Source organism: Myxocyprinus asiaticus, chromosome 35 (assembly GCF_019703515.2).
Source record: "Myxocyprinus asiaticus isolate MX2 ecotype Aquarium Trade chromosome 35, UBuf_Myxa_2, whole genome shotgun sequence".
Classification (NCBI taxonomy): Eukaryota; Metazoa; Chordata; class Actinopteri; order Cypriniformes; family Catostomidae; genus Myxocyprinus; species Myxocyprinus asiaticus.
The window spans coordinates 21,301,537-21,373,625 of NC_059378.1; the positions used below are offsets into that span (position 1 = coordinate 21,301,537).

The 72,089-nt window shown below is 39.9% G+C and overlaps 1 protein-coding gene across 1 annotated transcript; it reads right to left on the minus strand.

The window, feature by feature from the left end:
- Positions 1 to 3,223: 3,223 nt before the first annotated feature.
- On the minus strand, positions 3,224 to 35,918 carry ccdc3b (coiled-coil domain containing 3b). Its single transcript, XM_051673075.1, has 3 exons — positions 35,243 to 35,918; positions 9,291 to 9,465; positions 3,224 to 3,689 (listed from the first exon to the last, which is right to left on the minus strand). Exons 1-3 carry the CDS (start codon positions 35,596 to 35,598, stop codon positions 3,405 to 3,407), a joined length of 816 nt encoding a protein of 271 aa, XP_051529035.1. The 5' UTR covers positions 35,599 to 35,918; the 3' UTR covers positions 3,224 to 3,404.
- Positions 35,919 to 72,089: the final 36,171 nt, after the last annotated feature.

Consider the following 72,089-nt stretch of genomic DNA (forward strand, 5'->3'; position numbering starts at 1 on the left):
TGAGACATCAGTTTTTAAGTGTAAATCTTTTAATCTGTAGCAATATATCAGTGCGCTTTGTCCCGCATGTCATGAGCAGTATTTTTCGCATTTACCCCCTGCCCTCATGGAGGTACTGGCAACTATCGCAGCTACTTCATGCGGATTAACTGTATAAATCCATGTAAACATCCAAATTAAGTGTAAATAAATGCCTTTTGCTCTGCCGTTCGCGTAATTGACAACTGATGCGCGAACAGACAGCATTTCTGCGCGTGTGCAGCGAGATGTGCGGGCGCGAGGTGATCATATAACAATGAGAGCGGCTGTGTCTGAAATCATTCACTCATACACTATTTCCTATATAGTGAATGGCAGTGAGTGCACTATATCTCAGCAGTGAGTGAACGAAATGAGTGAGTGAATTCGGATGCTGACGTATACACCGAGTGTCGGAGCTCTGGGACTGTCGCAGAAACAACGTCACATATGAACTTTTAAAATACTTGGGCCTTACTTATTATTCTTATTAAATAATATATAATACAATTATTCTTCATTCTGTTTGTCATTTTTAATATATATGTTAATATAAAGAGTAAACACATTTTATAAAATGAACATTATTGTATTTATTTGTTGTACTTTAGTATCTTTAAACTCCAGTACATCTGGGTAGCGTATAGCACCCTCACCCGACAGCACCAAAGTTATCACAACCTACATGTTATAACCGAATATTTAAATCATCCACAGAATTATAATTTCCACTCTGTGCAGTCTCCTGAGTTAAAATAATATCACCTCAGTGAATTATTTAGTAAATAAAGAATTCTTCAGCTTAATGGAAAGATTCTGTATAAATATAAATAAAGAGTACATTTTAAAATGTATCTGTATGTTTTGCCTCTCTATATGACATTGTTATTTTAATCAAGTAATGATTTGTCAAAAAGTAATTTAATACATTCAGCATGAAATAAAACATTGCAAGAGTGAATGAAACAGTAAACTGGCGTCTCTCTCTCGCCTGCTTGCGCTCACATTTTCACTGTAATAGGTTTCCATGCCTCTCTTCTTATTGACAAATTCATCCAGATCTGACAAGAGCCCTTAAAGGGATAGTTCACCCAAAAATTAAAATTCTCATGATTTACTCACCCTCAACACAGATGTATATGACTTTTTTTTTTTTAATCATATGCTGAATACAAATGAAGATTTTTAGAAGAATTTCTCAGCTCTTTTGGTCCATACAGTGCAAGTGAATGGGTGCCAACATTTTAAAGCTAAAAAAAAAAAATCACATAAGTCAGCATAAAAGTAATCCATAAGTCCTCAGAAGCGATGTGATAGGTGTGGATGAGAAACAGATCACTTTCACATTCTTCTTGTGTTTTTGGTGATTCATATTCTTCTCTGCACATCGACCCCTGCTGGGCTGAGAGAAGAATGTCTAGCAAAAAATTACAAATATTTACCTGTTTCTCACCCACACCTATCATATCACTTCTGAAGATATGGATTTAACTACGGGAGTCATATGGATTACTTTTATGATTACTTTATTTGCTTTTTGGAGCATCAAGATTTTGGCACCTTTGGCATTTGCATTGTACTGACCTACAGAGGTGAAATATTCTTCTAAAAATCATAATCTGTGTTCTGCAGAAGAAAGGAAGTTATACATATCTGGGATGGCATGAGGGTGAGTAAATGATGAGATAATTTTCATTTTTGGGTGAACTATCCCTTTAAAGTGATAGCTCAGCCATAATTTATTATTCTGTCATAATTTCCCAACCCACATGTTGTTCCAAACCGTGTGACCTTCTGTATTCTCTGGAACACAAAAGATGTTAGACAGAATGTTAGAGACTGACGGTCTTGGTCAACATTCACTTTCAAAATACGGAGAAAAACAAAACAAAAAACACATTCACTGTAAGTAAATGGTGACTCAGGCAAACATTCTGTCTAATATCTACTTATTGTGTTGCATGGAAGAAAGAAAGTAATTCGGGTTTGGAACAACATGATGGTGAATGATGACAGAATTTCCATTAATAATAATAATAATAATAATAATAATAATAATAATTCTGTAATACCTGTTAAATGTGTATTATGTAATGGAATATTGGGGAGTTAACGTCCATTATGTCATTTGTGAAAGTAACGAGTTACTCACTACTTGAGTACTCTTTTAATTGGATACTTTCTTACTCTTACTCAAGTAATTATTTGTTAGTACTTTTACTTCTACTTGAGTAATTTTTTTTTTTAAAGTAATTGTACTTTTACTTGAGTACAGTTTTTGGCTACTCTACCCACCTCTGCTGAAAGTCAATATTTCACTGTGCTAAAATGTAGTTCCCACTGCATGACTACATATAATGACCTGGCAAATAAATTCACAGAACACAGGTCTTTATTTGTGACCTTGTCAGGCTCTGCCTGATTAAAAATATCAGCTTCTAAGCATAAAAGTCGAGTCTGTTTTCACAAAATCATTATTGACTGTTGTTGGATTTTATTGACCTAAACCTCATGTATTTAAAGACCCCATGAAATCACATGACGAGCACAGTTTTCTATCCTGTGTTGATACATTTTCTATTGATACAGTAAGTTTAGGGATTTTCCCTTATTTATTTAATTCTTTGGCAATAGGCAATAGGCTTTAGGCAATAGTTATGTCACAGCCATGAACCATGATTTGCTTCTTGTTAGTTAGTTGCAAGTGGTATTACTGAGAGGGACATTCTCTTTCTAGAGAGCATTTGATTGGACAAAAATCTGAGTCGTACAAGATGTCAAAAAATTTGGTCCATTTTCTGTACACTTTAAATGCATACATATATCTGCTAAATGTTACTTTTGTCAACTTTTAGGGAGTACACTAGCACATAGATGGCTTTAAAGTGAATAGACATGGACTTAAAGCCACAAAACACAAAAGCTTATGGGGACTTTAAAATGTGTAACGTATATAAATATATTTTATGAAGGATCATGATCAAGGATTGATCATTATAAAGTCAAAATATTGTTTGTGCTTCTTTTGCTTTTTGCTTTAAAGTGATATAATACAGTCTGCTATAGGATTATATATATATATATATATATATATATATATATATATATATATATATATATATATATATATATATATATATATATATATATATATATATATGTATATATATATATATATAATTCTTTTTTTTTTTTTTTTTTTGGCTAAAATGTCTGGAGTCAGTAAAGAACTCCACAGTATTCTACTGATAATCCACAGTATAAGGTTTTTTATACTTGTGAACCTTTAAAATACAATGCTGCCTTCATAGATACATGTGGCCTTCTAGATTTGCCAATACACATTGACTACCATTCAAGGTTTTCCTACCATGGAGGAACAGGTGTTAGTTCTTGAGCTTTTTGGGCAGGATTTTTCTGAGAGCGGGTTTCTGGTCCTGCGTGGTGTCCTGCTGTGGATGGGACAGCTCAGGTTCAGCTTCGTGAAGCTGTTTGAAGCTTTGAACCGACTCCTTGGTCTCCCGTTTAGCCTGCCTCAAGAGACGTTTCATGTTCTTTACCTTGGCCCTCAGGTGGTTGTTGGCCTTCTCCAGGGTCTTCACTTTCTGAGAGAGATTTTTGACTTTCTCTTCCTCCTCAAATAAGGCCTTCTGCACATTTGAGCACCACAGCTGGAGGAAAGGAAATTTTGTAAACATGAAGTGAAAAGAGATAAGTAATATGTAAATAGGTCTGTTCTTTGCTAGTTTTGCAAAGAGTAATTAAGAAAATGATTATGCCAAACATAGACCATAAGTTAACATGTAATAAACAAGACATCTGGTTGGCTCTCTTAACAACATGGGAAATTAAATAAATCAGTGGTTCTCAAAGTGTGGGACATGCCCTATTGTAAGTGGGGCATGGAAGGGTTGTCACTGTCCTTTTCTGTATATTGCGTCCCCTTTCAGCATATTGCTGCGCTGTTTTGCGGCCCTCTTCAGCCAATCACGGCGCGTTAGGCATTATGCGGCAGCCCGTTTCAGCTTATCGCCGCCTGTTCGGACTCGTTTCGTGGCCGGCCCACAGGGAAAAATCCCGAGTCTCTCTATGGCCAGTCCACCCCTGCTCGGAGCGACCGCGCATTCCCATGAACCACTGTTAATGATATAATTGAGTCGGTCTCCCTTTACCCTTAAACTACTTATATATTTGTACATATCGGAATATTTTGCAATAAACATAAAATATATTGTTTAGATACTTATAAACAAAAACCTAAAATCAATAGTTATATATTCCCTTTGTTTTTTCTTCAATTACATAATTCGCAATATTTTAGTTTGTGTCCTCGTGAAAGACGGTTATTACACAGCCTTGTACCTTTGTCTTTGTCTGATTTTTAAAAACTTTTTTGCCTCAAAACAGAGTTTGAACTGAAACATTGCGCTTGGCGTCACATTAGCAATTTTCAGGTGTGAGCTTAATTTACATAATCACTGGCCAGATGAAGGAAGACGAAGCATGCATTAGTGTTTGTCAGTGGGAGGCCGTCAAGATTCCCTGCTGAGATAATGGTTCCAGCAACGAAAAAAGGATCCAACACGTTAAAAAAAATTTGTTCTGTCCTCGGGGCGGGCTCTTGTGTTCTCTTCAAGTGACCAATGAGCTTCTTCTTTTACTGAAGAACTGACAAGATGTAAAGCTGATCTGAACATTTTCATCAATGATCGCACTCAGCTGCATATCATGACAAACACTGATTGTAATCCAAATTTTTCTGTCATCAAGCATTTTTTCCTGTGTTTTTCCCTACAAAAATGACTAATGAAATCAGAAAACTGATGCTTAACAGTTTGTTTTTATTGAACGTAATTTCTTTACTCACTGAAAGCTGCATATGGACATATGGACGGAAAGCCTCAAGGGAATAAATACACAATCACACACTTTCATAAGGTATGTTACTCCATGATATCACATCCTTTTATCACTCTTTTACAATTGTTTATGCTCACATGGTACTCCTGTTGTTATTTTGGCTAGCACCACATGACAGAGAATCAGAGAAACAGACTTGCGGTGAGTTAGTATGCAGGGTTGGGAGGGTTACGTTTGAAACGTATTCCACTACAGATTACAGAATACATGCTGTAAAATGTAATTTGTAACGTATTCCAATAGATTACTCAAGGTCAGTAACGTATTCTAAATACTTTGGATTACTTCTTCAGCACTGGTAGATTTTTTCACTTGTTTTGACTATAAAAACTCTGCCAGTACAGTAAGACAAAATACACATGTTAAAAATACATTCTCTGAAAAACCTAAATATCTTATGCAGTGTTGTTTCTAAAACAAGATAAATCAAATTGATCTTGTTTTAAGGATTTTTAGATATTTTTACAGGAAAACAATACAAAAATTATTATCAAGAATATGATTTTTGCCCTAATATCAAAGGTCTTACTAGAAAAAAAAAAAAAAGAAATCATGATCCAACGCGAATTTTCTTGTTAAAAAAAATATGATCGTGCCTGGAAAAATGTGCATGTAAAATAGGTAGAAATAGCATTTTAGCTTAGCGTAAAGTTGACAATTTACACAAGATTTATTTCTATTTCCTCTGCTCCAAACTTACTTCTCAAACTTACAATACTTCATAAGAAAGTGTTTCACCGCTGTTCAAATGCACTTTGGATTGCATCATTTATATGTATAAATGTTTTCCTTCTGAAAGGACTAAATATTAAATTAAACAAATGACAATAAAATGCAAAGTAATTTCTTCAGTAATCAAAATACTTTTTGAATGTAACTGTATTCTAATTACAAATGATTTAAATTGTAACTGTAGTGGAATACAGTTACTTATATTTTGTATTTTAAATACGCAATCCAATTACATGTATTCCGTTACTCCCCAGCCCTGTTGGTATGTGTGTCACCTCTCCACCACTTTTAATCGACAAGTACCTCATACCTCTGACTAAAGAGAGGGAGATCTCAGGAAAACAGTCTGCATGTGTAATGTCCTCAGCCAAAAAAATTTGTTTTGAGTCTGCAGCTTTAGGGTTAGTTTTTTTATTTCAAATGCCTAACACTAAGTATGAGCTTCCAGTGTCCAGTGGCCAATCAGAACATAGCAATTCAAAGTTAAATTTACAACTGACAACGATTGAATCACTGGAGGTCACCAAGTCACTGTACTCTCACTTATGTTGCTTTAAATTGGCAACACTTATTGAAAAAGAATGACTTTAGGTCGCTTTATCACTGTTAGTATGAATGTCCCCCTTTAACATGGGGATTTATTGCTTTATGCTTGTTGATTTATCACATTGTACCTGCTTAGGACGGGGTGTAACCATAAACACTAACCAATTGAGTTTGTTTTGATAAGAGCTTGTAGCAAATATATAGCTTGTTATAAATTCTAGCGGTAACAGATCTTCTGTTCTGTGATTTGTCCCTGCAAATATGTGCATACTTGCTGTTCCAAACCACACAAAAACTTTTCTTGTGTTGCATGACCTATGTGAGTCATGTTTATCAAGGAATAAGGAGTATGATTAGAAAATGTGACTAATTGTGATGTATTATAATCAGGCTTTGATTATTAGTTTGAAATCAAACCAACTGAAACTCATCAAAAACATTTGATAGCATTTTTTGTTCTTGTTACGTTATGGTAACATCATAAGCCTGGGGAAAGCAAAGTATTAGATGCTTGCCACCCACATGTGTTCTTGAGTCCTGTCCCGAAAACATTGTACATCTGGAAATTAGTCACAGCTTAGCCAGCTAGCTGGGCCTTTCTGTAAGTGTAGATTATCTGTAGCTCTAACAGCCATACTTGCATTAGAACCTGTTTATAGGTCATATGCGATTGTAGAGTTACTGTAGGATATAAAAACATAAAGACTGGCATCAATATGGAACATATTACGGTAACTACCCTGAGGTCATAAGAATGTATGTCTGGCATTAGTGGTGATATAAAGTACAAAAGAGACCAGGTTGGCCAATCCAAACACTGTTGTCTAAACACAACTTCCTGTACATGATTATTAATTAAATGAGATAGGCTTGATTTCTACTGGCTACTACTTCCAATTCCAATGTGAATCGAACTTTTGTTGACATTGTTCTCACAGACATATGGGAATGCCATGGGAAAGATTATTGCTTAACTGTATAATTCTTTATGTGATTGCCAGTTTCACATAAAATACAGCCAGAACTGCTTGTTCGATGACAGTTTAAAAGAAGACATGCTTTGCTTTACTTAAAAAGGAATATGGATGCAATTGTAAAGGAGAATGTCATTTGCATTACCTTGGCCTTTAGTTCCGATTACTGATTAAAGCAGAAATGTAGTAATTAATATAATCCTGACCCATTCTGATTACATTACCATGACTGAAACCTTTCATGTGCATTCAGAACTGATTGAAACCAGCCTCTTGACAAAAGTCATTGAAAAGTATACTGGAATGTACAATGATTTATTAATTTCAATAAAGTTGACCATGTGTAATTCTGCAACATGTTGACATAGCAATACGAAACTGAAGCAATTGAGATGAACCATAGTGAAGTTATGCAGAAACGCACAGACTCCATCTGGAATAAGAAAAATATCACTCTACAAATACAATTTGTATACGTGTAACGCAGGGCTTAGAGTTTAAACATACCACCACCATTGTGAGAAACACACTTTCCCAAGGCACATGAAAAGCTAAAGAAGAAAAGATGTCCAGAGAGGAATGTTAATATCCCAGCGATCGCAACTCTCAATTATCGTGAGACTAAAACCCTTCACTTATGGGTGATCACAAATTCACATAGTAAAATATAGGTTTGCACATTTCAGCTGGTTTGTATCTCAAGAAAATTTGCCTACTTATTCTTGCAGGATTTCTGTGGCAGACAAGCTAATATTTAGGGACGTCTTTCATGCACTGTTGTTTTTTGTGTTCAAAATACAAGAACCACAAAAACTTTGTCTATTCTCTGTCAGCAACCTTTACTCCCTCTTCACAAGCCAAGAGAACCACAGACAGACATGCAAAAGAACGGAATGACAAGACTGCCATTCCACGCTGATTTATTTCAAAATGGTTTGTCTCAGAGACACAGTTTTTACAGTTTTACAGATCATTAACCTACAAACTGCTTGCTTATAGTTGTCTCTGCATATTACAGTAAGCTAAGAGATTTTAACAAAGACATTACACATGTCACATTTGAAACTTTGCTAAAAAAAAAAAACTTTTTTACAGCTTAACATGCAGAGACAACTATAAGTAAGCCATTTATAGCTTAATTTTCTCGAAAAGTCTAACCAATGTGTCTCTGTGGCTCTAGAAAAATGTTTTGAGTGACCCAACCAGCCCAACACAACAACACTGACAACACTAGCAACGAATACAACACAAACGAAAGATTTTTAGAACAATATCTCAGCTCTGTAGGTCCATACAATGCAAGTGAATGGTGGCCAGAACTTTGAAAGTCTTAAAAGCACATAAAGGCAGCATAAAATTAATCCATAAGACTCAAGTGGTTAAACCTACTGTATATCTTAAGAAGCGATATTATAGGTGTGGGTGAGAAACAGATCAATACTTAAGGTCTTTTTTTACTATAAATTCTCCTCCCTGCCCAGTTGGTGGTGATATTCACAAAGAATGTGAATCGCCAAAAACAAATGAAGAATGAGAAAGTGAAAGTAGAGATTTTTTTGGTAAAAAAGGACTTAAATTTTGATCTGTTTCTCACCCGCTTCTGAAGATATGGATTTAACCAATGGAGTCTTATGGATTACTTTTATGCTACCTTTATACAGTATGCTTTTTGGACCTTGAAAGTTCTGGCCAACATTCACTTGCATTGTATGGACCTACAGAACTGAGACATTTTTCTAAAAATCTTCGTTTGTGTTTTACAGAAGAAAGAAAGTCATACACATCTGGGGTGGCATTAGGGTGAGTAAATGATTAGAGAATTTTCATTTTGGGGTGAACTATCCCTTTAAGTGGAGAAAATTACTTGGTGCAGCTTTAAGAGAACTGTTTTGCTCAAGGGAGTTTCTTTGGGGTTGGTGGTACTTGAATAGCTCTGTAATCCTTTTCACAATAAAAAGGTCAAACTACAGTTCTGTTTGTCCTATTTACCTTCCTCAAAACTATCAAAGTAACTTAGGGAACCTTCAAGGAGCCAAATACAAGTGAAATGAGTTGCATCTACATCATTTTGCTAGTAAATATGCATTAAAAGTCGCTCACTCTGTTGTCCTCCTGCATCTCCCAGTCTGGAGTGTACATGTGAACCTGTGTGCCAGCTGTGCAGTTGGAAAACTGGAACAAGCTGGCAAACATGCGATGGTTCTCTGGGGTGTCTGGGAAGATGGGGTCCTGGAAGTTAACACCATGAGGAATGATGCTGTAGTTTTCATCCATTCTGTGAAGAAATGCAACACACACAACATTACTATGCTGAATTATCATTATGTACATTTAAAACATTTAGTGGAAATTCTAATTAGTAGTGCACATTGGTGCAACAGAATAATATCTGTTGAGAAGAGCTATGCCTTTACTTTTCTGTTATCTTCACTTAATTTAAGTGATTAGATTTAAGATGTTCATCTGGGGGATGATGAAACAAGCAATAAAATCCTATAGACTTACATTGTAGGATGGACATTAAGTCATATTTCGGGACAAGAATATTATTGAGGCCTAGCCTCTATTGACTCCTTTGGGCCAGTAAGCAACTACTTAGCAACGCACCAACAACCATCCAGAATAGCCTAGCAACCGCAATGCAATATTCTAAAAGCTACGCCGAACACTTTAAGCCTAGTGTACGCTACAGGACTCAAGCTCGTCTCATTTGATGTTTTGAGTTGGCGATGTCTGCGGCGAGAAATCTCAGATCTCATGACTAACTGTCTTGTAGTGTGCACACTCCTGTGACATGCCGAGACGAATCCCAAATGCTATGACAGTTTTCAAAACCACAGCCACACTGAATTAAATACAGAGAGAGCGCAAGAGAAAGGCAAGGTATTAGGAAGCAGCAGACAAAAGTAATTAGAAAATAAAATAAAACATCACCCACATCTCCCCTACTCGCTGTTTTTATTACTTTTAACTGTTTTTATTATTTTTTCCTTTGCAAATGGTGTCAATAAGTGCAAAGACAGGCGAGAGCCATTCTTTCATGTTTGTTGACAAGTTATCAAGAATAAACTGCACGAGTTTGTGAATGAATTTCGTTATTTTAATTTTAAGATGCATTTTGGGAGATCTGTTTGAAACGGGATTAAAGGCAGCTGTATCGGCCGTTTTTTCGCTGGTTACGTGCAAATTTAAAGGGAAATAAATTATGATTGGAAAATGTAAAAAAGCTAATGCATTAACATGTACAATAGGGACACAGATACAGTATGAGCAGAACCCACATTCGGAGCTAAATTATAGGTTCTGCACTAAAATAACTCAGAATTCTACTCTAAAAGTCATGTTTGCGAATACTTAAGAGAAAATGTGCATCGGTTTTTAGCACTTTCTTTCTCGTCTTTTACTTTTTTGCACTTTATCATTGAGTAAAACACATACGTAATGATTGATGTATGTCCTCATGAAATCAGAACACGGCCAGGTTTAGCGGTGATGTGTACATTTGTGATCGGATCACCCAAAACACATCTTAATACCAGTGTACACATGATCTCAGTTGGGGACGAATGGTCGTGTGGTTGATACACTACAGTCCTGTAGTGCGTGCACCAGCACGACGAAAAACAAGACTTTGAGTTAAAGGGCACCGACTACAAGTTGTGTAGTTTACACTTGGCTTTGGTACCGCATAGGGGTATCATGGGGAAAAAAAATTCTAAACTCTGCTTGTTACAATGGTCTATACATAGGAAATGCATAACAATTTAAAAAATAGCACTGCAAAATAATTCGTTTTCATCATATAACACAACAAAGTCACACAATATGTGTGTATTATTGTATCTCCTGTGTGGGCACCGGTGCTGTAATAGTTCACTACCACAATGACCCATATATTTTTACACAGGGAAACAGTCAGGGAGAGGGGAGTTACCAATAAAGGGTATGCTGTGACAGCTGTATTTGTGTTCTTTACAGTACATGTGTGTGTGTTTGCATTAGAGCTGCCTGTGTATTTTTCTTTAGCATTTGCAAAAGTATTTAAAGCAAAAAAGAGAGAGGTGAATATATATATATATATATATATATATATATATATATATATATATATATATATATATATATATATATATAATAAATAAGAGGTGAATTATACAGCATAAGTGTCAGAGAAATTATATTTGTAGCTTAGGGAGGTCTATTCTTTCTTTGTTCTTTCTCAAAGCATCCAAAGCTGCACTCTGGATGGTTTCATGCAGTTATGGCCTGCAGTTACTCAAACTTTCACACATCAACACATGTATTCAAACACCTCCCAGTGGTGAGGAAATGAGTAAAATCCGTTATCAGAGTTTCAAGGGTGGTTTGAAAAATAATAGTACAAAAACCATGGTTACTTTGGCACAAAGAGGGGAAATAATAAACTCTCTTGATCTTGGACTCTCCGCTACACTTGTTCTCTATTATTCGGCGTGTGATTATTGGCAGTTTGCCACCATCAGCCTGTGGGAAAATCTCTCTCTTTTTTTTTCTTCTTTTTTTTTTTTGCTCTCGATTTGTGTTTGTACTCCCTGATGGCAGAAAAATACAGATTTAATGGTTTGCAGTGCTCAAGTGCAATCAGAAATTGACCAATGTATATTTTTTCATAGTCATTTACCTGGGAAGTGTTTTAGGTTTTGCTTGGCAGAAGGAAATCACTGTTACACCATACAAATGAAAAGTGTGTGTGTGTGTGTGTGTGTGTGTTGGCATGCCAGAATTCCCATGAGGCCTTAGCAAGCACCACTTTTACTGTTACTCATACAGTACTTAAGAATTAGAGATTTGAACAAACTATTAACCCTAAGTATTAAACTGTGGTATGTAAGGAATTTAACGATTCTGGTTCAGATTCTGATTCCTCTAAATGATTTTGTTTCCTTAATGGTTCCACAATTGTTTTTTTTAGTTCTTTTGAAGAAGAAATATTTGGAAATAAGAAATACAATTCTAATTGCATTTACTGCCCTCAGCAGCATGTGCAAAATGATGAGATCATTTCATAGAACAGAACATATATAATACAATTCTTTCAAAGGGTATGTTTACACAGATTTTTAATTTAATTTATTTTCAGCGGCCAGGAGATGGCGTGCATCACTCATTCGGATTTATGCTGAGGAGCCGAGTCCCGGCCATGTCAGCAGCCGGTTCAGCGCCACGGCAGGAGGGACACATTGTCTCGTTCCCTCCATCAGGGAACAGAGGTTACATCAGTAACCAAGATGTTCCCTGTCTGTCACTCACTTGACGTTGTGTTGATGTAGTGACACTAGGGGTTCCTATAGGAAACGCCGCAGGCGCTGAAACGTGTCATGAGGTACAGAAGAGTGGACATGGGCAAGCTGCTGCGTGCCTCGCAGTGAGCACTCAACCACGTTGTGACCTTCCAGCGAGTTAGGTAAGGCATCTCCCTAGTCCCATTAAGGGGGGAGGAGGCACTTACACAAGTAGGCTACCGGCGGTGCCTTTCTTAATTTGCTGTTAAGCAATCTCCCACCGAGCACTTTCTAGAATAGTGCTGGGAAGTGCTCTTCCCTCTCCTGGAAGGAGAGCACTACGGAGACCACATCCTGCCGGAGGGAGGTTAACATGTGGAGCATACCTCACATGGACTTACCTACAGGGAAGTTCACATATGGAATGATACCACAGAAGGCCCCTATCTACAGAGAGGGTACGCAGCACAGTGGCTGAGGCAGAGAAAGCTCTGATGAGGGGAAACACAGGGTTCACCTAAGGGGAAACCGAACAGTGGAAACTCATCATACGGGATTACCAAGGGGGAATCACCACACATGGAGCACTGAGCCCAAGCAAACAGGCTCACCTGAAAAAGGGGAATACCATGAGTACTGGGTCTGGTGGCGTTACTCCTCCACCGAGTTCGTCACCGAACAGTGCTTAAGAATTAAAGAGGCGTCCGGAGTTCACCGGGTACGGGGAACTGTTGTGGACAAAAAGGTGCACATTATCACCTTTGAAAAAGGGGAAAGGCGCAATGCAAGCGGTACACCCAACCGGCCGCCCAGTCTACCTGCTGTTACCGCGTAACACTCGGGTTGAAACCGGGTCTACATGTAGGTTATAAAACCTCGCAAAGGTAATGGGTGTAGCCCAACCCGCAGCTCTGCATATGTCTGCTAGAGAGGCCCCCCTTTCCAGTGCCCAGGAGGACGCAACACCTCTAGTGGAGTGCGCCCGCACTCCCCAGGGGCACGGCAAGTCCTGAGACTGGTATGCGAGGAAAATGGCATCCACAATCCAATTTCCCCTTCTGCTGTCCTCCAAAACAGACAAAGAGCTACTCTGAGCATCTAAAGCTCTGCGTGCGGTCCAGATAGATGCGCAGGGTGTGAACTGGACACAGCAACGACAAGGCCAGGTCTTCCTCCTCTGAAGGGAGTGCTTGCAGGTTCACCACCTGGTCCCAAAAAGGAGTGGTGGGAACTTTGGGCATGTAACAGGGCCGGGGTCTCAAGATCACGTGAGAGTGTGCCAGCCTGAACTCCAGGCATTCGCTGGTAACAGAGAGCACCTGCAGGTCCCCCACCCTCTTGATGGAAGTGAGCGCCACAAGGAGGGCCGTCTTCAGGGACAGAGTGCTGAACTCGGCCTGCACCAGGGGCTCAAAGGGGGCTCTCTGTAGGGCAGGTAGGACCACAGAGAGATCCCAAGAGGGGATCAGGCGTGGTCTAGGAGGATTCAACCTCCATGCTGAGAAAAGAGATGCTCTGCACAGGGAAGAGCTTGCTCTTCTCCCAGTTGACCTGAAGCCCGAGTCGGTTGAGGTGCTGAAGCACAAGGTCCCTGTGCGCACACAATAGATCTCGCGAGTGAGCTAGGATTAGCCAGTCGAGAGATAATTGAGAATGCGTATGCCCTGCTCCCTCAGCGGGGCCAGGGCAGCTTCTACGACCTTGGTAAAGACATGAGGAGACAGGGACAGACCGAAGGGGAGGATCTTGTACTGGTATGCTCATCCCTCGAAGGCAAACCCAGAAAGGATCTGTGTCAAGGAAGGATCGATACGTGAAAGTGTCCTTCAGGTCGATGGCCGCGAACCAATCCTGATGTCGTACTGACGCCAGGATGCGCTTCTGCGTTAACATCCTGAACAGAAGCCTCTGTAAGGCCTTGTTCAGGGCACGCAGGTCCAAGATTGGGCACAACCCTCCCCCTCTCTCGGGTACGATAAAATAAGGGCTGTAGAAGCCCTTGCGCAACTCGGCTATGGGGATGGGCTCTATTGCTTCCTTCGCCCGGAGGCACCCGCGTCTGGCGAACTGGATCGCGTAGCTGAGGCGAATCGTCCTGATGAGCCACCGTGAGGGGCTGGAGAGCGCTAACCAGGCCTCCAGCCTCCGCGACAGTGGCATCAGGGGGACGACTGGACTTACCGTGCCCGGGCAGGGTGGTTCACAGCCAGACAGAGCAGGTGCCCCACCTGGAAGACAGCCCAGGTCGGACGTGCTGCTCCACAAGCCCGCAACGGTGGCTGGTGACTGGGGTGGGTGAGCGGCCCCAGAGACCAGCACACTTACCTGTTCACCGGCTGTCTCTCAACGGAGAACGAGGGAACGGAAGGTACTTGCGTTCGCCTGATTGACCGGAAAGACTTCCACCGCCTGGCCGTTGCGTGTGCGCTGGCCCAGGGAATGAGGAAACTGCTCTTTTATTAACCAGGTGGGTGCCGAGGCCCAAAGGGCACTCGGCGATGTAATACTCACCAGACGCTGGCCCAGGAATTAAAGAGAAAGAGAACTTATATGCCTTGGAAAGGAGCCTTGGTCAGTCGCACCAGGTGGCTGCGCCCTGCGGGCATAAATGCACAGCTACGGTGCGCTCTACCTGGGGAAGCTCGACATATCCCTTAGCCGCTCCGCCTTCAAGGGTAGTCAGAGTGGACGAGCCCGCGAAGCGTGTACGGGCAGTAAAAGGTGCCTTCCATGACTTCATTAGCTCCTCGTGCACTTCCGGGAAGAAAGGCACTAGGGCAGGGTGCGGCCGTGAGTTGCGCTCCGAGCCCAGAAACCAATCATCCAGCCACGAATGCTCAGGGCAGGGTGGAGGGTTCCACTTCAGCCCGATGTTCACAGCTGCCCAGGCAAGCACGGCTGCCATCTCAGCGTCCGCTTCATCCTGTCCTCTACCACCAGTGGGCGTGATTCGTCTGCTTCTGATAGCAGAATCCCACCCGCCGATGCCGTGACCGAAAGCTCATCCTCATCGCAAGCCTCGAACGACACATTAAACCCGCCCTGAGGCAGACCGCCTGCATCGCTCGACAGCTCGTCCGGACAGAATGAGCATGCTGGGGGATGGGAGGTCTGCGGGGGCTGAGCCGGCGGAAATGCTCCCATGTCCACATCCAGATCGCTCGCGGTGCTTGCCGACCCAGGACGGGCTGGGTTGGGGAGCAGCCGCGGTGGCTCCTTGCTTCATGAAGAAGGAAGTGAGCCGTGACCGCAACGTTCTCATGGGCATGTTCTTGCAATGAGAACACAACCCTTCCACGAAAGCTGCCTCGCCGTGCTGGCGCCCCAGACACTCGAGGCAGATTTCATGGGTATCCGGAGGGGAGAGACAACGGCCACATCCAGTAGCGCAAACGCGGAAGGACAGCTTTAAAAAGACACCAAGCGTTTGCGCGAGCTCTTTTAGAGAAAATATACTCTTTTGAATATACTCTTTTAGCACCCGCAGACTCAGGCTGCCGAAGTGCCCAGGGGAAGCACCACACACGACCATGCGAGGGTAACCACTGATATGCGCCGTAAAAAATCCAGCAAAGTAGCAATAGGTGAGAGGAAGAACACACAAGCATTCGGCTCAGAAGAAAAAATCTGAATGAGTGATGCACACCATCTCCTTTTATACACGTATGTCCGGGGTGGAGAGAGGCATGCAAATTCCACTCACCAATTTTCATTGGCCTTTTCTATTTTAAGCAAAGGTGATTAGGGCTCTCAAGATCGAACCCCTAGTGTCACATCATCGAGTGAGAGACAGACAGGGAACTTTTTGTTCATTGTAGTTCATGATACCTCATGCATTGACTAATGTTAACAAATAAAACCTTATTGTACAGTGTTACCTATTTATATATTCAGAAATTGGACTACACTGGTCGTGCTGCATGTTTTTGATTTACATTTAGTTTTGTGCTATAGATTTATCAGCAGTGTTGTGGTGCCACTGAATGGAAGCACAGGAAACCCTGTTAGGAGTATTAGGACAGTGTTCCATCCGCATCAGCAGAAGAATGCATGCTCGAGAACCATTAACAGAACCGTACATCATTAAAATAATCTGGTTTCTGTATATTAAAAAAATCATATCAGTTCTGAGTTCCAGCACATTTTTGTATTCATGGGCCTAAATCTAGAAGGTCATACTGGGTTGAGTCTTGATTCCGTTAGTCTGGCTCGACATGGACTAAATCTTTTCATCCAGGGCTGAGCTTCTGAAATGCAGATATGATGTAAAGTAAGTACAACTGGTGCCCAGTTTTGAAATAGACATGATTCTGACCGCTAAGACCTTCACTAGAATACATAACGACACGAGAAGTGTACTGAAATGTAAATGAATGTGAATCACAACCTGTTGGCATATGTTGGCAGGCATTAACAACAACTGTATAGGAATAGTTCACCCAAATATGAAAATTCTACCATTATTTATACACCCTCATGTTGTTCCAAACCTGTATGCTCTTATTTTCCCTGTGGAACACAAAATGAGAAACACTGAAGAGTCTTTATGCAGCTCTTTTCTATAAAAGAATTGTTCATGTGCGACTATGGCAGTCAAGCTTCAAAAAGAAACACAGAAGTCCATACAACATGATTTGTGTTCTATAAGTCTTCAAAAACCATACAAAAGTGATATGTGACAAATAGACCAAAATTTACGTCATTATACAGTGAAAATCTTCCTCTACACTGAAGCGCTGAAATCGTATTTACCTTTAGAATCAAAAATGGTGCGTTGACACGTCAAGCAAGGTGTGACGTCATTGATGCTATATGGCATTGGTTCTCGCTTATCTTCATAAATGTGGAATGGAGAATGAGATTTGAGGTTTGTAGTGGAGGGGAAGATTTTTAGTGCATAACGACTTAAATTTTGGTCTTTTCTTCACACAAAGCCATGATAAAGGCAGTCACACACCGGATGAGAAGCTCCATGCCACGTCGCATCTCAGGTAGGCCATGGCACAGGTATCAAACACAGGGCACATCGATATGGTTCAGGTGGCAGACAGTAAACACAAAGGTTTTTCCCTTCTTCAAGAATAAACAAAGTGACATGGATGAGTTTGCAGGTTAGTGTATGAAACCGCTGTAACTGTGAAAACTGAATGATTAGAAATGGCTACGTTATCTGTAGCATTGAATGTCCATTCAAGCTGTCAAACCACAAAACTGAAAACACATTATGTGGGCTATATAAAAGAAACATACACAATATATCATACAGTGATGGTTAGAGTAAATAATCTATGTCCCTTGATAATGATTTGGGTCCAATTGAATGGAAAACTACGCGAGTTGCGCTCCGTGGGGCGGCAGAAATTTGAGCAGCCTCCAGAGTCGAAGCTGGTTGCCACTGACAGACGCCAAGCGGTGGCATCTGTGTTGGTACATTTGTAGAAAATATTGTTTCGAATTTTAGTGCCATGACATCCGCCAGACATGTCCATGGCTTCAGAAGACTTGGAATACCACTTTTGTTCTTTTTTTTTCTTTTTTTGGTCCTTTTTTGGAGCTTGGCAGATATGGTCCTTGTATGTAAATGGAAAAAAAAATTGTGTTCCAAGGAAAAAAAAGTGAAAGGCAAGAAAAGTGCATGAGAGATGTGAAATTAAGTAGTACGTTCCTAAAGAAGTCCAGTGTTCAACCCTCCTGAGCATTCAAAAAGATCTTCTATGAGTCAGAGATAAATATTTTGTAAACATATTTAGCTGGCCAAGAGCTGAATATTTTGCTATATTAAAATGGCTGTCCTTTAGCATAAAAAAAAAAAATAGAAAATTTGGAAAACAAATGTTGGATAACATGCTGCAGATTACAACAGGTTCTAGTGTACCTTGGAATGTGAAATGGCATCTGTGCTACATTTGCAGAGACAGCAGATCAGTTTGCATAGATTATGCCAGAATGCAATTTATTTATATACATTCCATGTATGAGTTTGCAAACATCTTCTCACATCCTTAACAGCATTTTGCAAGTGCCACCAAAGGAGATTTAAGTAGACACAGATCCTTGCTTTTTTTAAAACTGCATTAGACACCAATAATCATGATTATATGGCTTCCCTATGTCTGTGTAAGGGTATTTATTCCATTATAATGTTAACTAATAGCCTCCAGAGGGGTTCCCCTTTATATCCGGACCATTTTCATGCGTCTTCAGTATATAACCTCTTAAATGCTCCAGCTATCCACTGGCCAACCTCTGTTAACTAAAAAGTAAAAACCCTAAGCCTCTCAAGGAAAGCTCTTAGTCGCCACTGAATGTAGCTGTTCTGTGCAACATATTGCCTCAGTTACTGTTTCAGTGCAGAGCATTTCCAGTTTCTCAGGCTTTTGATGATTTGACTGGCAAGAATTGTCCTGTCAAACTGGAACCAGCTGTCTGATTGGTTTGTGGCTCAGTCTCATGACATATGGAGCATAAAAAGGCAGGGAAGGCAAGTTGTGAATGTGGACTAAAGCAAAACCCAAAGTCCAGTCCAGCTCAATAAGTGGGGCAGTTGCAAGGTGTTTGCCTATCTGTCTTCTACAGAGTTCAGTCTGACCGCTGAAAGCTGTGATGAATTTAGGACAGCTTGGCAGACTCTTGTTTGGGAAATATGGAAAGGAAATATGGAAATCACTAGAGAACACAATGGAAATGTTTACTGATTCAAAACTGACGACATGGAGTGAGTGCAATGTGACACAAAACAATGCCCTTACTGGAAAAACAGGTCCACAGGTCCCCCATAAATCATTATTTAATCACCCTCACGTCATTCTAAACCCATATGCTGGAACACAAAATGAGAAATTGTAAAAAACATCCAAGCTGCTCTTTTCCAACGACAGTTCATAGAGACCACATCTGTCAAGCTCCAACAAAAAGAAAAAAAGAAAAAAAAAAAAACACAAAAGTACTACATGCCAGTTGTGGGCTATATTCCAAATAGACCAAAATGTCCAAAATTCTTTTTCAAATGTTCTCTTTGTTGTGAATATTCCCAACTACAGCTCCCTATATGAATTACTTTTATGGTGCTTTCTTGACCTCAACAGCTTTCATCCCCATTCATATATTTTTACTGTATAGAAAACAACACCGTGAATATTCTGCTTAACATCTTTTGTGTTCCACAACAAAAAAGAAAGTCATACGTGCAATGATATCTCAGACTCATTATTTCTGGTGGGGCACAAACAATCACTTAAACCAACATGTCAGGGTTACTTACTTTGCAACTGTCACTAATATGCACAAACAATACATTAACAACAAAATTCTCAGTTATTTTAGTGGAGTACCTGTAACTGAGCTTCAAAGATGTGTGTGCTTCTTATCTGTGACACTTTATGTTGATATCAGGCACACTGAAAAAGTTCTGTGAAATTGTACATGCATGTATGTACATTTACATTTACCTTTAGTCATTTAGCAGACGCTTTTATCCAAAGTGACTTACAAAAGAGGAGCATAGCAAGCAATTTGTTGAACAAAAGTCAACAATATCTGCAGTATCGCACTGCCAAGTTCTCAATGTAGCTGGAGTAGTATAGAAGCTAGCGTAGAAGACAGACAATATATATAAATATTTTTTAAATAAATAGTTAAATTTTAAGTGAATTTAGTGTAAATTGGTTAAGTGCTCTCTAAACAAATGTGTTTTCAGCTGGTTCTTGAATGTTGAGATGGTTTCTACGATCGTGTCAAGGTTGGAAGCTCATTCCACCACAGAGGAACAGAGAAAGTGAATGATCGAAAAAATTGACATTGTGCCTTTATGCGACAGGACCACCAGATGCCGCTTGTTCAATGACCGCAGAGAGCGAGTGGGACATAGAGTTGGATGAGTGAATTGAAGTAGGAAGATGCTGTTCCACAGGCTGTCCTGAAGGCCATATTCAAAGCCTTGAATCAGATGCAGGCAGCTACAGGTAACTAGTGGTGTGAAATCAAGAGTGAGGTGACATGAGCCCTCTTTGGCTGATTGAAGACCAGATGCACTGCTACGTTCTGGACCATTTGCAGTGGCTTAATCATGCTAGCTCTGAGGCTGGCCAACAGAGCATTACAGTAGTCCAGTACAGAGATGACCAGAGCTTGGACCAGGAGCTATGCAGCATATTCAGAGAGGAAAGGTCTGATATTTCTGATGCTTTAAAGTGCGAACCTGCAAGACTGAGCGGTTCATGAAATGTAGGCAGTGAAGGTAAACTGGTCATCTCCCACCACTCCCAGGTTCTGAGCTGTCCTGGTTGGCGTTAGTGTAGTTGAACCAAAATGAATAGTGAGGTTGTGGTCAACATACAGATTGGCTGGGATCACATGGAGTTCTGTCTTGGCCAGGTTGAGCTAAAGGTGACGTTCCTTCATCCAGGCTGAGATCTCTGAGAGGCAGGCAGAGATACGAGGAGACGGTGGGGTGGTCAGGCTGGAACAACAAGTAGAGCTGCGAATCATCTGCATAGCAGTGGTAGAAAAAGCCATGTTCCTTAATTATCTGCCCGACTGATGTATTGATGTATGCATGTGCTTAAATCAGCAAATAAAACAAAAATATATAGCTGCGAGCAGCAATTAACGGGGTTCAAGTGGTTTTCGAACGTTTTGGCACCCCTTAGCGACCATGAGTCAAATTTTTTTTTTGATAATTATTGATAATCAGACTCCAGAATATATTTCTGCACTGTTTTGGTTCCGATCGGGTGAAAAACCTGGGACTAGTTTGCAAAAGTAGGTTTTTAACATTATTTGAAATATTTACTGAACGGTTTGACAGACACCAATGCTTCTTGAGGCAAAGTTGTTTAGAATGAGAAGAGCTATCAGGTGATATATATTACTTGTGTTTTTTCACAACACTGCATTATGTACAACCATTAACACCTACAAAACCACCTAGTGGCCTATTTTTTTTTAAAAACTTTGCATAATCCTCTCAGACCAAGAGTCAAATAGGTCCACCAAGTTTCGTTCCAATCGGTCACTGTTAACCTTGTGCAATAGCTGCTGAAATTTGATTGGCCAATGGCGGCCATGTTTTTCAATATACTTGACTGTCCATATAGACAATGATGTCAGCTGAGACAAAGACAATGTATGCAAATTTTGAAGTCAATAGGATTAACAGTTTCATAGTTACAGCCAATTTCATGTTTTTTGGTATTATAGCGCCACCATGTGGCTTATAACTGACCTGTTACATAAGCATGCCAAGTTTGGTGAAGATATCTCATTTCCTTCAAGAGTTATAGCCATTTACATAAAATTGGCCACTCCTACTTCCGATGTTTTCGCATACCGTAGCTAGCTCGAGTCGAAAGTTCAAACTTTTTTTGATAACTTTTTATATTAAGACTCCATAGAATCATTTGGCCCTAGTTTGCTCCCGATTGGACGAGAAACTTAGGACTAGTTTGCAAAAGTAGGTTTTATGAAAAATCCAAGATGGCGGAACATTTTTATTGGCGGAAATGAAATCGGAGATGTACGTTTTGTTTTGTTTGAGCCAATGATTCCAATGGTATAAAGCACTTGAGTCTATGACAAACGGTCTATGAGTTATGAGCAGTTTTGCGTTTTTGATTGCTGTAGCGCCCCCTATTGACTGATTTGGCCGAGTCCTTGTTTCTGAGTAGCGAGCAATACTACTACCATCTGACCAAGTTTCAAGTCTCTAGGCCTTATTGTTTGCTCTGCCCGATCAGATTTATGGCGGAATAATAATAATAATAATAATAATAATAATAATAATAAAAATCTTAACAATTACAATAGGGTTTCAGCGCTAAGCGCTTGAACCCCTAATAATTATAAATATAGCTGCGAGCAGCAATTAACGGGGTTCAAGCGGTTTAAGGCCTTTAAGCACATGCGTAAAAAGGTATTATGTTTTATTTAGCAAGCATGTAACCACCTAGATCATAGATGGAATAGACCATTTACAGCCAATACTGACAATTTATTAAGGAAATACATGGTTTTTAAAGCTTTTTAAAGCTCATAATGCCACCTATGCTCCAATCTCTATTAAAGTCTGCATGCTTGTTTAGAATCATATGCCGCATGTGCTCACCTAATTTCGTGAAGTTCTGAGTTTTTGTTTAGGAATTAAGCACTTGAAACCCTAATAAGAAAAATAATAAGAAAATCGGAACAAATACAATAGGGTTCCTGCACCTTCGGTGCTTGGACTCGTAATAAATATAGCTGCAAGCAGCGATACCGGGGTCAAGCCAATTATCGAGACCATGAGCAGCAAAAGAAGCTTTGTGACATGTTTTTTGTTAGAGTCCGATGAACAGTGTATGAGGAGTTAGAAAAAGTAACTTTTCAATCATAAAAAACCCATTTATTTTAAAAATAACTAAAAATAGCTAGTTCTTAGAATTTTTGTCCAGTATGTGGCACTGTTCTGAAACTGCTTAGGTAGTATCTGGGCATGATGGTTTTCATGCAGGAAAGCATTCAAGAGTTATAAGCCAAAATAGCCATTTTTGCTGTCTCCTGACCAGTAGGGGTCAGAGTGCCAAAGCGCTGCAGGTAACCTCAGGGCCTAATGGTGATGACACGTACCAAGTTTCATCCCAATCCCTCAAAGAGTTGCAGAGATACAGCCTCAAGTTCAATTTTGCGCATTCTTCTGCGAATTTGTTGAAGCACCATTTGAAATAATAAACTCTAAATTTTAACTTTTTGTCGTGAGTGCCTCTAGATGATGCAGTCTAGGAGGAGTTCAAAAAAGTAGGTTTTCAAAACATTTAAAAATGGCGGACAGGAAGTTTGCTTGATCATGACATAATTGGTATCATTGTTCTTGGCATGAACCACGGAATTTATCAAGACCAGTCTAGTCTATGACAGTAGTCAAAAGGAGTCAATAGCTACACTATATTGCCAAAAGTATTCGCTCATCTGCCTTTAGACGCATATGAACTTAAGTGACATCCCATTCTTAATCCATAGGGTTTAATATGACGTCGGCCCACCCTTTGCAGCTATAACAGCTTCAACTCTTCTGGGAAGGCTTTCCACAAGGTTTAGGAGTGTGTTTATGGGAATTTTTGACCATTCTTCCAGAAGCGCATTTGTGAGGTCAGACACTGATGTTGGACGAGAAGGCCTGGCTCGCAGTCTTTGCTCTAATTCATCCCAAAGGTGCTCTATTGGGTTGAGGTCAGGACTCTGTGCAGGCCAGTCAAGTTCTTCCACACCAAACTCGCTCATCCATGTCTTTATGGACCTTGCTTTGTGCACTGGTGTGCAGTCATGTTGGAACAGGAAGGGGCCATCCCCAAACTGTTCCCACAAAGTTGGGAGCATGGAATTGTCCAAAATCTCTTGGTATGCTGAAGCATTCAGAGTTCCTTTCACTGGAACTAAGGGGCCAAGCCCAGCTCCTGAAAAAACTTCACCAAACTTCACAGTTGGCACAATGCAGTCAGACAAGTACCGTTCTCCTGGCAACCGCCAAACCCAGACTCGTCCATCAGATTGCCAGGTGGAGAAGCGTGATTTGTCACTCCAGAGAACGCGTCTCCACTGCTCTAGAGTCCAGTGGCGGCGTGCTTTACACCACTGCATCCGACGCTTTGCATTGCACTTGGTGATGTATGGCTTGGATGCAGCTGCTCGGCCATGGAAACCCATTCCATGAAGCTCTCTACGCACTGTTCTTAAGCTAATCTGAAGGCCACATGAACTTTGGAGGTCTGTAGCGATTGACTCTGCAGAAAGTTGGCGACCTCTGTGCACTATGCGCCTCAGCATCCGCTGACCCCGCTCTGTCATTTTTACGTGGCCTACCACTTCGTGGCTGAGTTGCTGTCATTCCCAATCGCATCCACTTTGTTATAATACCACTGACAGTTGACTGTGGAATATTTAGTAGCGAGGAAATTTCACGACTGGACTTGTTGTACAGGTGGCATCCTATCACAGTACCACGCTGGAATTCACTGAGCTCCTGAGAGCGGCCCATTCTTTCACAAATGTTTGTAGAAGCAGTCTGCATGCCTAGGTGCTTCATTTTATACACCTGTGGCCATTGAAGTGATTGGAACACCTGAATTCAATTATTTGGATGGGTGAGCGAATACTTTTGGCAATATAGTGTATTTGCATTTTTAGAAATAGCATTATACATTTTGACCACAAGGTGGCGCTGTCCTGAATCTTGTTGAGTCCCTACAGAGCATGGTGCCAAAGACACATACCGAGTTTCGTAACGATACACCAAGTCATTCGTAAAATACAGCATTTTATGACTAAATTCAAAATGGCCGACGTCCAAAATGGCCGACATAGGAATTTTTTATATCGTTGGACTCGCTATACCCCACTGAATCTAATGAGACCAATTTGATGAATTTATGACAAACTGTTCAGAAATTATAAGCAAAAATGTGCTTTTTTCATATCTCGTGACCACTAGGTGGCACTGTTCCGAAACTGAGCAGGCACCCTCAAGTCATGGTTCTTATTAAAAATTATAAGTTTGGTATGAATATGCTAAAGCGTTATGGAGATATACCCTCATGTCCATTTTGGCGTGCTCTTCGTAAAATTTGTTGAAGCGCCAATCGAAATCAGTATGGTTTATCAAAAGTTTGTCAAAAAATTTTTGTCGTAAGTGCTTCTAGATGATGCAGGCCAATATTCGTGCAAATCGGACAAACAGCCTAGGACGAGTTCGAAAAAGTAGGTTTTTTCAGAAAATTCAAAATGGCGGAAAAATATTAATGACAGAAAATTACGTCATGCAATCAAATCGTCCTGAGCCAAGGAATCAGAGGAAAAAAGAATTTCATTTCAAGGACTCACAGTTCAAAAGTTATTAACATAAACGTGAGTGCAAATTTGGGCAGTTGGTGGCACTAGAGGGTTTAAGGTAGAGACGCCAAATTTGCTGTGGTAATACATCAGACTGACCTCTATTTGTGTGCCAAATTTCATAACTTTCCCGCAAGTGGTTCTATGGGCTGCCATAGACTCAAAAGCGGAAGAAGAAGAAGCAGAATAATAATAATAGTAGGAAAACTAACAAAAAAAAAAAATAGGGGTCTTTCACCCCTTTGGGGCTTGACCCCTAATAATAATAAGAAAAATAATAAGAAAATTGGAACAAATACAATAGGGTTCCCGCAGCTTTGGTGCTTGGACCCCTAATAAAAATTGTAACAATTACAATAGGGTTTCAGTGCTAAGCGCTTGAACCCCTAAAAATCGTAACAATTACAATAGGGTTTCAGCACTAAGCGCTTGAACCCCTAATAAAAATCTTAACAATTACAATAGGGTTTCAGCACTAAGTGCTTGAACCCCTAAAAATTTGTTTCAGTGCAGCAGCTGATTGACAGGTAGAACTTTCCCCCTAGAACTCATTGGTTTCACCAGGCTCAAGCATGGGTGGTCAAAAAAATCTATCATATAGGCTTGGTCTATCCACTTTCATGTATAAGCCATTATAATGCTATACCCCTGAATGTAGCTCTAGTACTTCTAAATTTAAAAAAAGTATGATGGCTTAAAATAGATCATGATGGAAATTTTACAATTCAGTCCGTCAGAGTGATGGATAAAGATTTTTTTTTTTAGTGCAACCTCTGAACATACCATGCACAAACATCCCTAATAATTTTATCTCAGCACAAAACGCCACTAAACCATGCACATCCACATCAAAAAGTTCAAGTGACCATAAAAGCAAACCAGGTATAGGCAAATCGTCAAAGGCTGTGCATATTATCTCACTAATTCACAAAGCAATGGCATACACTTCATTAAAATGATGAACGGTGCACTTTAACTAATCTAACCAGCCATACATTAGAATAAAGCTAACTTAAAACTTCCCATTGAAGTTCACTGCGCTAGTCTGCACTCAAGAGCAGTAACTTCTGAGGACCATTGCTTAGTTCGGAATTGCATACTACCACACTACTCTTACTATTTCTGCCATATGGCAGTAGTATGAGTAGTATGGGTAGCATGCAATTCCGAATTCAGCCCATGCCAGCTTGGCATACACATGATCAAAGCTTTTGATTGGTTAAGGGGCAAAGGCAAACATAGCCCTCATGTTATCATTGAATGCGCGTTAAACATGCGCATGACGTTCTTAAGATCAAGGTTATTATAGTTTGGGGTTTTTAAATTAGTTGTAATTTTTATTTCATTTTTTATTTCAAATTATTATTTAGTTTGGTTTCAGTTATTTTACTGACTGTGTTTGTTAGTTTTAATTTAGTTTTAGTTTTTCAATTAATTTTCATTTTCATTTTAGTCTATCAATATATTTTAGTTTTTATTTGTATTTCTATGTCTATTTCAGTTAATACAGATGAGCAAATGACTTGGCAGGGGACAACTTTGTGTAATGTTCTTTAAATTAACCTATTCCCTATCCAGTCCAGATTACACATAGGTCTAGATAGTGTATAGCTAGGCTGACATACAACATGGTAAAAACAACCAATAAGGACTTACAAGTGTAGAGATACACTCACTAACCACTTTATTAGGATCACCTGTACACCTACTTATTCATGCTATTATCTAATTAGCCAATCGTGTGGCAGCATTGCAATGCATAAATCATGCATATATGGGTCAGGACCTTCAGTTAATGTTCACATCAACCATCAGAATGGTGAAAAAATGTGATCTCAGTGATTTCGACAGTGACATGATTGTTGGTGCCAGACGGGCTGTTTTGAGTATTTCAGTTGTTGCTGATCTCCTGGGATTTCAACAGCTACAGTTATGCGGAATGCACAACATGTTGAACCTTAAGGCGAGTGGACTACTACAGCTGTTGAAGCCCATCCACCTCAAGATTTGACGTGTTGTGCATTCTGAGATGCTATTCTGCTAAATACAATTGTACAGAGTGGTTATCCGAGTTACAGTAGCCTTTCTGTCAGCTCGAACCAGTTTGGCCATTCTCCATTCAACTCTCTCATAAACAAGGCCTTTCCATCTACAGAACTGCCGCTCACTGGATGTTTTTTTTTTTTTTTTTGCACCATTCTGAGTAAACTCTAGAGACTGTTGTGCATGAGAATCCCAGGGATAAGCAGTAACAGAAATACTCAGACCAGCCCGTCTGGCACCAACAATCATTCCACGGTCGAAATCACCGAAATCAAATTTTTCCCCATTTTGATAGTTAATGTGAACATTAACTGAAGGTCCTGATGCATATCCGCATAATTTTATGCATTGCACTGCTGACACACAATTGGCTGATTAGATAATCGCATGAATAAGTAGGTGTACAGGTGTTTCTAATAAAGTGGTCAGTGAATTCCTTTATTTTTTCAACAGCAAAAGGTGATGTGATTAAACAAACTAATCCATTAATCTTGAAACACTGAGCACATAACCGAATGTGGGCACATGCACATGAAACTCATGGCCAGTAGATGGCATGTTTGCGATGCAACAGATGGAGACCTTATAAGAAACAAAAACGATTTTGTAACATGCACAAATCAAAGTATTAAAAATGAAAATTAAAAATATTTTATGATCGTTTTCATTTTAGTCAGTTTTGCTAAATGCATGCTAGTTTTATTTTTTATTTTTTTATTATAATTTATATATATATATATATATATATATATATATATATATATATATATATATATATATACAGGTGCATCTCAATAAATTAGAATGTCGTGGAAAAGTTCATTTATTTCAGTAATTCAACTCAAATTGTGAAACTCGTGTATTAAATAAATTCAATGCACACAGACTGAAGTAGTTTAAGTCTTTGGTTCTTTTAATTGTGATGATTTTGGCTCACATTTAACAAAAACCCACCAATTCACTATCTCAAAAAATTAGAATACATCATAAGACCAATAAAAAAAACATTTTTAGTGAATTGTTGGCCTTCTGGAAAGTATGTTCATTTACTGTATATGTACTCAATACTTGGTAGGGGCTCCTTTTGCTTTAATTACTGCCTCAATTCGGCGTGGCATGGAGGTGATCAGTTTGTGGCACTGCTGAGGTGGTATGGAAGCCCAGGTTTCTTTGACAGTGGCCTTCAGCTCATCTGCATTTTTTGGTCTCTTGTTTCTCATTTTCCTCTTGACAATACCCCATAGATTCTCTCTGGATTCTCAGGGGTTCAGGTCTGGTGAGTTTGCTGGCCAGTCAAGCACACCAACACCATGGTCATTTAACCAACTTTTGGTGCTTTTGGCAGTGTGGGCAGGTGCCAAATCCTGCTGGAAAATGAAATCAGCATCTTTAAAAAGCTGGTCAGCAGAAGGAAGCATGAAGTGCTCCAAAATTTCTTGGTAAACGGGTGCAGTGACTTTGGTTTTCAAAAAACACAATGGACCAATACCAGTAGATGACATTGCACCCCAAATCATCACAGACTGTGGAAACTTAACACTGGACTTCAAGCAACTTGGGCTATGAGCTTCTCCACCCTTCCTCCAGACTCTAGGACCTTGGTTTCCAAATGAAATACAAAACTTGCTCTCATCTGAAAAGAGGACTTTGGACCACTGGGTAACAGTCCAGTTCTTCTTCTCCTTAGCCCAGGTAAGACGCCTCTGACGTTGTCTGTGGTTCAGGAGTGGCTTAACAAGAGGAATACGACAACTGTAGCCAAATTCCTTGACATGTCTGTGTGTGGTGGCTCTTGATGCCTTGACCCCAGCCTCAGTCCATTCCTTGTGAAGTTCACCCAAATTCTTGAATCGATTTTGCTTGACAATCCTCATAAGGCTGCGGTTCTCTCGGTTGGTTGTGCATCTTTTTCTTCCACACTTTTTCCTTCCTCTCAACTTTCTGTTAACATGCTTGGATACAGCACTCTGTGAACAGCCAGCTTCTTTGGCAATGAATGTTTGTGGCTTACCCTCCTTGTGAAGGGTGTCAATGATTGTCTTCTGGACAACTGTCAGATCAGCAGTCTTCCCCATGATTGTGTAGCCTAGTGAACCAAACTGAGAGACCATTTTGAAGGCTCAGGAAACCTTTGCAGGTGTTTTGAGTTGATTAGCTGATTGGCATGTCACCATATTCTAATTTTTTGAGATAGTGAATTGGTGGGTTTTTGTTAAATGTGAGCCAAAATCATCACAATTAAAAGAACCAAAGACTTAAACTACTTCAGTCTGTGTGCATTGAATTTATTTAATACACAAGTTTCACAATTTGAGTTGAATTACTGAAATAAATGAACTTTTCCACGACATTCTAATTTATTGAGATGCACCTGTATATATATATATATATATATATATATATATTGGAATTTACTTTCAGTTTTAGTTTCAGTTATAAATAATAACCTTGATAAGATTAGAAAAAATAAGATCCCCCTTAATTAACACTGAAGATGACAGGCTATATACTAAAATACAGTATCTAGTGTTATCTTGTAAAATAGGCATAAAACAAGTTTAAGATGCAGAATGAATATACACTATATTGCCAAAAGTATTCGCTCATCTGCCTTTAGACGCATATGAACTTAAGTGACATCCCATTCTTAATCCATAGGGTTTAATATGACGTCGGCCCACCCTTTGCAGCTTTAACAGCTTCAACTCTTCTGGGTGGGCTTTCCACAAGGTTTAGGAGTGTGTTTATGGGAATTTTTGACCACTCTTCCAGAAGTGCATTTGTGAGGTCAGACACTGATGTTGGACGAGAAGGCCTGGCTCGCAGTCTTTGCTCTAATTCATCCCAAAGGTGCTCTATTGGGTTGAGGTCAGGACTCTGTGCAGGCCAGTCAAGTTCTTCCACACCAAACTCGCTCATCCATGTCTTTATGGACCTTGCTTTGTGCACTGGTGTGCAGTCATGTTGGAACAGGAAGGGGCCATCCCCAAACTGTTCCCACAAAGTTGGGAGCATGGAATTGTCCAAAATCTCTTGGTATGCTGAAGCATTCAGAGTTCCTTTCACTGGAACTAAGGGGCCAAGCCCAGCTCCTGAAAAAACCTCTCACCAAACTTCACAGTTGGCACAATGCAGTCAGACAAGTACCGTTCTCCTGGCAACCGCCAAACCCAGACTCGTCCATCAGATTGCCAGGTGGAGAAGCGTGATTTGTCACTCCAGAGAACGCGTCTCCACTGCTCTAGAGTCCAGTGGCGGCGTGCTTTACACCACTGCATCCGACGCTTTGCATTGCACTTGGTGATGTATGGCTTGGATGCAGCTGCTCGGCCATGGAAACCCATTCCATGAAGCTCTCTACGCACTGTTCTTAAGCTAATCTGAAGGCCACATGAACTTTGGAGGTCTGTAGCGATTGACTCTGCAGAAAGTTGGCGACCTCTGTGCACTATGCGCCTCAGCATCCGCTGACCCCGCTCTGTCATTTTTACGTGGCCTACCACTTCGTGGCTGAGTTGCTGTCATTCCCAATCGCATCCACTTTGTTATAATACCACTGACAGTTGACTGTGGAATATTTAGTAGCGAGGAAATTTCACGACTGGACTTGTTGTACAGGTGGCATCCTATCACAGTACCACGCTGGAATTCACTGAGCTCCTGAGAGCGGCCCATTCTTTCACAAATGTTTGTAGAAGCAGTCTGCATGCCTAGGTGCTTCATTTTATACACCTGTGGCCATTGAAGTGATTGGAACACCTGAATTCAATTATTTGGATGGGTGAGCAAATACTTTTGGCAATATAGTGTATATATATATATATATATATATATATATATATATATATATACACACACACACACACACACACACACACACACACACACACTACCGGTCAAAGGTTTTGAAACAATTGACCGAAATGTTTCCCATGATCTTAAAAATCTTTTGATCTGAAGGCGTATGCTTAAATGTTTGAAATTAGTTTTGTAGACAAAAATATAATTGTGCCACCATATTAATTTATTTCATTATAAATCTAAAATTTAATAATAAAAAAAAGTTTTTGAAATTGATGATTTGGACCAAATAATAAAGAAAAGCAGCCAATAAGTGCACAGCATATAGATGGGAACTCCTTCAATACTGTTTAAAAAGCATCCCAGGGTGATACCTCAAGAAGTTGGTTGAGAAAATGTCAAGAGTACATTTCTGAAAATTCTACGCAAAGGGTGACTACTTTGAAGATGCTAAAATATAACACAATTCTGATTTATTTTGGATTTTGTTTAGTCACAACATAATTCCCATAGTTCCATTTATGTCATTCCATAGTTTTAATAACTTTACTATTATTCTAAAATGTGAAAACAAATTATAATATAGAATGAGTAAGTGTTTCAAAACTTTTGACCAGTAGTATATATATATATATATATATATATATATACATTATATATATATATATATTAAACAATTGTATGATTATACCACACATTTTGCACAGAAGCGACACTCCTAGTGCAGAGATGCAACTGCATATGTGGTGCGACATGAGGGGTGAGTATATGATAATAGAATTTTCATATTTGTGTGAATTATTCCTTTAACTGTGGGATTTAGAGAAAACATTTTTAAACATGCTTTGAAATTCTAGTGTTTCCCTGCAGGAATCTTTCTAGATATTTGCTGTGTCCGAATATCCATACTTCCCTACTATATAGTAGCCTATGCCAAAAACAATATGCCAGTGGAGTAGTATGTCCAAATCCACAGTATTCATGAAGCAGTAAGCGAGAAGTACCCGGATGACCGACTATTTCCAGTGAGATTCTGAAGTGCTGATTGACTGGACACTTTACAATCCCATAATCCCTCAGGAGCTGAGGCGATATCACGTTCAAAACATTAGATTTAAAAGAACAGCAGTGAATCAAGAGTCAGATGGCTCTTCTCAACTGTAAGTGCTATATATACCATTATACCAGTTAATTGTTCCCTGTGCTTAAATGGTGCTTGTTTAACAAAACCTGAGTGGATAGTTTTCGCGGTTGTTGTTCTTACGTCATATATTCAGGTCACAAGACAATGCCCACGTACCCGGATGAAGTATGTCCAAAATCTATTCATACTACTCGCAGGCATACCTAAAAGAACGTACTGTTTTGCTGGCAGTTAAGTGGATCCGTCATCAAATACAGTACATACTGTGAGAGTACGTGGTTTCGGATGCATGATCTGTGTGGTGTGGCGTGGAATGCACTTGAAAGTACAGCAGTAGCGATTGCATGGCTTCCTCTAAACAGTGCAAATAATCTATATAAAGCCATGCTTCAATAGGAGTCTATGGCACATGCCTTTACCATTACATTTTAATACAGCAAAGATCGATGTTCAAAGATCGATGTTTAGAGAGACCCTAAACATGTCATCATGTCTTTCAGACTAAATAAATAAAAAAAAATCTCAGTACACTTGGGGCCTGGGTATCTCAGCGAGTATTGACGCTGACTACCACCCCTGGAGTCACGAGTTCGATTCCAGGGTGTGCTGGTGACTCCAGCCAGGTCTCCTAAGCAACCAAATTGTCCCGGTTGCTAGGGAGGGTAGAGTCACATGAGGTAACCTCCTCGTGGTCGCGATTAGTGGTTCTCGCTCTCAATGGGGCACGTGGTAATTTGTGCGTGGATCGTGGAAAGTAGCATGAGCCTCCACATGCGGAGTCTCTGCGGTGTCATGCAAGACAAGCCACGTGATAAGATGCACAGATTGACTGTCTCAGAAGCGGAGGCAACTGAGACTTGTCCTCCGCCACCCGGATTGAGGTTAGTAACCGTGCCACCATGAGGACCTACTAAATAGTGGGAATTGGGCATTCCAAATTGGGAGAAAAGGAGATTAAAAAAAAAATAAAAATCTCAGTACACTTTACAATTGCTTCCCCACTTTTGAAAACTAGCAGCCGCCACTGATGTTCACTGATGCGAAAAAGGAACAACAGTGGGGTAAAGGAAGCTGGGTCTAAACGTGTCTCCACTAGCTCAACAACCCAAGTACATAAAGAGATCAAGGGAATGAAGAGAGGAGGTCAGTGCTGACATGTTAGCACTAAACAGACTTTTCTGATGAAAACTCTTTAAGATAACAAATGACAAACTGTAAATTTGAAATGCCAAACCACTGATGCAATGCCAAAACAGTCTGTTCGCAGTCAATTGGACCTTTAACCTGCTGCCCTCCGGTCATCTCAAGCAGTTAGACACTGTATGTGCTGTGTAATTAAGTCAGCCAGACGGAATTCCAGGGCTGTTTTAACTGCTTTGTCTCTGAGACTGGGAGAATGAGTATTAACCTGTCCATTAACTTTTCCACAGACTGGGAAAAGCTGCAATCTACAGTACAGTCCGAGAATCTAAGCAGCATTTGCAACAATGATTTTGCTTTAACCTGTACAACCATTTGAAAGAGGATGCCAACAGTACTAATTGTGTATCAGTTAACATGACAAAAAAATGTACACTATTTTTACAGTTTTCTTATTGTGCATCAGTGCATGTTAATTCCAAGAAAAGAAAAATGATTGTCTTCATGATTTTTAATAAAAAGTAAAAAATAAAAATCATGCAAAGCACCACTTAAATCTAGTTTTCAACAATTCAGTGATCCATCGTCAATTCTGCCTTACTTTAATGCAATTTTAGGATAATGTGAAATCAGTTTGCTGCCTTCACACACTTTCTCTGTTAACTTTTATGCCTCCAGTCACATTAACCCTATTTAAACTCTGTAAACATGCTACAGTGCAGCCACATTCAGTTATAAAGAGATGCTGAGCCATATAGTGGTATATAATTATTAGTGTCCCCTTGATAAGATTTAAGAGTTTCAACAGCCTCATAAAGATGTTTGCACTATTTACATTCATATGTCTACAGGTTTTCTATCTGTGTATTTCTGTTAAATCCTGTTAACTATTAGTTACAGCTGGTTCGAAAAGAAAGATTGTTTCAGGCTATACTGTCAGCCCTGGGAAGTCGGTTTGCAATCAGTGTGTGAAGTGTTGCCTGTCACAGTAAAAGATTTGGCCAGAAAAGTGCAGAGTATGGTGAATACAATATAGCACAGCATGAGGGAGTTGAACATCCTTCAGTATAACTGATTGGACCAGAGGGGTTAGGCAGGAAACACAAGCAAAACAGTCTGGTTGTCTAGAGATACAAGACTAGGCTACAAAATTAAACAAAGTGTGTGTTTATGTGAATAAAATAAAAATCATGAAAAGAGTTCATCATAAATTATGTCTCTATCCTTATGGGTTGCATTTCTACGTGGTTGGTCTGTTAGCTAACTCATCCCTTGAAAATTCATCTGCCAATCTGAGTTTTTCAACAAAACAAAAAAATTCACTAAATGCAGAAACAAACATGAGCCAGAGCTAATTTTGTCTGACAAGATTTGCAATATCCTTCATCATTATACAGTAGACAAAGTTAGCTCCTTTCCATTAGTCATAAATGAACATAATATGGGAAACCATGGTTGTTTGGCACAGTTTTCACTGTTGGATATCCCTGGTGGAACATGCATTAATATAACCTAACTAAGGGCAAATAAAAGCTTACGTTCTCAGCTAAAAAGAGGGCAGGTAGTGCCCATAGTCATAAATGTTGAACTGTCATGCTCATGGTAGAGCACACATGCATGTTTTTTTGTTGTTTATGTTTATTAAGCCATTCCATAATGAGCCAAAAGTACTTATCTTGACATTATGTAGCTATACAGTAAGTCTGCACTCAAATGGTGACTTATCCTACAGATGTGCATTCCAGCCTAGTCTGAACTAATTTATGATTCTGACAGAGTTAAGATGAGCAAACCCCAACTCTTACCTCAGAAAGAAATAGTAGGAGTTATTCTCCATGACGCTATACGAGTAGCAGGGGAAATATCCCAGTCCGCTGACATTGAACCTGGAGTCGGCTGGCACCTCCAGCATGCTGCCCCATGCCTGATCACACAGCAGCTCGATCTCCGCGGAAAAGAACAGATCCGTGTCGTACTGCCACGGCAGGTAGTTGTACACGCTGTAAGACTCCTTATGGATAGCGAGCACCTTGGCAAAGACAATGATCTCCGCTAGTTCTGCTCGGCACGCTTCAGTCTGAGGTCTCCAGTCGTGGGGCAGCTGGCATCCCCACGCAGCGCCCAGGAAAAGCGCTAGTATTAATGGCACTAGAGCACCCATGATATGCAACCTTACCTCACTCCTGCACACTGCCTCTAATAAAAAGAAAATCCGTGCTCCGCACGCTGATATCCCTCAAAAAAAAAAAAAAAAAAAAAAAAAAAATAATCTTAAACTGGCCTGCGCAAAACGCACACCATTAATACACAAATTCAGCAATGCACTGGAGGGTATTAAAAAGCGTTAGAAACTTGCTTTTATTTGCTGTAAATACAGTGCATCTCTTTGCATTTAGACTAATCTAGAGGTCTTATTCCACTCTGTGTTTCCCTGTGCGGTCTATGTGCTTTACGCATGACGCGCAGCTCGACTCGGTTAGCGGAGAGCCCTTCAGTGACGCTCAGATCTATAATAGACGGTAGACCTAAAGCAGAAAAAGTACCGCTTAGTTGAGCGTTCAGCATTGAGCACTGTGGTCTCCAAGAGATCCGTACTAAAGAAGTTTCAAATATTTTCATGAAGTCTAAGTGTGAAGTGCAATTTTCAGCACCCCAAAACAGCGACATGAACAAAATGTCACCTGGTATCACTTAGAATAATTTCATTTAATAGCATTAACAAACATTAATAAATTAAGTCATGCTTAAACACTAGGTAATGCATATACAAATAGTTAAAAAAATTTAACGAGGCTTCAATTCATATATGTTTTCATATATATATATATATATATATATATATATTTAAATGTATATGAACTAATGATATGTTGAGCCTTAGTTATTGTAAGTTATGTAAATGTAAATACATTGGGGTCCAAAAGCCTGAGACCACATTGAAAACATTATTTCCCTATCTGTCACTCACTCGACGTTGTGTCGATGTAGTGACACTAGGGCTCACTCTTGGGATCAGACTCTGGTCTATGATAAAAGGCCAATGAAAATTGGCGAGTGGTATTTGCATGCCACTCCCCCGGACATACGGGTATAAAAGGAGCTGGTATGCAACCACTCATTCAGATTTTCTCTTTGGAGCTGAACGGTCATGCTCATTAAGCTGAATCCTACTGTTCATTCACCTCTGCTGGATCTGACAGTGCATTTCAGCGGCTTCTCCCTCCTCTGCACTGGTGCACTGCAGAGAACGCCCCTGGGTGCTTCGGCAGAAAAACAAGAGAGTATATTTTCTGAAAGAGCCTTTTCCTCTAAAAGAGTATATATTTCTCTAAAAGAGCGGCACACACGGAACGTCTTTTTAAAGACGTGTCTTTTTAAAGATGCCTTTCCGATTGTGTGTTATTCCTGGTTTCGGTCGTTATCTCTCAACTTCGGATGGTCATGATCGCTGTCTTTCGTGTCTGGGCGTGACCCACATGGAGGCATTGCGAGAACATGATCATGGCAATGTTGCGGTCGTGCACCCCAGCAGCTCCCTGCCCGGTCCTTCTACCTACGGGTATGAGGCCAGCGCAGCTAGCACTGGGGGCGATTTGGGGACCCCAATGGGATCGTCTCTGCCGGGTATCCCCCCGCGGACCTCCCATTCCCCAGCACGCTTGTCTGCCCCAATCGGGGTTCCGGATGAGTTCGCCGGCTCGTCTCACGGCGAGTCTGGCTTCTTGTTCGGAGCCCGCAAAGATGATGAGCTCTCAAGCGCAGCATCGGAGAGCGGGCTTGTCCAGTTGGACGCAGAAGCCTCAGCTGGGCTTCCCCCTTCGGGAACGATTGCCCAGTCACTGGCCGATGCCGAAATGACGGACATGCTTTCCCGGGCGGCCACGAGCGTCGGGTTAGAGTGGAACCCTCTGCTCTCCCCTGAACCGTCGCAGCTTGATGATTGGTTCCTGGGCTCGTGGCGCTGCTCAAAGCAGCCATGCCCCGCTCCAGTGCCATTCTTCCCGGAAGTGCAGGAGGAGCTGACGAAATCATGGGAGGCACCTTTTACTGCCCGGCCCCGATTCCGCAGTTCCCCCGCTCTCACTACCCTCGATGGCTGGGCGGCCAGGGGCTATATGGTGATTTCCCCGGTGGATAAGGCGCTCGCGGTGCACCTATGCCCGCAGAGCACCGCCACCTGGCGGGGATGCCCTAAGCTCCCGTCCAAGCCCTGTAGGCTCACGTCGTCCCTGACGGCTAAAGCCTACAGTGCTGCTGGACAAGCCGCCTCTGCCCTGCCCTCTGTCCACCAAGCCAAGGCGTTGAAAGAACTGCACGAGGGTAGTTCCGCCCCAGATTTGATGCAGGATCTGTGCTCGGCGACTGACCTCACTCTCTGAGTGACGAAGGTCACGGCATGGTCTCTCGGGCGGATGATGGCTACACAAGTGGTCCAGGAGCGCCACCTTTGGCTCAACCTGGTCGAGATGGGCGAGGCCGACAAGACACGGTTCCTTACTGCCCCCATTTCCCAGGCTGGCCTATTCGGTGACCCACCGCAGGAAGCAGATGCCACCCGTCTCACAGCCGGTGCCTAAGAACCCACGGAGATCGTCAAAGCGCCCCTGAAACGGGCGACCCAGAGATGAGGGAACCCACTCACTTGGAGCTGGTAAAAAGACCACTCCATCCCCCGGTGGAGGGCCGGGCGGAAAATCTTTTGTTGCCTTTTTGTTTGATTTCGCCATATGCCCAAGTGGCTGCGGTACCCAACAGTTCAGCAAAAGAGCAGCTTCCTTCCTCCCTGGGTCACATACCCGGTGGGCACTGTCATCACCATGACTACCATCCACAGGTTTTTTCTTGCAGGATTGGCGCTCCAGCAGTGACCTTTCCGCCACTGAGCACCCAGCTGTGGCACACAGCTGCCCCCGATGTGGCAGTCTCCACGGATTACGAGGACAGGCCTCTTCCTCCCCCATCCCAGGCTGTTCCGGGGGTGGTCACAAGGAGCCAGGTAAGTGCTGCGATGTCCCTAGAATCAGCACGGCCACGACGTGGTGTGGCACCTCGAGCTCCACCCCGCCACGAGGCCCCACCTGCCGGTACGTCTGACGACATTGTCCACTTGGTCCCCCTTGCGCAGAACTTGGACGCGTGGCTCGCGCTTTCCAATCCGTCGCAATGGCTGATCTGGACCGTCTGACTCGGCTACACGATTCAGTTCGCCAGGCGCCCGCCCAGGTTCAGCGGTATTCACTTCACCTTGGTCAAGAGCGAAAACGCTGCTACCTTGTGCGCGGAGATCGCTACCCTCCTACGGAAGGGCGCGATGGAAACTGTCCCTCCAGCTGAGATGAAGAAGGGGTTTTACAGCCCCTACTTCATTGTACCGAAAAATGGCGGTGGGACGCGGCCAATCTTGGACCTGCGAGTACTGAACCGGGCCTTATACAGACTCCCGTTCAAGATGCTGACGCAAAAACGTATTCTGGCGAGCGTCCGGCATCAAGATTGGTTCGCGGTGGTAGACCTGAAGGATACCTACTTTCACGTCTCGACCCTTCCTCGACACAGACCCTTCCTGCGGTTTGCATTCAAGGGTCAGGCACATCAGTACAAAGTCCTCCCTTTCGGCCTGTTCTTGTCTCCTCGCGTCTTTACGAAGGTCGTAAAGGCTGCCCTTGTCCCATTAAGGGAGGTAGGCATTCGCATTCTCAACTATCTCGATGACTGGCTAATCCTAGCTCACTCTTGAGACATGTTGTGCGCACACTGGGACCTGGTGCTCTTACACCTCAGCCAACTAGGGCTTCGGGTCAACTGGGAAAAGAGCAAGCTCCTCCCTGTTCAGAGCATCTCTTTTCTCGGTTTGGAGAAAACAGCGGTTCCACTGAAAATTTTTCAGAGGCTCCTGGGGCATATGGCATCCTCGGCGGTGGCCACCCCGCTCGGGTTGATGCATATGAGGCCGCTTCAGCACTGGCTCCAGACTCGAGTTCCGAGATGGGCATGGCGCCACGGGACACATCGCGTGGTCATCACGCCGGTCTGTCAACGTCTTTTCAGCCCTTGGACCGACCTCTCATTTCTACGGGCAGGTGTTCCTCTAGAACTGGTCTCCAGGTGCATCGTGGTCACGACAGACGCCTCCAAAACGGACTGGGGTGTTGTTTGCAACGGGCACGCAGCCACCGGCCTCTGGATGGGTCCGCGACTGCATTGGCACATCAACTGCCTCGAGTTGTTGGCAATTCTGCTCGTTCCGGCCGTTGATCCAGGGCAAGCACGTGTTAGTTCAGACAACACGGCAACGGTAGCATATGTCAACTGCCCAGGCGATCTGCGCTCTCGTTGTATGTCACAACTTGCCCGCCATCTCCTCCTCTGGAGTCAGCAGCACTTCAAGTCGCTGCGAGCCACTCACATCCCGGGCAACCTCAACACTACAGCGGATGTGCTGTCATGGCAGGTTACCCTCAGGGGAGAGTGGAGACTCCACCCTCAGGTGGTCCATCTGATTTGGAGTCGATTCGGACGGGCACAGGTGGACCTGTTCACCTCCCAAGAATCCTCCCACTGCCCGCTCTGGTACGCCCTCACTGAGGCTCCCCTCGGCATAGACGCACTGGCACACAGCTGGCCCCCTGGCCTACACAAATATGCATTTCCCCCAGTGAGCCTGCTTGCACAGACCCTGGAGGAGCAGGTTGTCCTGGTAGCACCCTACTGGCCCACCCAGACGTGGTTCTCGGACCTCACGCTCCTCACGACAGCTCCCCCCTGGTGAATTCCCCTGAGGAAGGACCTTCTATTTCAGGGACGGGGCACCCTCTGGCACCCGTGACCCGACCTCTGGAATCTCCATGTCTGGCCCCTGGATGGGACACGGAAGACCTAAGCAGTCTACCACCTGTGGTGTTAGACACGATCACTCAGGTTAGGGCCCCCTCTACGAGGCGCCTGTATGCCTTTAAGTGGCGTCTGTTCGCTAAGCGGTGTTGTTCCCGACGCGAAGACCCCCAGAGATGCGCAGTCGGATCAGTGCTTTCCTTCCTGCAGGAGAGGTTGGAAGGGAGGCTGTCCCCTTCCACCTTGAAGGTGTACGTTGCTGCCATAGCTGCACACCATGACGCAGTCGACGGTAAGTCCTTAGGGAAGCACGACCTGATCATCAGGTTCCTAAGAGGCGCCAGGAGGCTGAATCCCTCCAGACCACGCCTCGTTCCCTCATGGGACCTCTCTGTAGTTCTTCAGGGTCTACAGAGAGCCCCCTTTGAGCCTTTGCAGTCAGCCGAGCTTAAGACACTCTCCTTGAAGACTGCCCTCCTGACTGCGCTCACTTCCATCAAGAGGGTAGGAAACCTGCAAGTGTTCTCTGTCAGTGAAACGTGCCTGGAGTTCGGTCTGGGTTACTCTCACATGATCCTGAGACCCCAACCGGGCTATGTGCCCAAGGTTCCCACCACCCCTTTTAGGGACCAGGTGGTGAACCTGCAAGCACTGCCCCAGGAGGAGGCAGACCCAGCCCTGTCGTTGCTGTGTCCAGTGCATGCTTTACGCATCTATTTGGATCACACACAAAGCTTTAGTATCTCTGAGCATCTCTTTGTCTGCTTTGGTGCACAGCGGAAATGAAGCACTGTCTCCAAGCAGAGGATCGCCCACTGGCTCATTGATGCCATAAGTATGGCATATCTCGCCCAGGACATGCCGCCCCCGGTAGGGCTACGAGCCCATTCTACCAGGGGTGTAGCGGCTTCCTGGGCCCTGGCCAGAGGTGCCTCTCTAACAGACATTTGCAGAGCAGCAGGCTGGGCAACACCCAACACCTTTGCAAGGTTCTACATCCTCCGGGTTGAACTGGTTTCGTCCCAGGTAGTGGCACACAACACAAGCGGATAAGCCCGGGATAGCCGGCCAGGTGTATCACTTGCTCATAGCGCCTTCCACCTCCTTTTGAGCTGAAGACGTGCGCCATTAATTCCCAGTAGTGTTCACAAGTTTGTTCCCTGGTTGACTTCCTCCGAGCCCTGTGGCAGTCGAGTTTTCAGAGAGATTCGCTGCCAGCCCAGTACACATGCTAACTAAGAGCCCGGTTCTGGGGTAGGTGCTCCGCATGTGGTGGTTCCCTGTAAGGCTAACCCCATGCGATATATCTTCTGCTAATTCGTTTCCCTGTTGGCAAACTGCGTCTTCCTTGGGCAGAGCCCCTCTGCCCCAGTCTCCATGTTTGTAGTAACTCCTCCCCCATTGGGCAGGATCTACCTTGAAGATTCTCCACATGGTTGGAAAGACCATGTGACGTATCCTTCCACTTAAATATCCCCCCCTCTCTTTGGGCGAGGTGTAGTCTCCGCTGTGTCTTCCCCTTGGGAGGGACACCCCCTAACTAGACCTGGCGGCCCAGTCAGATAATCCCCCTTCTTTTTTAGGGAGTGGAAAAAAGAGAAGGGGAAAAGAGGCCACGACTGGGTTAAGCCTGTCTCTATCTCTTGGGTAGTCGACTTGTCCCCAAAAAGGGCCGTTCGACACTCATAACTATGTTGGGGAGGTTACGTGTCGACCTGGTGTGCTGGCTATGAGGCACACAGTAGTCTGCCCACCACACACCGCCAGTTCACGTAACACAGTTCAGCCAATTGTGGCGTTTTGTATAGGGACCCCTAGTGTCACTACATCGACCCCACGTCGAGTGAGTGACAGATAGGGAACGTCATGGTTACTTGTGTAACCTCCATTCCCTGATGGAGGGAACGAGACGTTGTGTCCCTCCTGCCACAATGCTGAACTACCCGCTGAAATGGCCGGACCTTATATCGGCTCTTCAGCATAAAACCTGAATGAGTGGTTGCATACCAGCTCCTTTTATACCCGTATGTCCCGGGGGAGTGGCATGCAAATTCCACTCGCCAATTTTAATTGGCCTTTTATCAAAGACCAGAGGTGTCTCGGGCTCCCAAGAGTGACCCCTAGTGTCACTACATCGACACAATGTCTCGTTCCCTCCATCAGGGAATGGAGGTTACATGAGTAACTATGATGTTTTTTTTTCATTTACACCTGAAATTTGTTGGATTCTGCATGATTTCTATGTCACTAATCAAATGTAAACAAATGTTTGACATTAACCATGTTAATTCCTTTGAAAGGTCATATTTCCTGATGGGATACAAGATGGGAACTTTTTGGAACATAGTCAAATCAAGCTGGGATTAATACAGATTTGAGTCCATGCCAGCTCTCGAGTGCATGTCTCCATTAAAGAAAAAGGGGATCACAAAATGTTTCAATTTAACTTCTCTCTAAAATTATAATGCTGATATTGTAAGAAATATAAAATAAGATAGACACATTTTCACTTAACACTTATACACTGTAAGTAGACTATAGTCATATATAAATCATCCACCATTGCATGCTTTTTATACCAGAAAATATAATTATGCCCCATTTCATACACTTTTTATTCCTATGTTTGTCTATTGCTAAGATAATGTGCCATTATGGGAGGCACAACACTGTGCATCTTCACAGTCTTATATTAATCCAATGATCCTGTTATAAGAGTTAAAATCCACATCATGCAAGCTTTTTTTTTTTTTTTTTTCTGCAGCATGGACTGTATATGCAAAAGTATAACATACAGAGTATTTCAGAAACTATTAATGAGTTCATCATTTTTGCTTTTGGTAAGAAATATCTGTCTTGACCCACATTTTAACCCTCTGTTTACTTGCAGGATTAAGGATTATAAGACATTTACTCATGATATAAGGTTAAAGGTTAAGCATAAACATCTCCAAACTGACAAGCTTACCCTCAAGCAAATCATTAATGCATAACATGTAACAACGTGCAGAACATTTATTACCTCACAGAAATGCACAGACCTACAGGAATTACATTTCTAAATTCCCCCATTAGGGGCTTATTTTAGATATGTGCTTGGATGAGTGCTGTGAAGAGGTTTAAATGTCCTTAGCTGTCAAAGAGAAGGAAGTCTTAACATTTTAATTGTCATTCCCACTCTCTACAGAGTCTCAAAATATAATGTAATAATTTGATTTGTACTGCCTACACAGGAAACCTTCTACATAAAGAGCAATCTTACTGAAATGTAATCTTATAAGGCCTGCAAAGAAATGCGCAAACAGAATTACCTAAAAACAACATAGATTTTTACAGATTTTTACTTTGCTGAACACCACACCACAATCCGAGTAATTTAGTAATCCTTTACATTCATGTACGTGCTTTTATAAAATTATAAGCTTCACGTTTCTGCCTTTAAACCCTTCAAAAACGTATTCACTGCCATTATAAGTGCCTCACTGTAACCTCTATTTTTGCTTTTTCTTTATAAATAATAAATAAATAAAAAGGAGGGGCATGACAAAATAACTTTTTGTGGTAACAAAATTCCACAAATGCTGTTGATTGAACTTCTACAATAAAAGATGACTGAATGAACGGAAATTGCATGAGTGAAAAAATTCAGTGAGATTAAATGAACCAACAGATGAATGACATAACTGGCCAATCTGAATGAAAAGAGGTTAAATTGTAAATCAAAACCTTTGTGCTAAAAAGACAAATTTATCATAAGCCAGTAACAATAAATAAGACAATAAATTCCTCCATTTGTTCATGTCTAACCTAGTCTGCACAAGCTTGAAAGGGATTTCAACAACTTTTGCATTTCAACTTTAATCACATCCTGTGGTATTTAAAGTGAATTTGTTGCACAAAATTTATTCTATACACATTTGCTGTCAGTTGCAAACAGATCTAACTGAGAGATTAATTTGCTGTATCTGAGGTAGCAAACAAAAGACATTAGCTGTGTCCGAAACTGAAGGATACATGCTGCTTAAAAACACACCAGATCAAGGGATCTCAATAGAGAGGATCTTAAGCAAACATTGAATTCAAACATACCTTGATGCCTTCCTATCTCTGTATACTGCCTGTAAAGGCAGCATTTTTCAGAATTTTTCAGTTTTGAACAGCCATTGAGAAAAGCTTCATTAGTTTGTCCTGAGCTTTACTGCCACCTAATGGTCTGTCGTAATGTTGTCAGTTTCAGAATCAGAATCAGACAGAATCAGAATGAGCTTTATTGCCAAGTATGCTTACACAAACAAGGAATTTGTCTTGGTGACAGGAGCTTCCAGTGTACAATAATACTAAAACAATACAAAAACAGCAGCAAGACATAGACAATAATAAAAAATAAAAAATAAAAACTAATTATACACATATGTACAGACACACACACACACACACACACAAATACATACATACACATATACACATGGGTAGTGCAAATCAAATCTAATACAATCTGTTATGTACAGTTTAAATACAAATATTATATGTACAGTGCAAATGTTTTTTTTTTTTTTTTTTTTTTTTTTTCTTCAGAGGAATGAAATGGCAGAAGAGGTTGGATGTGTTGGATAAATATAAGAAAGACTAAACTGTGTATTGCACATAGTTATTGCTCATATTTCTCGCTAATTTAAAAGTGTAAATGCAGCAAATAAACATAGATCAGCATTATAAACCTCCAAAACAAAATTGTAATCCAGCATTCTGTATTTTTCCCCCAGAATAGCATGCTAGCGGGTCCTTCATAATGTGTGGCAGCTGGGATGCAGGAAGACAAGAAGAAACAGTAAAACGTGAATCCGTGCAGTTGTTAGCTTAGCTTAAGTAGCAATTTCTACCTGATCTGACCCTTAAAAATTACTTTTGTTGGTGCAAATAAAACAGTCCGTTGATTCAATCATCTTAAATAATATTTTCACATTTTGAGGCTACACAACACAACACAACACATTTTTTTTTTTTTTTTTACTGAATCAATAGTTTATGTTGATGACAAAAGCAATAAATTAGATGAGTAATGAAACAATGTGGTGTGTTCAAAACTGACACCAGCAGGTGTTGCATTGTTTCATAGTCAAAAATGTATTTTAAAATACCAGACTATTATTTTTTTGTACCATAAAACTACTATTTTGACAATGGCCTACATCTGTTGCAGTATATGCTCAATTTTCCCTTTTAGCCTGTTGTATTTCAGCATTTGAGTAATTTGGCAGAAAGCAAATATACAAAAGCCTCTCTGCAGAGTCTGTATTGCTCTTTTATTTTAGGGCTCCAAGGTGTTCCATTTCCTCCTGAAATGAATTAATCTGGCCCTGGCTTGCCCTCCAGCCAGTTCCTGGTTCCTTGGTCTGGTTCCTCAAGTCACTGAAGCATTTTGTCTCCCATGGTATAGCTGACATCTCACCATGTTTACATGCCTGGCAATCTGCCACCAGGGACACCACACATAGTCACAGGACACAGTGTAATTGTGCCAAGGTTCTAAGGTGCGATTTTTTTTTGTTTTTTTGTTTGTTTTTTTTTTTTGCCCTTTTTCTTCCAATTTGGAATGGCCAATTCCCAATGTGCTTTTAAGTCCTCGTGGTCACATAGTGATTCACCTCAGTCCAGGTGGCAGAGGACAAATCCCAGTTGCCTCCGTGTCTGAGACCGTCAACCCACACATCTTATCATGTGGCTTGTTGAGCTGCCATGGAGACATAGTGCGTGTGGAGGCTTCACGCCATCCACTGCATCAACCACACTCAACTCACCACACGCCCCACTGAGAACGAACCACATTATAGCGACCACGAGGAGTTCACCCCATGTGACTCTACCCTCCCTAGCAACCGGGCCAGTTTGGTTGCTAGGGAGGACATTATGCTGCAAATTATGTTGCTTCATCAATATTCAAATAAAGGATGTTATAATATTATATATTGTGATATTATTATTGAATTGCAAATGCAGTTATCAATTTTAATACTGCATATTTTCTGTCACATAGAAATGTACATTTGACTGTGAAGCATTCAGTTGTGAGGGAGATTTGAATTTACTGATATTAACAACAATCAAATCTGTAAACAGTAATCTATGAAAGGCTATGACATTAGGACTTCTTAACTGATATTTCTCTTTCATCAGGATCTTAATTATTAAATTAACTTTTTCAATTGAAGTTCATTAGAACTGAACATATTTACAGAGGAGGAAAAACTCATAGCTTCATCTTTAATTCACGGGGTCCAGGCTTTAAAGCTCTTGTTACATTCTCCTTTGTACTTGCCCTTATGAACATTAACCACAGTTCATGCATAGTATCCAGATTTTAACTGTGGTATTAATAAGAACATGGTGATCACAGGTGAAACCATGCTCCTTATTACCAGATGTAATTATGGTTTCTAAAAAATAAACTATAATATCGAAAATAATGAAAAACAATATCCATGTTGAGACTATAAAAAAACAACTGCCATGAAAGTGACTTATATTCCCCTAATATAGAATATTTAATATAATTATAGTGACATATACAGTATCTCAAATATATACAATATTTCGGCCAAAACATCATAGTTTCTACAGTTAGTGTTACTAACTGCAATGTAATAAGAATGGTGATGTGCGGATTGAAAAAAGAATGTAATTACCACTGTGAATGACACATTGTTTTCCTGTTAACCTCGTCACTGCTGTTTAGAATGCTGGGGCTGTTTAATCTGGTTAATCTAAAGTCTAAAAGCAGTGCTGGTGTTGATGGTAATTTCTGCTCTGAACGCTGTTCTCAATATATTCTCAAATGTTTTAACAAAATATGCAGATCTTTTTGCAGATTTACAAACTGTTCTATCACATTAACTCCTAACACTTTTGTACCCTCATTAATACACAGCCCTAAACTCTTGTTTTCATCTCTACTCATAATGTGAGGTTTAACCATCTTTGTTAGTGTGTTTTTGGAAGTAACTCTTGAACCCCTCCCATTTTCCCTCTTCCCGCCTACGATACCTGCCCACATATTTACATTTTCCCCCACACATTTCCAGAGTCATTTTTCAGTCTGAGGTGTGAAAAATTTGGGCTCAACTAGCTGGTTTTGTAACCCTTTAAAGGGATAGTTCACCCAAAAATCTAAATTCTCTCATCATTTTCTCACCCTCATGCCATCCAAGATGTGTACGACTTTCTTTCTACTGCTGAACACAAAGACTTTTAGAAGAATATACTTTTTGGGTAAACTATTCTTTTAAGTAAACCCAAAGACCTTGATTGGTTGGATCAGGTGTGTTAATTAAGAGTCGCAAACAGAGTGACTCATAGCCGCATTGTTTTCGTATAATTTTTATTCATATAATTTTAATTTTATCATAAAAAATTTCAGGGAGCGAACAAGCTTCTGGGATTGTTTTCACTGATATGGAGTTAGAACAATTACTAAAATATTTGAATCTGAAATTTTATCATTTGGATTCTAGGCATGACATTTCACGTTTTTTGCAGCAAAATGTTGTATTTTTGAACAGCAAATTTTATATTTTTTTAGAGGAGAAATTAGCTGTGATTCAGATTATAGAATTACAGGTTAAAATTTTCAGATTAACAAGAAATTCAGAAATCTAAACACAAATATCTCTCATTAAAATCTCAGAAATATACTGTACGTGCACAATTGCTTCCACTTTCTATCCAGTTACAGCGTTCAACGCACCATGCAGAGGTTTATTCTTGGGAAGACAGATTATTTATTCTTTTTAGGGCTGTCAGTTGATTAAAACAATAAATCATGTTTTTGGTGTTCCTGATCTCAAATTTATTTTCGCTGAAAATGGCCTCGAAATATATTTATTTCCTTTCCAAATATTGCTACCTTTAGCTCCTGTATAATAAATCAAATAACCTGTAGAAGTCTACTGCTGGCCTTCTCATTAACGCTTGTTTAATTTATTGATCACATTTCATTCTTGAGCTTCAATGATAAATTCCACCATACAACGTTTGCAAAGGGCATTACTTTGGTTAAATGTCTCAGATGGATTGATAAATAAATAAATTAGCCTTTCTCTTACTCTGATCAGACATAAAATAAATAAATAAATCACTCAAAAAAGAATGAAGCAGTTCTAGGGCTCTGTTTTCGTGAGTGCGCAAAGTGCAACGCGCTATACGACCATGCACAATGTCTTATCCAATTTTCATGAAAGCGCTAATCCTTGGCGCAATTTCTGTGGCAGCGCAAAGTGCAATTGACCATGGGTGGGAGTGTTTATGCTACTGCGGGTGTAGGCGAGCAAACTGTGGGTGTATTGTAGGTAAATGAAGTGGCGCAAATACAATTAGCTATTTTCCTAAGAATTTGGTAATTGTGATAAGCCGTTTCAATACCACCTCTTAAGTCAGCGCAAAGTCCAAATTCAGTTCCTGCATCTGCAGTTTGGAGATTTTACCAGCATGTAGTAATAAAGTGAATGTCCAAATTCTGAAAGTACAGAACATCAAATAATGTCCTTGACAATCGCTGTTGAAGCCATTTGTTGAATCAAAAATATTATGCGATTTGTGTAACATGGTTTATTTTTTCAATTATTATTATACTTTTTATTGTTATGTTTAAGTCACTGCAAAAGGGGCCATTAAAAGTAAAATATTTGGATTTAGTATGATTTTTTTATTTTTCATTTTTTTGACCACTTCGTTATTTTGATTATATTTTAGTTTAGTTTGAAGTGTACTTTGAATTTAGAAATACTTTTGATTAAATTTTTTTCATGTTTCAGTAAATGAATTGAATCCATGTCAACTGGTAGAAGTGAAGTGTGTGCCGATACAATCATTATTATACTATCCATCTGTAATGATGAGTCAACGGAGTTGAGATCCACGTGCAGCTTTAATAATAATAAATGTAGTAATACAGACAGGCATGGGTTCAATCACCAGCAACAGTAATATCCAAGGTCATCCAGAGAGGTGGTCAATAAACAGGAAAGAGGTCAGGGCAGGCAACAGACAATCACAGGTTATATCCAGGAAATCAGGCAGTAATAGTAGGCAGGCAGCAACGGGTCAAAACAGGGTAAACAGTCCAGGATCAAACACAGGAAATGCAATAAACTTAGGGAACACTCAGAAATGTCAGCCAGGGCAAAACAAGACTTGGCCATGACAGAGAGTGAGTGTGGGACTTAAATAGCTGAATAGATTGGAAACAGGTGAACAGGTAATCATTGCCAGGTACGGGGATTATGGGAAATGGAGTCCAGAGAGTTAAAGTCAATCCCCAGGTGATGGAGCCCTCTGGTGGTGAGTGGGAGGAACAAAGGCGGGATTCATGACAGAGCCCCCCCCCCAGAGAGCGGCTCCTGAAGCGAGGAGGCAGTCGAAGCCGGGGTCCAAAGAAATCAGGGCAGATCAGGTAGATGACCAGGAAACCAAGAAAACCAGAGCAGATCAGGCAGACGGCCAGGAGACCAAGGGAGCCAGAGCAGACCAGGCGGATGGCCATGAGACCAGGGATACCAGAGCAGGTCAGGCAGATGGCCAGGAGATCCAGAAGACCAGAACAGATTAGGTGGACTGCCAGGAGACCCAGAAGACCAGAGCGGACAGCCATGAGACCAAGGGGACCAGAGCAGATCAGGCGGTTTCCTGCATCAGGAAATGCAATAAACTCAGGGAATGCTCAGAAATGTCAGCCAGGGCAAAACAAGACTTGGCCATGACAGAGTGTGAGTGTGAGACATAAGCTAAATAGATTGGAAACAGGTGAACAGGTAATCATTGCCAGGTACGGGCATTATGGGAAATGGAGTCCAGAGAGTTAAAGTCAATCCCCAGGTGATGGAGCCCTCTGGTGGTGAGTGGGAGGAACAACAAAGGTGGGATTCATGACACCATGATTTGTGTCAGTAGATGAAAATGATTAATAATACTTAAATTCTCTGTAATTTAACAGAGCCTACATCCATATCCTGAAACACATTTTCCATGCGTATAAAAGGAACGTGTCCCATTTAACAAGGACGCACAAAATCCACAAAATTCATTGCATACAATCCATTTACACTCCCAACTTCTTTTGAATGCACTGTCTTTGTTTATATTGCTGGTGCTTGACAGGGAATGAACTGTATAATAGGACAAAGAAGGTGCAAGAGAAGAACCTCCATTGACCCGATTAGAGCCTTGCACGCATATTTCGCCAAACCCACTTGTGCCTACACTTAGCGCACACTTGCATGAAAAAACAATATTTCATGGCCATGCCCATTGACTTTGCACTTATGAGTTAAGGCATTGCGCTGCACTTAGCGTTTGCACGCTTAAAATAGGGCCCTTAATGTCAAATTGAATAAATACATTAACTTTGCTTAAATATTTTTAACAGCACAACACATATTTAATCAATTTCAAACATTAGAATTCATTATCTTTGCCAACTCTTATACTTATGCATTTATACTACTAGTCAAACGTTCTGAAACTCTTGACTGAAATGTTTCTCATGATCTTAAAAACCATTTGATCTGAAGGCATATGCTTAAATATTTAAAATTAGTTTTGTAGACAAAAGTATAATTGTGCCAACAAATTAATTACAAAACTAAAATATTATTAAAAAAAGTTTTGAAATGGATGACTTGGTCCAAATAATAAAGAAAAGCAGCCAATAAGTGCCCAGCATAGATTGTAACTCCTTCAATACTGTTTAAAAAGCATTCTAGGGTGATACTTCAAGAAGTCTGAGAAAATGCCAAGAGTACATTTCTGTAAATTCTAGGCAAAGGGTGACTGCTTTGAAGATGCTAAAATATAACATATTTTTAATTTATTTTGGATTATTTTTTCACAACATAATTGGCATAATTCTGTTATTTCATAGTTTTAGTGACGTTAATACTATTCTAAAATTGAATAATAATAATAATAAATATAGCTGCAAGCAATTAAGGGGCCAAGCACATCAACCATTATTAGGCATAACGATGGCAAAAAATAGGTAATTAAAGCAATCTGGTCATGATTTTAGGCAAAATGGTTGAAAAACCATGAATACTATCAATTGCATTGGGACATAAAAGCTTATTACAGGTGGTGCTGTCACCAAATTGATATGGTGTGGTCAAGGTGCTGTCATGATGACACATATAAGTTTCACGTCAATAGGCCAAAGCGTTGCCGAGATAGAGCCTGAAAACCATTCTGGCACTGTGCCATCAAATTCATTGTTGTGTTAAACGAAAACAGTTTGGTCTATCAACACGGAATCCATAATTTTTTGTCGGCATGGTCTGAAGGTGGTCTGATTCGATTCGAATCAGAAGAGTTAAAAAAAGTAGGTTTTTAAAGGATTTCAAAATGGCGGACAGGAAGTTCGATCGATCATTGCATAATTGGTATCCACGTTCTTGGCATGACCCACGGAATCTACCAAGACTGGTCTCATAACAATAGCTCAAAATAATAATCAAAAGGTATTAGCATTTTATGAAAATTTGGTATAAATTTTGACCAGAAAGTGCCGCTGTCCCAAAACTTTTTGAGTACCTACAGGGCATTGTGCCAAAGACACATTAAGAGTTTACGTAACGACATATCAATGCATTTAAAAAACAAAGCATTTGGGGGGCCTGGGTAGCTCAGTGGTAAAGACACTGGCTACCACCCCTGGAGTTCACTAGTTTGCTAGTTCAAATCCCAGGGTGTGCTGAGTGACTCCAGCCAGGTCTCCTAAGCAACCAAATTTGCCCAGTTGCTATGGAGGGTAGAGTCACATGGGGTCACTATAATGTGGTTCATTATCAGTAGGGCACATGGTGAGTTGAGCGTGGTTGCCACTGTGGATGGCGTGAAGCCTCCACATGCACTATGTCTCTGTGGCAATGTGCTCAATCATGTGGCTCAACAAGCCACATGATAAGATGTGTGGGTTGACAGTCTCAGACACAGAGGCAGCTGGGATTTGTCCTCCACCACCCAGACTGAGGCGAATCACTACGCGACCATGAGGACTTAAAAAGCACATTGGGAATTGGGCATTCCAAATTGTGGGAAAAAAAAAAATGCATTTTACAACACAATTCAAAATGGGCAATGCCCAAGATGGCCAACCTAGGAAAATTTGGTATCATTTGAATTGGCATCATGCACAGAAACCGTTCAGAAGTTATAAGCAAAAATATGCATTTTTTAATATCTTGTGACCACTTGGTGGCACTCTGCCGAAACTGTGCAGGTACCCTCAGGTCATGGTTGTCATAACACACACCAAGTTTGGTGTGAATATACTAAAGCGTTGCAGAGATATAGCATCACGTCCAATTTGGCGTGCTGTACATCTAATTTTTTCGAGAGTTATTCGAGAACCATTTGACTAATAAAGTTGTATTCCATAAATTTATGTCAGCCTGGTCTGAAGATGATCTGATTCAATTTTCGTGCAAATCAGACGATCTGTCTAGGAGGAGTTCAAAAAAGTATGTTTTTCAAAACATTCAAAATGGCGGAAAAATTGTCAAGAGAGAAAATGACAACATATAGTGCAATCGATTCGTCTCAAGCAAAGAATTTTGATTCTAGCACTTATGGTTCAAAGGTTATTAGCATAAATATGTGTGAAACTTTGGGAAGTTGGTGGCGCTAGAGGCTTTGAGTTAGAGACTATTCCAGTTAATGTTCAGACTGTCCTCTATCTCTGTGCCAAATTTCACAACTTTCCCGCATATGGTTCTATGGGCTGCCATAGACTCAATGGTGAAAGAAGAAGAATAATAAATAAAGCTGCAAGCAGCAATTATTGGGCCAAACACTTTTGAAAATTGCATTTTTGTGAAGATTTTAGGCAAATTGCTCTAAAAGCAATGAATAGAATCAATTGTTACGTAATATACATTGGTCTTGGTATCAGCGAATGAGTCTATCAATGACAATAGACTAAAATTATCAAAAGTTATTAGCGTTTTTAGAAACATCATTATGATTTGATTACATAATAAGTCTTGATGCAGCATGATACATCTTATCGTATTTCAATTATTTTATCAAAATACACACAGATAGATGTGAACTCTTTTTCATTTCATAATAAAATTGACAAAACATTTAAATACAATAAATGTAAATTAAATTCCTTACAAAATGTTGCAAATGTTTTCTACTTTAGATGTCATATGAACAAGTTAACTGGCATTTTCCCATATATGCTTTTATAGCATTTTTTTTTTTTATTGGACTATATTACCTTCAAATCTGACTTTAAACTTGACAAACCTTATATTGTTTGAAAGCTACAAGTCTCTAGCTTCAAAATATGCCCACTGTTTTGTGATCTGAATGACATAATTACAGAAATGCATTAAAATACTGAAAGAGTGGATTTTAAAACATGCAACATGTAAGCAGTATTACTTATCTTTTATATCTTCTGGTTCTGATTCAATAGGATGATGGCAGGAAATTCAAGCATACAATCAATGGTAAATGTCCACGATTGAAAGTAGACTTGACCATTTTATCCAAAACAAGGAAAATTAAAAAAAAAACAAAAAAACAAAACTACTTATCATCCTTTGCTTGTGACATCACGTAAATTAAAATGTATATTATCAATAAAATATTGATTATAAAACTTATTTCATCAATCAGCATTGAGCTCTTGAGGTCTCCGCTATTCCGGTGAAACGTCCATGTTGTTTGAGCCCACCCACGAGTCTCTCTGTGATTCAAAGGCAGAGCTGTCAATCAAACCAGATCAAAGGCTCCATGGCCTCTTCAAAATGCGCATTGGCTGTTTCAGTGAAAAGATGCAGCCAATGGATTGCTAGTCAAGATTTGATTGACAGGTCATGTAGCCATTGGTATGACGTTTCTATTGTTACAAGGGTTGGCCTTGCTCATTCCAGAACAGTGATGTCATCCTAGTGTTTGTTTGGATAGAGAACATAAGGCCACCATTACCAGAGGTGGGTAGAGTAGCCAAAAACTGTACTCAAGTTAAAGTACAATTACTTAAAAAAATAATTATTCAAGTAAAAGTATTTACTTGAGTAAGAGTAACAAAATATCCAATTAAAAGAGTACTCAAGTGACTTCCATTCTTCTGCAGAACCCACATTAAGTTTTTTAGAAGAATATTTCAGCTCTGTAGGTCAGTACAATGCAAGTGAATGGGTGCCAAAATGTTTATGCTCCAAAAGCAAATTCAGGCACCATAAAAATAATCCATATGACTCCAGTGGTTATATTCATATCTTCAGAAGTGATATGATAGGTGTGGATGAGAAACAGATCAATATTTAAGTCATTTTTTGCTAGAAGTTCTTCTCCCAGCCCAGCAGGGGGCAATATGCAGAGAAGAATGTGAATCACCAAAAACACAAGAAGAAGAATGTGAAAATGATCTGTTTCTCATCCACATCTGTTTCGCTATTTCATATCACATCACTTCTGAAGATATGGATTTTACCACTGGAGTTTTATGGTTTACTTTTATGCTGCCTTATGTGATTTTTTTGAGCTTTAAAATGTTGGCACCCATTCAATTGCACTTTATGGACTAAATTCTTGGAGAAATTCTTCTAAAAATCTTCATCTGTGTTCTGCAGAAGAAAGGAAGTCATATACATTTGGGATGGCAAAAGGGTGAGTAAATGATAAGAGAATTTTCATTTTTGGGTGAACTATCCCTTTAAGGGCTCTTGTCAGATCTGGATGAATTTGTCAATAAGAAGAGAGGTTTGGAAAACTTTCTAGTAATTACAGTGAAAACGTGAACAATGTCCCACAGGGAAATATACACCTATTTTTTAGGTTTTTAATGCCTACTTTTGCTATTTCATAGTGTAGCGGAGTGGGGGAGTATGCTGATGCTAATATGTTAAGGAAAACCAATAGCTAATCTGACTATGCCACCCTGTAATTAACAGGGAAATACTAACCCAATCACAAATAGAAAAGGGCACCCAGGTTCGTTGTTTCAAAACCAAAAGGGCAAGTGACGTGAATACCAGAGTACAAAAATATTTTATTTATTTTAACATTAGAGTCAGATGGTCACTGCATGCTCATTCCATCATTTAAATGTGTGTTAAAAGTATGAGCACTGCGAATCAGCTGTGTGGTTTGTAATAGGCTTCACACAGACCCATGAAACAGCATATACACTTGCTGACCACAGAAAGCTGAGGCTTGCCAGGAGCAGGTAGGCTAGCAGAGCGCAGCGATCCCCCGATAGAAAGACATTTCACCCACAAGTGTACACTCTCACTCACACAAGCACACAGGTGAATCAGTTGTGAATACACAGCACTCCACATGTGACAGGGACACTACACCATTTAGCAGGGAATGGCTAGCCCCCTACACTGGGCCCTCAGCTCCTGAGAACACAAGAGGAAATTAACAAAATAATCTTATAATAAACCAAGACAAAGAAACAAACAAAAAAACTCGGAAGGTTTTAACACACAAAACAAAATATGTTAGTGTGAAGGGCAGGGGAAAGCTCATGCCAAATCACCATGCTAAGATCAACTTCACACAAACAATAACAAAATAAAATAATTACAGTCGGAACAAAATAACACTATTTCCAAGCTCTAATGATGATCTCGTTGGCTCAGGATATACACATACAGAGATAATGATCACACTTCTCTCTGCGAGTACCAAAACAGCACCAGAGACAGAATTGTAAATGTAAACATACCAAAACAGTAAAACAAAACAGTAAAACAAAACAATAAAACAAAACAGCAGCATTGGAATTCAGCCCTGCATCTTCTATGCAGGCAGACACTTTCTGGTGAGCAGATTATTTCATCAAAAATGTTGGAGCTACAGCCATAATTATGGCCATGAGTACACAGGTGGTATACAGTATGGAACAGGCTGACTGGAGGAAGGCAGCAGTCAGCCAGCGGAACTCGATATGAGCCTCACACAAACAAATGCAATCACATACAAAAGGAACTAACATTAGCACAGGGTACCAGAGCCAAGCGGTTAGCCTAACATCTAACATAAAAAAAACAAATAACAACAACACATACAGTTGTGCTCAAAAGTTTGCATACCCTGGCAGAAATTGTGACATTTTGGCATTGATTTTGAAAATATGACTGATCATGCAAAAAAAAACAACTGTCTTTTATTTAAGGATAGTGATCATATGAAGCCATTTATTATCACATAGTTGTTTGGCTTCTTTTCAAATCATAATGGTAACAGAAATCACCCAAATGGCCCTGATCAAAAGCTTACATACCCTTGAATGTTTGGCCTTGTTTCAGACACACAAGGTGACACACACAGGTTTAAATGGCAATTAAAGGTTAATTTCCCACACCTGTGGCTTTTTAAATTACAATTAGTGTCTGTGTATAAATAGTCAATGAGTTTGTTAGCTCTCACATGGATGCACTGAGCAGGCAAGATACTGAGCCATGGGGAGTAGAAAAGAATTGTCAAAAGACCTGTGTAACAAGGTAATGGAACTTTATAAAGATGGAAAAGGATACAAAAAGATATCTAAAGCCTTGAAAATGACAGTCCGTACTGTTCAATCACTTATTAAGAAGTGGAAAATTTGGGGATCTCTCGATACCAAGCCAAGGTCAGGTAGACCAAGAAAGATTTCAGCCACAACTGCCAGAAGAATTGTTCAGGATACAAAGAAAAACCCACAGGTAACCTCAGGAGAAATGCAGGCTGCTCTGGAAAAAGACGGTTTTGCGTTGCATGATCAGTCATATTTTCAAAATCAATGCCAAAATGTCACAATTTCTGCCAGGGTATGCAAACTTTTGAGCACAACTGTACTTTTGGAGCAGAAGCATCCGATACCGGAAAGGGGGAGTCCATTAGACCATGATGCGCATCTAGGCGGCACATAGCCGCCCTAATATACCCCACGAACACACGCTGATAGGCTATAAAAACCCACCTAATACTGAGGGGCATGATACAATAAAGCAAACAGATGCACTGTTCTTATACACACTGCAAGTCGCATTAAAGTTAATATATTATGCAAAAAAGGAAAAGTCACAATTATACACAAATGACAAAATGGGGAAATACTACAAGACAGTAGTCTGTCTCACTACAATAGCTTATGGTTGTTAGTTCAGTGTAGTTACGGTTTTTAGTGTCGAAAGAATTTAGATCATTAGTTCTGTACAGCAGTACCACCTCTCCCTAAACGCAGAGTACACAGCCTGTGAAATGCTGTCTGTTCGTGCTCCAGTTGTCAATAACACGATAGGTGGAGCAAAAGGCATTTACACTTAACGTGGATTTTTACATGGATTTATACAGTTAATCCGCCGGAAGTAGCTGCAACAGTTTCCAGTATCCCCGTGAGGGCACAGGGTAAATGCATAAATAATGCTTATGACATTCGGGATGCAGGACAAAGCGGACTGATATATTGCTGCAGATTTAAAAAGGTACACTTAAAAACTGATATCACAAGAGCCCATATTTACAGAATCACCCTGAACATGACCATCACCAAGTCACAGAAAAGCCAGCGTTATCATTAGAGCCAAAACTTACCTCAACGTGCTGCCTTGAGTTGAAGCTGCAATTTTAAATATATTTTTGAAATATCCGCTTGACTTGGTGTTAAATGAAGACATTGCATGATGAAACTATTCTTTTTTTTACTGTGCAGAGTGAAGAAAGTGTTTCACTTAGTTAGAAGAGCATGATGCTGCAGCAGTGATGGACTCAGCTTGAGTGACAATCTGTGACAGTGCGCACAGCTGTGTGAACTTCCGTTGTCATAAAAGTCCCATTCAATAATCTCTCAATAAATTAAACATTAATAAAAATTAAACTCAGTAATGTAACGGCAGGAACGCCGCCCATTGTAACAAAGTAAAAGTAAAAAATAATTATTAGACATTTAATTGAGTGAGAGTAAAAAGCACCCACTTTTAAACGTATTCTAAAAGTAAATTTTCCCAAAACGTTACTCAAGTGAATGTAATGGAGTAAATGTAGCACGTTACTACCCACCTCTGACCATTATGCTCTGAGCTTTCTTCTGTTTCTGATGACCGATCTGAGCCGAAATCTAAAATTTTAGCTGCTTATTTCAATGGATCTATACAAAAACAATACAATCTAGCTAGATTTGCGTACTTTGGAATAAATTCCACACAGTTTTGAGGAGTAATAAACGGCAAACTGGCAGGAGCGCATATTCTGTGTTTGGACTCATAGCAGCTATTAGGGATGGGCACGAGTACTCGAGTACTCGGACGTAGCAGCAATGATCGATCAAGAAAACGATGATCACGCATGATGTGACTTTTCACTTAATTTGAAATTCATTGACAATTACCAGACAACTAAACACAAACGTGTCAAAGAGGGAGCTTATTCAAGTTTTGAGATTGATTAAGTTAAGGTTTTGAGGAATACACTGATTGTCAGAGACGTCTCATAGCAACCAAACTGATATACGGCACTACAATGCTATCATTATGATAATCAAAACAAAGAGAGCGTAATTAACCGTGTTTTGAACACCTGTCTCAGCAAAATGTTTGCTAAACATGTTTTATTATCATTTAATGTAAGAACTTTGACTCATTAATGGATATTATTCAATAAAAGTGAATGTTTGTCACTGACTGTAAACCTCCCTGCCCTAAGTGAGGTAACACACACCTGCATCTCGTTGAAATGGGAGTTGAAGATTTCCTAACCAGTTTCCAAGTTAGAAGTCCGACATAAAGTGTCATTCCGTTGCACTTTCCCCAGCTGAAAGGTGGAAATTCAGACTCTCCGAGTTGAATGGAACGCTTCATGAATCATTACAGCAACAACAATATGGAGCATCGCATTACATTTTGATTATGCAATCTTTTGTACATTTTGTAACAGATTATTTTATATCCTATAAAAATGAATAGATGATACACTGGAACAACAAGATGCAATTCAGCAGCCAAAGACGTTTGTCAGACATATTATTATATATACAGTTATGTACATGTCATTGCCCCTCGAGTACTCGAGTAGACAAAATGACCAACAATGCCCATCCCTAGCAGCTATAGGGCTAAAGCTAAATGCATAGGCGCTGATCAGTGTGAATGAATGGGCTGTTTGTATCATTTGTTATTTTATTTAGTGGTGTAAACAAACTATTATATAATTTATGGCAGAAAATATGATATGTTTGTTAGGAATGTGAATAATTACTGGCTTCCACTGCTAACAATACTAAAACCTGTAACCATGCATTATAAATATAATTATAGTAATTATAATCTGTAATGAATTTTATATAAAGTTTTGCAATAAAATAATTTGTCCTCATATGTGGTTTGAGTGGTGTTTCTGAAATTATTATTATTTTTTTTAATTCTGAAATTACTTTTCACTCTTGCACCAGTGGAGGTCTGATTTCATCCTGTGGCCACTTTAATAAAATACAAGTTAAAGTGCATTGCATTTTCATTTCAATAAACTTAAACTTCTATAACTTTTATTTTATTTTTTTAAATTAACTTAACTGATTTCACTTGCACAATAATCTCGCAAGTATCTTCTTTAAAAGAGTCCATAAGTAGGTCTGTATACCCAGGCATTTAAATCTGAGTATGTCTCTTTTGGAACAATGGAGCTTTGATGTCATCTTGTGGCCACATTTGGTACTGTGTCTACAATAATTCTAAGAAATTTGGCGTTTTAAAACTTTACCAAAATTAGGTCTCTAGTCCCAAGCATTCAATAGTAAAGTTGAAAATGTAATTTTCTGGTAAATGCTCAAAAAAGCGGAGTGCCAGTTAAGGGGATAGTATACCGAACATTTTTTTTATTTTGAAGTCAGAGATGACTGAGAGTAAAGAAATGCAGTGCAGTGAGTCAGATGCTCATTTATTAACTGTTCTGGGCTGTGTTTTCCAAAAACATCGTTAGTGTAAGTTGATCGTAGGTACCATAGGCACCAATGGTCTTTAAGAGCAATTTGGGCCAACAATGCTTTTGGTTAACACAGTCCTGAGTGATTCCATTCATTTAGTTGAATGATTTATCAGACTGAATCAACATGCACGTTTGTGAGTAAGAGTGAATTATGGCAATGCTATAGAGGCAATGCTATAGAGTAATTTTTTTAATTTGAGTAAATTTAGTGGAATGAATGAAAATTACAACAACAAAGAAGTGTTTTTTGGTATTATTTGGTGATACATGTTTTTTTGTTTTGTTTTTTTGGTGTTGTTACATTCAGTTTAGACTGCAAGCTCACAGAAACTTTTGATTAGCATGGCCTGAAGATGATCTGAGCAAAATCTGGTGAAAATTCAATAATCGCTGTGGGAGGAGTTTAAAAAAGTAGGTTTTTTTGATGCCTATGACACATACCAAGTTTCGTCACAATCCGTCAAAGCGTTGTGGAGATACAGCCTCAAATTCAATTTTGTGCGTTCTTCATTTAATTTGTTGAAGTGCCATTCAAAAATGGTTTGGTCTATCAAAATTCTTTTAATAACTCTTTGTCCTGAGCGTCTCCAGATGACGCACATCAATTTTCGTGCAAATCGGACTTACGGTCTAGGACGAGTAAAAAAGTAGGTTTTTCAGAAAATTCTAAATGCTGGAAAATCTAGTTGGGAGGAAATTGAAACCATGGTATGCTTTGAGCTTTCGGCATGAGCTCAGGAAACGGGGAAAATAATTTTGTCTCTAGGACTTACGGTTCAGAAGTTATTAGCATAAACATGAGTGAAAATTTTAACTGTTGGTGGCGCTAAAGAGTTTGTGATAAAGACTCCAAATTTGCTATGGTAGCACTTCAGACTGTCCTCTACCTGTGTGCAAAATTTCATAACTTTCCCACGAACAGTTCTATGGGCTGCCATAGGAACCATATACATAATAATAATAATAATAATAATAAATATAGCTGCAAACAGTGATACCGGGGTCAAGCCAATTATCGGCACCATGAGCAGCAAAAGAAGCTTTGTGACATGTTTTTGGTTAGGGTCCGATGAACAGTGTATGAGGAGTTAGAAACAGTAACCTTTCAATCATAAAAAAACCCCATTTATTTTAAAAATAACTAAAATTAACTAGTTCTTAGAATTTTTGCCCAGTATGTGGCGCTGTTCTGAAACTGCTCAGGTAGTATCTGGGCATGATGGTTACCATGCAGGAAAGATTTCAAGAGTTATAAGCCAAAATATAAATTTTTCTATCTCCTGACCAGTAGGGGGCAGTATGCCAAAACGCTGCAGGTAACCTCAGGGCCTAATGTTGATGACACGTACCAAGTTTCGTTTCAATCCCTCAAAGCGTTGCGGAGATAAAGCCGCAATAGGAAATTTTCATATCGTTGGACTCGCTATACCCACTGAATCTAATGAGACCAATTTGATGATTTTATGACAAACTGTTCAGAAGTTATAAGCAAAAATGTGCTTTTTTCATATCTCGTGAGCACTAGGCGGCACTGTTCCGAAACTGAGCAGGCACCCTCGAGTCATGGTGCCCATGACAAATAGTAAGTTTGGTATGAATACGCTAAAGCATTACGGAGATATACCCTCACGTCCATTTTGGCGTGCTCTTCATCGAATTCGTTGAAGAGCCATTCGAAAATGGAATGGTTTATCAAAATTATGTAAATAACTTTTTGTTGTGAGTGCCTGTAGATGATGCAGGCCAATTTTTGTGCAAATTGGACAAACGGCCTAGGACGAGTTTGAAAAAGTAGGTGTTTTCAGAAAATTCAAAATGGCCAACGTCCAAAATGGCCGACATAGGAATTTTTCATATCGTTGGACTCGCTATACTCCACTGAATCTAATGAGACCAATTTGATGATTTTATGACAAACTGTTCAGAAGTTATAAGCAGAAAGGTGCTTTTTTCTTATCTCGTGACCAGTAGGGAGCAGTGCTCCAAACTGCTGCAGGTAACCTCAGGGCATAATGGTGATAACACGTACCAAGTTTTGTCCCAATCCCTCAAAGCGTTGCAGAGATACAGTCTCAAGTTCAATTTTGAGTGTTCTTCGTCTAATTCGTTGAAGCGCCATTCGAAAATGGTATTGTTTATCAAAATTCTGTGAATAGATTTTTGTCATGAGTGCCTCTAGATGATGCAGGCCAATTTTCATTCAAATCGGACAAACTGCCTAGGACGAGTTCGAAAAAGTAGGTTTTTCAGAAAATTCAAAATGACGGAAAATAACATCATAGGGTGCAATCGAATCGTCTTGAGCCAAGGAATCAGAGGAAAAAAGAATTTCGTTTCTAGGACACCGTTCAAAAGTTATTAACATAAACGTGAGTGCAAATTTGGCAGTTGGTGGCGCTAGAGAGTTTCAGGTAGAGACGGCAAATTTGCTGTTTTAACAGATCAGACTGTCTTCTATCTGTGTGCCAAATTTAATAACTTTCCCGCAAGCGGTTCTATGGGCTGCCATAGACTCAAGAGCGGAAGAAGCAGAATAATAATAATAAGAAAACTAACGAAAACAATAGGGGTCTTTCACCCCTTCGGGGCTTGACCCCTAATAAATATAGCTGCAAGCAGCAATACCGGGGTCAAGCCAATTATCGGCAGCATGAGCAGCGAAAGAAGCATTGTGACACATTTTAAGTTAGAATTCTGATGAATGCTATAGGAGTTAAAGATAAAAAAAAAAAAATCTATGGCCATGTTTCTCAAGATACACTACTGTTCTATTTGCATGTACTAGTTACATTAAAATCTCTATCATCGGCAGAACAAAAGTGCTTGCTCTTTTGGCTGTTAGTACATTGATAAAGAGCGTTTACTCAAGGTTGTGCAGAGGGTGTTAAGTGCAACATTGCACACTATACATTGTTTTGTGTATTCTCAAGCACTTTGTAGGATTTTTTGGAAAAAATTAAAACAAATTTTTTCGAAAGTAGTTTCGGAACTATTTTCAAAGTGGCAACAGTCCATAAGGCAAACCATAGCAAATATGATATCGTTGCGCTTGGCAAGTCCTCCCGAACTTAACGATACCAGTCTTGTGAAAATAGACCAAAGCCACTAAAAGTTATAAGCTCACAAATGTAAAAAAAAAACTTTTTCCACCACTAGGTGGTGCCAGACCCAAACTTCTCAGGCACCTTCAGGGCATGGTCCTGCTGACACATACAAAGTTTCGTAATGATACGCCAATGCATTCATAAAATACAGCATTTTGTGACAAAATTCAAAATGGCCGACCCCAAATTGGCCGACATGGGAAAATTGGGTATCGTTTGACTTGGAGTGTTTCACTGAATCTAAAGAGACCAGTTTTATAATTTTTGGCTAAAGCATTCAAGAGTTATAAGCCAAAATAGCAGTTTTTGCTATCTCCTGACCAGTAGGGGGCAGTGTGGTTAAACACTGCAGGTGACCTCAAGGCATGATGGTGATGACACATATCAAGTTTTGTCACAATCCGTCAATGTGTTGCGGAGATACAGCATGAAGTCCATTTTGGCGTGCTCAATATCAAATTCGTGAAGCCATTTCTCAGGAACTATTTCAAACGTGGAAAAAAAAAAGTGATAACATTTGTGTAGCTCTATCTCACGATCACTTTAAAACAATTTTGGTGGAAATCAGACAAAAATTGTAGGAGGAGTAGCGAAAAAACTTGTTTCCTTAAAATTCAAAATGGCAGAAAATCTAGTTGGGCAGAAATCGAAACCAAGGTGTGAAAACCAACATGAGTGAAAAGTTGACCTGTTGGTGGCACTAAAAAGTTTGAGTTACAGACTCTAAATTTGCTGTGTTATCAGTTCAGACTGTCCTCTAGCTGTGTGCAAAATTTCATAACTTTCTTGCGAACGGTTCTATGGGCTGCCATAGACTACCATGGCAGAAAAAAAAAAGAAAAATAAGAACAGTAACGATTACAATAGGTGCCTACGCACTTTCAGCGCTTGACTCCTAAAGATAATAATAATAATAATAATGAATGAGTTTCTAAACTTTTGACCAGTAGTGTACATTTCGACATATAACGATACACGATAAAACAATGACACAAAATAGTGACAAAAACATTATTTAAGTATATATATATATATATATATATATATATATATATATATATATATATATATATATATATATATATATTTTTTTTATATACATTTAATAAAAACAAGGTGATGCATGTGTTCGTTAGGTCTCTCTTTCCTCCCTCACACATGTAGATTTGCAGTTTTTGAAGTGTGTATGTTTCATTCAAAGAGCGCTCTTGCTGACACCCTTTACTAGTCTCTTTCAACCTTCTGTCATTTGAGGTTCAAGCTGATCTATGGCCAAATATCTGATACAGACCTCCGTGTGAGAAGAAACGGTGAAATGGAGTGTTTACCAGCCATTGCTTTTTCAGATTTGCTTGGGCTGAATTAAAGTTTTGAAAACTTTTATTCCACCGAATTTTGAAGATGCTGTACACAGTAGTGTTCAGAATATTTCTTCTCTTGTCTCTTCTCTTGGCGGGTGTCTATTCAAATATAAATACCTCAATAATCTAAAAAGCTTGCCCAGTGAGCAAGCCAAAGGCAACTGTGGCAAACAGTGTTGGGGGTAAAGTAACGCATGTTACGTTTATCTGTGTAGAATTTCAGTCAGGATTTAGGCCCCATCATAGTACAAAGACTGCACTTATTAAAGAGTTACAAATGACTTGCTCTTATCATCGGACCATGGCTGCATCTCTCTTCTATTGCTTTTAGATCTTAGTGCTGCCTTTGACACCATAGATCATGACATTCTCTTGGATAGGCTTGAGAATTATGTTGCCATTTGTGAACAGGCATTTCCATGGTTTAGGTCCTATTTCTGACTACTACCACATTGTTTGTGTTCACTTTTAGATCAAGTAGAAGTATGGAGTGCCACAGGGCCCCGTATTAGGTCCTTTGCTTTTCTCCTTGTATATGCTTCCCCTGGGAGATAATATCAGGAACCATGGAATTAGTTTTCACTGTTATGCCGACAATACTCAGCTTTATAGTTCTTCAAGACCTGGTAAAATTTCCCTATTGTCCAAGTAAGCAGAGCGTATCTGATGCTGAAAAGCTTATTCATCCGTTCATGACATTGTGGCAGAGTGAAAATCTGCCCTGCCACTTTAAGGATCCGCCCCCAAGCCATAATGAGTGTGAGTGAGAGTATAAAATGGCCGCCCGTTAAAGTGCACAAGGTGTTACACATGTGAAGTAAAAACAGAGTGGTGCAAAGATGGTCGAGGAGAAAGTTTGCCAACGTGTACTGTGAGTACTAGGGACACCATCGGAGGAGAGAGAACAAAACAAAGAAGGGATTATAATCAGCGCTTCCCACATCAAAGTGTAGCCAGGATTACAGACAGAGAGACCATACAGACAACTCAATGTTTAACGTGGAGGGGCGTGAGTAAGGAGCCTGCCGACCTGCCGAAATGCTCTACAACTGAGTTTAAATGGAGCCAAGAGTCAGTGATCAATGATCTTCTGACCTGCCCAAATTCCCTCATCTTTGACTCTCCCTTTGCGCTCCTGCAGCTAGTGCCTCACATCAAGGTACATGCGACATATTCCAGACATAGCACACATTCATTTAGAGACCCCAGGGTGCCTAAACTCTCCTTTACACACACACACACACACACACACACACACACACACACACACACACACACACACTCACTTGTTAGTGCGGCTATCCTTATGATATAATTATTTTTATACTTTACAATCTATAGATTCTATCCCCTAACCCTACCCCTAAACCAAACACTCACAGAAACTTTACATTTTCAAAAAAACATTGTTTAGTATGTTTTTTAAGTGATTTGAATTATGAGGACACTAGAAATGTCCTCATAAACCACATTTATAGCATAATACCCTTGTAATTACCATTTGCAACCTAAATAAATGTCCTCGTAAACCACCTAAACCTACACACACACACACACACACACACACACACAGAGCTCTGTGCTTGTTAACTTTGATGTTTAATGTCTGATGTGGTAATTGTTTAATTTAGAGGACTGTTTGTTTTATTTTCATTGAAATGTTTGATTTACATTTTTCAGTATTATTTAAAATAAATGTTCTAAAGAGTTTGATTCACAGGCACTTGTGTTTTCTGGTTTATGGACAATATACTTTGTTCTTCATACTATTTTTCCTAAAAAAAATTAAATTAAAATAAAAAAATTAAAAAGTCTATTATTGCTGTGACTGGTGGCTTGTAAAGAGATATCCTGGGTAAAAGTGTTTTTTGACAGGCCCAAACATGTCTGGTGCCTGAATATATTGAATGTTTTATAATTTAAGTTTGGGTGCACCACCGTTACACCCTCAAGACTAGATTCTTTTAAAGCACAACTGGGTGGATGTCCTGCAGGTTTAATAAATAAGCTTCAGTTAGGCTAGTTAAAAATCAGCCCAATTTTATCGTCACTACATTGTCTACCTGTTAAGTTTCGTATAAATTTTAACATTTTGCTAGTTACTTACAAAGCTTTGAATGGTCTAGCTCCTCAGTATTTAAGCGACCTTCTATCGTGCTATAATCCATCACATTCACTATGATCGCAAAATTCTGGCCTGTTAGAATATCGAATTCCACAAAAGGATCCTTTTCCTATTTTGCTTCTAAACTATGGAATAGTCTTCCTATTATTGTTCTGGACTCCGACACAATTTCTTATATTAATAAAACACTAAAGACTCATCTCTTCAGCCAGGAATACACCTAATTTATCCAAACCTGTAATTTTGCTGCATGAGTCAGGTCTACCAGAACCGGAAACACTTCTCATATTCAATAACTTTGCTTTAAAGTGAATGTCATCTACATAAATATTATTCTATTTTTTTTCCCCCTGTCTCATACATATACCCAGGTTACCAGAACCTAAAATCATAATAATGGAAACTACAGTATTACTGATGTAAAACCATGGTTAATTGTATCAAAACCATGATTTATGCTAAGAAAAACATGGTGGCAGCAGTCATGGTTATTACTGTCATGGTTCCTACAGTATTATTAAAAAGTTTTTTTTTTAAGTCCTTAACAAACAAAAAACAAACAAACATTTTTTTTTCTCTAATTACTTAATGTAATACCTGCATTATTATGCCACATGGATCAACATAAAGTGCATTTCAAACTCAACTCAACATATGTTCAACTTTCAAAAGCTGTACATCACTATAGAAGGAACCTTGCTATTAAAATGGATACAAGAAGGTATGTCGTAATGCGAGTGTTTTTATCATAGGTTGAAATCCCAAATCTTCATCAAAGGAGTAGGGCAACATAACTTTGGCAGTAAATACCCCAAGCACTTTTGTTATTGTTTCATGTCTGTCTGAATTAGCACTGAGTGTCTGCTTAAAAATGGAAGGGAGTGTGTGCTGTTTTGAGGTCACATACGGCACTGGGTGCTGCGTAAAAATTAACATACTATAGTTGGGAGGACACTATCTTTTCCAGTATTTTAGACATAAATTAAAGATTTGAGATCAGTCTATTATAAGCCTACCAGTCTATTATAAGCCAATTCTGCAGGATCAAGCTGTGGTTTCTTGATAAGTGGTTTGATAACTGTCAGCTTAAAAGTTCTGATGATATGTCCTAAACACGAGGTTCTGAGATTACAGGAAACACCTTTTTAAGTATCTTAGTGGGTATAGGGTCTAGCTTACATGTTGTTGCTTTTGATGCTTTAATAAGTTTTGTTAGCTCTTTCTGACCTAGGAGAGCAAAGGACTGCTCATAGGGAATACAATGAAACAATGTCTTCTGAAGTGCTGTGGCTGACATTTGAGTAATTCCAATTTTCTTTCTGATGGTCTCAATTTTATTAGGAAAGAACTTCATAATGTCATTTCTACTGTGCTGCGAGGGAATATCTGGTTCAGTCTAAGCTTTGTTCCTTGTCAATTTTGCCATGAATAAATATCTGTGATTGTTGTGGTTATTTTCTATGAGTTTGCTAAAATGCAGACCTGGCAGCTTTTTGAGCCTGTCTGTAGCTAGATACACTATCCTTCCATGCACCGTGAAACACCTGTAATCTTGTATTCTTCTACTTGCATTCCATTTTCTGAGCTGCATGAGTATGATCATTGTACCATGGTGCAACCAAAGGTCGCAAAAAGTCGACACTATCTAGAGTGCTAGAGAAGACTGAATCCATATTTTCTGTGACTACATCAAGTTCTTCTGAACTTTGGCATGCTTACTATTTGAGACAGATCTGGATGATTATTGGTGAAGCTATATTTATGAGTCAAAAGAATAGTTCTACTTGATCAATTACGTGTTGTACTGCAGATTGAGTGACTCTAGCTAAGCGCAACATGCAATTGACGAGGTAATGATCTGAGATGTCATTGCTCTGTGGCAGAATTGCTATATTATCAACATTAACTTTATAAAACAGAATTAAATCTAGCGTATGATTATGGCAATGAGTTGGTCCTGTCACATTTTGTCTGACCCCAACAAAGTTGAGAATATCAATACATGCTAATCCCAATGTATAATTTTCATTATCTATGTGTATGTTGAAGTGCCCAACAATTAAAGCTCTATCCACAGTAACTACTAGATCAAATTATCTAAGGAAGTCCGTATCCTCCTGAGACCCAAACATGACTGCTGTGTGCATTTTTCATTTCCCTTTTTGATTTGTAACTAGTAGCACCTAATCAACATGCAATAATAATAATAAAAAATAAAATAAAATTGTAGAGCAAATTGTTTTTCTAAAAATGTAGTGCAACATATGTGGACAGCAGGACAATTTTAAATAATACCAAGCTATAGAACATCTGATTTTTTAAAAATCAAATTGTTTATGTTAATCAAATTGTTTATGTTTCCAGGAATGTTTCGTGTTTTTGAGATGTTACAGGTATTACATCAGAAATTAGCATAAATAATTCAGATTCAAAGTAATGGCGAAGATCATCCAATCACTGCCAGCCATGTTAAAATAAAATTATACATTATAGATTCTGAATCTATGTACTGATTACCATTGTCCCATGTCTGCCAAACATGTTTAGTGGTCCAAACCTCATCTGCAGCCTGAAACTGAAATTTTGTTCAGATTTTAAGATGCACTTAGATGCATAGAGATCTAGAGTATGCTCATTTGCTCCCTATTTAGTGAATGACTTAACCTCCAGTGTGCTGTCTGTCTGCACTGGTCTCAGAACAGTTCAGAATGCTCCTTATTTTCATCCTAACGCCACATAAATAAAGTAAAAAAAATTATTTTTTGGATGAACTCATTGATTCACAATGTGATAATGCACAGTAAATATTGGATTTCTAAGGAAACAATTTGCTAAAGTACACATTAGTGTGCATTGTGCTTGGCAGCGTGGCATTTCGTGATAAAGCACTCAAATTTAAAAAATGGCATATCAGATTAAAATAGAGACTCTAATCTTTGGATTCAAATAGGTTTCAATGTAAAAACATAATTAGGTTTCTTACCAGAACTAGTTTTGTTACTGTTTCTCCCAAAGACAAACTTTGTGACCGGCACCATGTTGTTTTGTCACATGACAGTCGGTTTAACTGAATTTAAATTATGCGTTGTTTATAGCGAAACCAAAATAAAACGTCCACGCATGTGGGGCCATGGGGGTCTGTATACAGCAGCAAGAGCAAAAGCTGACAGAGCAAAAGATGACAGAGATTTTTTACTTATCAGACAACGTCACATTAAGCACTAATCACTTCAAAATAATTAAACTTGTATCCTGACCTCTGAGTAACACCAATAACTTCACTGTAAATTGTAGCAACACATCCTCCTCGACTCTTCAGGCGAGGCAGTTTATAACAATAACGTGGGGGAGTAGACTCATATAATACTAATATATTGATCTCAAAAAGCTAGGTTTCTGTCAAACAGAGCACATCCAAACTATGATCTGTAATATTTTCATTTACAATTAGTGTCTTGGATGTTAGAGGTCTAATGTTTAGTAGCCCAAACTTCATTAGATGTTTGTCTTACGTTTTAGTTTTTTTTGTTTTTTGTCATTTTCAGTTTGACATTCCATTTTGTTTTCTAAATGACTTAAAGGTTTTGTGTTTGACAGTCTCTATATGATATCTAGGTGCTACAGTCTCTATATGTTTATGTGACCTGTGTGACATCACAAGGCAGCTAGCAGACGATTAGAATAGTGTGTTTGTGGATTGTATTGTGAGCAAAGAAAACATATTTGTGCATTCTTCTGGTGCCTGGATTTGTGAATTGAGTATGTGTGGATCTGTTGCATGCATTTGTGGATTGATGTGTGCATGTGTGGATGTGTTGCGTGTATTTCTTGATTCTTGTGTGCATTTGTGGATCTGTTGCGTGCATGTGTGGGAGATTATGATACTGTTTTCACTCAATATGTGTTGCATCAATTGTAAATGTGAGTTCTTTTCTGGCTAGACATCATTATCACTAGGGGCGTTTCATTACAATGCGGTCTTATATTTATTCTCTTAACCAGCGATTTGATGTTTGCATATACGTCAAAGTCTGCCAGGATGCAGTTAATTCGATTTGATTCAGGGGCATGTAATCTATTTTGCGATATTATAGGACTATTTTACACAATCCATTACATTTATTAACTCAAAAATTCAACCAAAATATAATTTGAATATTTTATTGAGTTCTCTGAAAATTGCAAATCCAGTATCCTCACTGGGACATCCACAACAAAGTAAGGTACTTCAGTTTTTTTATGAAAATACTACATAAAAATAAATAATATAAAACTGTTCATGAAAAATTGGGCAGGTGTTTTCTCTTTCTGTTCAGATTGTCAGGGCTGTCTAGCCATTTGTCATGGTTAAATTGCTCCATAGCGCTTTAAAATTGAAAATTCTCTTGTAGAATTCAAATGGGTCACATGTGTCATTCCTAGCCTGAACCTTGTCAGGTGTTGAAGAATGGACTGAACAAGTTCTTTGGTAATATGTGCCGAAATGGCTATTAAGTTTAGTTTTATTCCCAGTGTGTATATGACCCTGCTTCGTTGGTGCCAAACCATCAGGAATGCTTGGCCCACTCTGGAGGAATATGTCCACTGGGACATGGTCTGGGAGGTGCCACCTTCCTCTTGGGTGCAGGCTGCTGAGTCTGTTTCTTAACCTGAAACACTGTTTGGCGGGATGTGTCTGTAAGCCAGCGATTGCGTCTTCGCTGACTGAAACCTCTTGGTGTACGCATCGATGGTGTAGCTTCGGGGTATGGACCTTTCTCATTCAAGTCCTTCAGCAAATGAGCCTGGTAGGTCTGCAACACCACCATGGTATGCAGAGCCGCACATTCCTGGCCCACTGAAGTGTAGGCTTTATCCTACTGCATGGATGTGAGCCTACATGGCTTGGATGGATGCACCGGTTTGGTTTTCCACACCAATGTGGAAGAGGAGGGGCATACAGTTGCAATCGAAATTATTCAACCCCCCCAAGCCAGTAAGGATTTACAAAGGTAAGCTTTTCTGATGACCCAGAATTTTTAAACTTTACATCTATATCAGTTGAGTGACACATTCAAAGGCATAGTGTGAATATATAACCTAATATTTCTAAATAGCAGGATTTTTAAAAAAACAGCCATGTCATAATTATTCAGCCCCTATTGCATGTAGCTGTTTCTTAAATATGTAAGGCTACACAAGTAATTGTTTTAAAACAAAATTAAGTCATCAATCTGCAATGGCACTTATTAAGTTGTAAAATTTAAGTTTAGCGTTGTAA

Coding starts and splice junctions, on each gene's coding strand:
- ccdc3b (XM_051673075.1), bottom strand. CDS start 35,598: ATGGGTGCTCTAGTGCCATTAATACTAGCGCTTTTCCTGGGCGCTGCG. Junction 9,466..35,242: donor TCCTACTATTTCTTTCTGAG/GTAAGAGTTGGG, acceptor ATTTCTTCACAG/AATGGATGAAAACTACAGCA. Junction 3,690..9,290: donor AGATGCAGGAGGACAACAGA/GTGAGCGACTTT, acceptor CCTTTCCTCCAG/CTGTGGTGCTCAAATGTGCA.